The sequence below is a fragment of the Dipodomys spectabilis genome, unplaced genomic scaffold (genome assembly GCF_019054845.1).
Source record: "Dipodomys spectabilis isolate Male_0828 unplaced genomic scaffold, ASM1905484v1 ptg000265l, whole genome shotgun sequence".
Classification (NCBI taxonomy): domain Eukaryota; kingdom Metazoa; phylum Chordata; class Mammalia; order Rodentia; family Heteromyidae; genus Dipodomys; species Dipodomys spectabilis.
The window spans coordinates 780,293-837,272 of NW_024870942.1; the positions used below are offsets into that span (position 1 = coordinate 780,293).

General features: G+C 37.8%; 1 pseudogene and 3 gene segments (V, D, J or C); all 4 read left to right on the forward strand.

The window, feature by feature from the left end:
* The first annotated feature begins 25,179 nt into the window (after positions 1-25,179).
* LOC122125454 lies at positions 25,180-25,736 on the forward strand. The segment is given in 2 exon segments: positions 25,180-25,270; positions 25,381-25,736. Coding segments are annotated over 2 exon segments (432 nt in total).
* Positions 25,737-31,438: 5,702 nt separating this feature from the next.
* Positions 31,439-32,453, forward strand: LOC122125388. The segment is given in 2 exon segments: positions 31,439-31,515; positions 32,038-32,453. Coding segments are annotated over 2 exon segments (417 nt in total).
* A 12,900-nt stretch (positions 32,454-45,353) lies between these two features.
* On the forward strand, positions 45,354-46,567 carry LOC122125386. The segment is given in 2 exon segments: positions 45,354-45,405; positions 45,578-46,567. Coding segments are annotated over 2 exon segments (516 nt in total).
* Positions 46,568-55,729: 9,162 nt separating this feature from the next.
* On the forward strand, positions 55,730-56,278 carry LOC122125455 (annotated as a pseudogene).
* The last annotated feature ends 702 nt before the right edge of the window (positions 56,279-56,980 follow it).

Sequence of the window (56,980 nt, forward strand, 5' to 3'; positions counted from 1 at the left end):
CCTGCAATCCTACCTACTCAAGAGGCTGAGATCTGAGGATCACGGTTCAAAGCTAGCCCAGTCAGGAAAGTCTGTGAGACTCTTATCTCCAATAAATCACTCAAAAAGCGGAAGTGGCACTGTGGCTCAAGTGATAGAGCATGTGCCTTGAGCTGAAGATCACAGGGACTGCACCCAGACCCAGAATTCAAGCCCCACGACAGGCAAAAATAAATGTAGAATTCTTAACCAGTTAGGAAGAATAAATTATTTGAATCTGGACTTTTTTATATAATAATGTGAACAATATTACATACAAGCAGAAGACATATAAACTATTTCTCAAATTATATTGTTATAAAATTGTGAATTTTAAAAGCTATTTAGACAAGTTGTTCTCATTTGGATACTGCCTATGAAGGGAAATATTTAAAGTGGGAAAGTGTCCAGCCTGGCCAGTCTCTTGCTGCACCTTTAAAATGTCCAGTTTTATCTCTTTTGAAACCAAAAAGGGGCGAGGGCCAGAATGACAGCTGTCATGGTAACCGAGTCCAGACCATCATCAGTACTTACATCCTGCTATACAATGTAATTTTCCTCACATGTTACAACAGATGTTCAAAAACAAGAATTTTAATGTTCCTTGGCTCTGTTGGGAACCACTGACATCTCTAAGCAAGGCTGAAGGCACCCTTGGGTACATGTAAAGACACCATGCCAGGGATGCCTACATAGCAAGAGTCACTTAGAAGCAGAGTGCAGAGGCATACACAGAACAGTGGCTTTGGTCCCTACCCCTGACCCTTCTCCCAAACCAACATGAGAAGATAGCTAGTTGACTCAAGAATGTTAGCTTAAGAGGTTATGCTTGGCCAGTTCCCTAACCCTTCCTAACCCTTCTCCCACACTACGATAAGAAAAGTTTACTCAAGGATGTTAATTGAAGAGCTTCTTTAGCTCAGGTTTACTTTTCTGCCAAAATGATGTCTGCTTTGTGTTAAAAAAAAAGAGGCCTGTTTGTTCACTGGTTGTGTACAAAGTTTACTGCCTTTCTTACTGTGTCATGCTATCTGCCTGGGAGATGAACTAGGGGCCTTTGTCCTCTAAGACATAGTGCCCCATGGCTTCCCCACTTTGATCCCTGAGATTATCTTTGTGACTTTGTTTCTATCTCACACTGTACCACCTGCCTCTAGGTACCTGTTCATCTTGTAGCACTGGACATGGCATGGATCCACAAAATTTTTGGAAACTTCTTGAGTCACTTACCACTATTTAAAATCAGGTGTCACATTAAAACCAATTAATTTCTCACTTACCTATAAAAATGGACACTAGACACAAGGAGGAAGAGGTCAAATGCTATGTTTGAATATGTAAAGACTTTGGTGTATATTCATTTTTCTAGTTCATATTATTTATTCACAATATGAATATATATATGTAAAATGTTAAATTATTGGTCATGAAATACAAAGAATCTCATAAAACAAAACAAAACAAAACAAAAAACCACCCCACAAAGCAGCACCAAGCACTGATGGCTCATGCCTATATTTATAGCTGCTCAAGAGACTTCAGTTCAGAGTCAGCCTGAGAAAGAAAGTCTGTGAGACTCTTATCTCCAATCAAGCACCAAAAAAGCTGGGAGTGCAGCTATGTCTCAAGTGGAGAAACTAGCCTTGAGCAAAAAAGTTCAGGGTCAATGTCCAGGTCCTGAGTTCAAGCACCAGAACTTGCACCAAAAACAACAACAATAAAACTGGGTTAACATTGCATGAGACTAAGACCTTTTTCCCTCTGATTTCATATGCTTAATGTGTACACCAGTTTGGGAAACCTAAATGGAGTTTATTAATTCCAAGACACTACATAAGTGAGGGGAAACCAGGTAACAAGACAGACACAATTCTTGCCTTTGCAGGTATCATATTTGATTATGGTGTATCTGGTATGGAATGTCAGCAGACAGAACACTAAGCAACTCTTAGAGTTCATTGCATAAATAACCAGTGTGGCATTAAATAAGTTTTTCACTTTTCTAAATTTCCATTTACATCTCTGTAAAATGCTGAGGTTTGGCCAGGCACCAATGGCTCATGCCTGTAATCCTGCATTCATTAATGCAGTTGATAATAGTGAGTCCTGCATTATCCATGCCTGTAATCCTAGATATTCAGGAGCCTGAGATCTGAGAATCGCAGTTCAAAGCCAGCCAGGGCAGGAAAGTCTGCAATACTCTTTTCTACAATAAACTACCAGAAAACCACAAGTGGCACTGTGGCTCAACTGGTAGAGCACTAGCCTTGAGTTGAAGAGCTGAGGGACAGAGCCCAGGTCCGGAGTTCAAGCTCCATGACCAACAAAAAAAAATGCTGAAGTTTTAATTGGACAATTTCTAGTTTATCATTCATTACCAGCCTCACATGAGCACTAACTTTGTTACCTTTTGTAGTTCCTAATGTTCATTATCTAGTCATTTTTATTTTATTTAAGAAATTAGCAGTTGCAGAAATTTCTTCCAATTCTTTTCCGAAAATATCTTTGTCTGATGATATAAAACTTCAATATTCTTAGAGACACAGCTACCTAAGCCAGAATATTATTGAGATTAATTTTTATTAAGTACTTATTCTCTCATGTCACTAATTCATACTTTTATATAAGATGGTATTGCCTAAGATACTATTACCTTGAATGTTTGTGTATTTCTTCAAAACCAGATGTAGTGATTCCAAATTTCAAACAAAATCCAAATATCCAGAAAAGCATAGTGAAGACAAAGTCTGTCCTACATTAAATAACAGTAATAACATGAAAGTCCTTGGTACTAGTAGAAATAAAAATGGGCTACTTAGTTTGCTGGATAAGAAGATGTAAGTCAGACATCAAACAAATCACATGTAGATTACCACAATGTCACACTAGCCAGTAGAAAAACAAGGTAAACTGCGAAGATACTTGAAAAAAATTGACTTCTTTTATCAAGTAGTTCAAATTACATTCTTAAAAGGTAAAATGTTAAGCACAATACAAAATGTCAGAATATTTTAAAATACCTTGGAGTAGATCTGACATTGAAATTAGGGTCTGAAATTGAGACAGCATATTGAACATGAACACATTTGAATAAACATGCAGTAAGATGACATGTATATAAAACCTTTCACATGAAAATACCATTAAAAAGTGAAAAATAGTCAGACATCAGTGGCTCATGCCTGCAATCATAGCTACTCAGGAGACTGAGATCTGAGAATCACAGTTCAAAGCCAGCCTGGGCATGAAAGTCCATGAGACTCTTATCTCCAATAAACCACTCAGAAAACCAGAAGTGGTGCTGTGGTTCAAGTAGTAGAGTGTTAGCTTTGAGCTGAAGAGCTGAGGGACAATGCCTAGGCCCAGAGTTCAAGCCCTACAATCAAGAACAATATAAACAAAAACAAAGAGAATAAGGGAGCATGTCTCAAAGAGAGACATGATAATCTGTTATAAAATGTTTTCTTTCCTAGTTTCAATAGAAAAATTATACTTATCATACACTGAGTTAGCATATTCATCTATTAAATTAAGAAATTTAAAAAAATTGTTAACATAATGTGTTCACTGGGGAGTGGAGAAGTAGACACTGACACATTTATTCCATGGAAAATGTACATGTTTTCTATCTCAGTTTTCTACATCTGAACTTTCTTACTGATGACTTGTTTGCAACTTTTTGCCTGAGGAACTTTATGTTGGTGTAACTTGTGGTGGTAGAAGATCTGAAATAACCACAAATCAAAAACTATAAATCATAAATTTACAAAGAGCATACATTCACTGTGAAAGTCTGTGGCCATTCTGTATGGAAAAACAGTAAAACATAGATTTAGATATAGATATAGATAGATAGATAAATAGATATACACACATATATAAATAATTCAATCTATATATTTTTCTGTGTGTGAGAGAGATAGAAAGTTGTAAAGTTCGTTTTTCTACATAACGCCTTGTACATCTCATTGTTGCAATGCATCTACCTGTATCTCTATTTAAAGATTTGTTTTTTCCCTTCCCCTCCCAAAATTATTCCAACATCAAATACAGTGAAAGCAGGGGTTACACTGTGAGGGAGGGACATACAAAGCAACAAAGAAATCATCTTATAAATATGTTAGAAACAATCACATGGAAGAAAAAAACATTTGAATACTTATCTTGGGGTTCATTTCACCTAACATCAACTTAATCTGACCTTTTCTGCTTGTCTTAGACATATACTAGTTATTGGAAATAAGGGAAAGCATGGGGCTATGTTTCTTTGGGCCTGGCTTACATCACTTAATATAATTTTTTCCAAGTCGTTCCATTTCCTAACAAATGGGAGCAATGTCATTCTTTCTGATGGAGGCATAGAATTCCATTGTGTATATATACTACATTTTCTTGATCCAATCATCTACTGAGGGGCATCTGGGTTGGTTCCATATCTTAGCTGTGGTAAATAATGCTGCAATAAATATCGTTGTGCTGGTAGCTTTCATATGGTCTTGTTTGTGATCATTTGGGTAAATGCCCAAACATGGGATTGCTGGGTCATAGGGAAGCTCTATGTGGAGTCATTTCAGGAACATCCATACTACTTTCCAAAGTGAACATGTTTACACTCCCACCAACAATGAAGTAGAGTTCCCTTCTGTCCACATCCCTTCCAGCATCTGTTGTTATTAAAGTTCTTGATTACAGCCATTCTAACTGGGGTGAGGTAGTATCTCAGTATTGTTTTGAGTTGCATTTCTTTTATGGCTAGGGAGGTTGAGCATTTCTTCATGTGTCTATTGGCCATCCTTCTTTCCTCTTCAGAGAAGTTTCTCTTTAAGCCTTTAGCCCACTTATTTACTGGGCAGTTGTTTCTTTGAGGATTTGTTGTTGGGGGATTTAATTTTTTGAATTCAAGGTATATTTTAGATATGAGACCCTTGTATGTTGTATGGCTAGTGACAAGATGCAAACATAAAGGGGATCCAAATAGGGAAAGGTGAAGTAAAACTCTCGCTTTTTGCAGATGATATTATCTTGTTCAACAGCTGGTTCAATATACACAAATCAATTAATAAAATTCATCACATCAACAAGAGCAAGAATAAGAACCACATGGTTATCTCAATAGATGCAGAAAAAGCATTTGACAAGTTCCAACACCCCTTTATTATGAAGGCTCTAGAAAAATTAGGAATCCAGGGAACATTCCTCAATACAATAAAGACTGTATGTGACAACCCTACAGCCAGCATTATACTTAATGGTGAAAAACTAAAGCCATTGCCTCTTAACTCAGGAATGAGACAAGGATGTCCACTCTCTCTTCAATTTAGTATTAGAATGCCTACCTACAGCATTAAGACAAGATGCAAACATAAAAGGGATCCAAATAGGGAAAGCTGAAGTAAAACTCTCCCTCTTTGCAGATGACATGATCTTGTATTTAAAGAATCCCAAGGACACTACTCCCAAATTACTCAAGCTGATTCAAAACTTTGGCAAAGTAGCAGAGTATAAAATTAACCCTCCAAAGGCAATGGCTTTTCTGTATGCCAACATTGAGAAAAGCATGGCTGAAATCAGGAAAGGAACTCCATTCGTAATAGCCCCACAAAAAATAAAAGAACTAGGAATTAAATTAACCAAAGAAGTGAAAGACCCCTATGATGAAAATTTTAAAAACCTGAAAAAGGAAATCAAAACAGAATGTAGAAAGTGACAAAACCTCCCATGCTCCTGGATTGGAAGGATAAACATCGTGAAAATGGCAATACTTCCAAGGCTATCTACAAATTCAATGCAATACCTATTAATATTCCAACCTCATTCTTCAAGGAAATAGAAGAAACAATCCAAAAATTCGTATGCAACAATAAAAGACCCCAGATAGCAAAAACGATCCTTAACAGAAAGAACAGTGCTGGAGGAATATCAATATCAAATTTCAAACTCTACTACAAAGCCATAGTAATCAAAACACCTTGGTACTAGCACAAGAACAGACCTCAGGACCAATGGAAAATAACTGAAAACCCAGAAATGAACCTATAGACATATAGCCATCTAATCTTCGGTAAGGGAGGTAAAAAAATAGAATGGAAGAAAGACAGCCTCTTCAGTAAATGGTGCTGGCAAAACTGGTTAAATCACTTGTAGAAAACTCAAGCTAAGTACTTATATATCTCCCTGCACCAGAATCAACTTCAAATGGATCAAAGACCTCAGTGTCAAAGCAGACACTCTGAAAACATTACAGGATGAAATAGGAGAAACCCTAGGTCTACTTGACACAGGCCCAAATTTTCTTAATAGAGACCCAGAAACACAACAAATCAAAGAAAGGTTGGACAAATGGGATTGCATGAAATTGCAGAGCTTCTGCATGGCAAAGGACATAGCTAGCAGGATCAATAGAAAACCCATGACTGGGAGAAGATCTTCACTAGCCATTTACCCTTCTTATGCTGCATACTCACCAAGCATGAAGAATACTTCAGCAGGGACATGGAGTGAGCACTGTGGCCACTAGGCGTCAGTAGTTGCATTCTCCTCATTGCACAAATGCCCTGGATTTCAAAAGCATGAAACAACTAGAGGAGGTGCATTTGATTGGCTAAACTTAACTTTTCTCCACACATCTTAGAACAAGACCAAAGAAGTGAAGGAAGCTCCCCTGAGAAGAGAAGGTTTGGAATCATTATAACTCATCTCAAGACTGAGAGCTCACCATGGAGAATATGTTGCAGTGCATATTCCTGGTCTTGTGGCTTCAGCTTGACTGTAAGTGAGAAATTAAGAGATGAGAACCCCAGGGCAGTTTCATCCAACCTGAGGAGTAGAGGGAGGTATTCAGTCTCAGCTCCTCCAAAGTCTTCTGTTGTAAATGTATCTGAACTGTAGACATTTTGTCATTTTGATTTTCTCCTCCTGAACAGGGCTGCATGGGAAAGATGAGGTGGAGCAGAGTCCTGAGAGCCTGAGCCTCCAGGAGGGAGGCAGTGGCAGCCTCAACTGCAGCTACACCACCAGCAATTTCAGAGGACTTCTGTGGTACAGGCAGGATGCTGAGAGAGGCCTCACACTCCTCTTCAGCCTATATTCAGCTGGGGATGCAAAGCAGAAAGATAGACTGGGAGCCACATTATCAAAAAAGGGAAGCTTTTTGCACATCACCAGTGCTAACCTTGAAGACTCAGCCACTTACCTATGTGCTTGTATGCACAGTGCTCCCCAGGCACCTGCTGACTGCACTGAAACCCTGCAGCAGGGTTCTGAAACAGACAGAGATGTCTCTGCTGCTTTCCTCAAAATGGGTATTTATTTAGCACCCAGAGATGTTACAATTCATTCCATCCAAGTCCTAGATTGCTCTCTGTCCATGGTCATAGTCAGTCTGCTCTTCACAATGGATAAATGCTTTCTTCTCAGGAACTCAGAGGTGAAAGCTGGGATGTGGAGGGTCAAGGTTTCTAAGGCTCATTTGTAAGGGAATGCACAAGTACACACACTTTCCTTAGAAAATATTGATTCTCTCACAATATTGTGTCTACATGATAAGTAAATCTTTTCTATTTTAATAAGCTCCTACAGTGGCCAACATGGCTATCATATCAGAATCAAAATCAAGTAAATTATCTATAATCTGACCCTTTACTTCCTCAAGTCCAGGCCCACTTGAATCTGTCCTCTCTCAGCATCTTTCCAAGGGAAGCTACCTAGAACACCAGGGATTTGTGGCTAATCTTGTCTGCAATGTCAGTAGTCTTTTCTCCTTTCCTTTAAAAATACTTCTATTTTAATTTTAATCTATTTAATCTATTTATTTACAATATTAATTAGCAATATGCATTTGGCACCAGCCCAGTGCAGACAGCAAGCTGGGCTGCCCAATGATAATTCTCAGGTGAGGGGTCCAACACTTACCCCAATACTTTGGAAAGCAATTTCCCCACACATATAATAAAGTACACAAAACATAAGCTTATTGCTGAATAAAATTTTATGCTAGTTTTTAATCTATATAATACCTTTGTATCTACATGTTGAAACTTTCTATTATTGAGATTTTCATGGCTCCTTCCAACTCTACAGCTCTCTCCTCTACCCCATTCACTTGAACTCCATCGTCAGCTCAAACTCTATAGGCCTGGAATCAGAGTCATTCTGTACTTACAACCATGTCCACCTTCCATCACTTAGCAAAATCTCTACAATTCATTGATGTTGTTGTGGGCATCAGTTCTTTTTTCTTTTTTTTAAATGACAGTACTGAAGATGGAACTCAGAGCCTTGTACTTCCAAAAGTATCTATTCAAAAGTATCTATCCAAAAGTATCTATTCCTGGGCTATAATCCTCTTATGTTTCCTTGTGTTGCTGAAAATGACAGACCTGTACCACCACATCTAGTCATCATGCTTCCATTTACCTGGAGCTTCAGTTTTGCCACTATGACCAGACATTTTAAGTGGGATGGAGGCTTCTGAACTTTCATGCCCTTACTGGCTTCTAACTTCCATCACATAGTCTCTACCTGCTGCACAGCTGGAATTCAGGCATGACCCATTATACCTAGTTCTCTCTCTTGACTCTAGAATTATTGAGTAGAGATCCTTAAAATAAATACACATCAACTTATTTATACATTCCCCTTGTAACAGACATTTGCTGTTGGAGTATTTAGTATGGTGCCATAATGAGAGAAGCAGCAACAAACATACATTAGGTTGTAGTGTAGATATAAATTCATTACCTTTGGCAATTGAACCAAAATGGATGTATGAGGACTTACAGTACACATGTGTTTAGGATTAGTGGTTATAAAAAATATATTCCAAAGAGTTGAGCCAATTAAATTCTCAACAACAACACATAGATTTCTAGAAGCTGACTATCCTCATCAAAATTAGATCTATTTTCTTTACTTTTAAATGAGGACTGGATTTTTATTAATTTAACTAGAGAAAGATAGGGATGTTAAACAACGGAACAACATGTGGCACCTCCAAGCAAGAATTTTGGCATCTTGGCAGTTCTAGCCTAGCCCTTGTCTCAGCCAAGGTGTTCCTCAAGCCAAGGAGGGTGACTGCTGAGTCACACACAGCCCTCTCACACTGTCCAAAGGAACCTCCTAGTATAGCAATCATGCTCTGTAAAGATGAGCCCATTCGTCTAAGTAAAGGATGAGAATCATGTTGACAGACCTCTATTAGGAAGCTGAATTCTCTACATTTGAAAATTGGACATTGGAGGCTATTGATTTGGAACATGTACATTTGATGGATATTTCAAACCCCAAATCTCCTGCATTTGTTGGAACTGCATTTCCCCTTATGTCTGATGTAGTGTTGTAAGAGTGGACTTAGTTAATTAATGATTTCACATCAACAGAACCTGTCAACCTGAAGATTTTGATTCCATAATGTGTAGGTGTGGAAGTGCACAAAACAGTCTATGAGTCCTTCCAAAGGTGATGTCATGGCCATGTATCTTGATTGCATGATGGTGACACCAGGTGGTTGCAGTGGAGGAGCTATTTGGTCAACAGCTGGTGTTTTTATGGCTGCTGGGTGGCAGAGAAAACAATTGTCAGATTATTGTCCACTTAAGATCCCTAAGGTGGGATGAGGTATGCCTCTTGAACTGGATGGATGGCCAGTATTAGAGCCTCATCCATGCATGGGCAGGAACTATGAAAAGTATATTGTTGGAGTCTTTCAAGGTGGAAATAATGCACTGTGTGTCAGATGATCAGAAGCAGGAGGTGGTTCCTGGTTCAACTCAGAAAGATCAGAGGAGAGTGAAAGAAGGAAGCCTTTGATGGTGGTGCTGTATGTATAGCATTATAATTGTTCATGAATGATTTAGTTGGTGAAGTATGGTCTCCAGGATGGGGATAATGGCTGGTCCCATGTTAGGAATGACCAAAGGACCAGCACACATGGGTATAAAAGCACTGTGCTGCTATATATCAGGGATGATGTTTGGGGTCAAATGGGTAAAAACTAGAGAAGGGCGGGGCAAGCTAGAGGTGAATTGGTTGAGACTGGCGCTGTTACAAGCTGCTCCTGCTGAAAGTTATAGGTGATCTGGGGAAGTAAATAGGGGTAGAGTGTAGGGGAACTGTTGAGTACTGGTCCAATTAGAATGCATCCCTGTTGCAGGCTATAGAGATCTGGGGAAATTGATAATGGTCAGAGCTGGAGAATAGGGAAGATCTGAAAATGACTACTTCAGAAGGTAGTGTGTTGGGTTGGGAAGGTGGCTCAGTGGTAGAGCGCTTGCCTTGCATGCCTGAGGCCCTGGGTTCGATTCCTCAGCACCACATAAGCCAAAAGAAAAAAGCCGGAAGTGGCGCTGTGGCTCAAGTGGTAGCGCGCTAGCCTTGAGCTGAAGAGCTGAGGGACAGCGCCCAGGCCCAGAGTTCAGGCCCCATAACGGACCTAAAAAAAAAAAAAAAAAAAAAAGAAGGTAGTGTGTTATCCACATAGCTGGCTGCGTGGTCACATGATCAGATACAATTGTATAACAAATACAATGCTGGTGGTGCCAGTGTTCACATTATTCCTGGTTGGTTGGAATACAGGGTCGTAGGAAAGAAGTGATGGTAAATGTGCACACATAGAAGTAAGGGATCCTCTTGTATAGTATGAGGCAAATGTTTAGAGAGTGGTGCTTTGGGGAAGAGAGAAGTAGGAGAGATGACAGCTCTGGATATATGAGAACGTGTCATTTAGAACCCCCAAGTTAGATGCAGGGGGTACAGGGAAGAAGACGGTGTGCAAAAGAAGCCAAAGGGGAACTAGATATTGTAGGTGTAGTGCTTGATGAGAGTGTTGACAGGACCTCAGGCCCTCAGCAGCCAGTTTGTCCACATTAGTGGTGTTAAAAAGAGGTGGAATCCTGAAATAGACAGGGACAGGTCCCTGCATGAGGTGAAGGAAAAGAAGAGGCAGTATTGATGTCACTGCCATCACCTCTGTTCTACCCTCCAAGGCTTCTAAGATTTTCTTTCCATGGTGAAGTTTGAGACCTGGAAATGTCAGGGACATGCAATGGGGTACCTATAGGAGACATATGGACATCCTTGGAAAAAAATTCCACTGGGGACTAGTAAAGCATCCCTTGAGAAGAGTCTTTCCTGATGTTCCCAGACTACATGGTGATTTTTCACCATTGCTAAGTTGACCCCTCTTCTCAATGGTCTGTCCCTAACCCTCTTCCTGAACTTTCAACTCCCCCTAGAGATCTTCTCAACCTTTGGCTTCTGTGTCTTCTGGGTGAGGTGAACAGCGATGACATGACTTCTTCAGCTCTGAAACATAAGCAAAGGGCTTAGGTGTTGAAATCAGAATCGTAGGACTACATTGAGAAGAATGAGAAGAAGGGGTCCTTATGATTCTGGGGTTTCAACATCTCTGAGTAGCCAATTGGCAGTACAGGTATCATTTGTTGGAGTTGTTGTTGTTGTTGTTTTGTTGATGTTGTAGCCAGTCCTCTCTAGATGCCAAACAGACATTCTATAGAGGGGAGTCTGGAGTCTGTGGCCTCTGGCAGAGGGCACCTCCTGAAGAAGTCACCTACCTGAGATATGGATTGACCATCTGCAAATAGGCCAGTCTGTGCTGTAAACCCTCCTAGATAAGGTTTGGTAGCCAGGCCACAATTGTATTTACTGCGAACTTTCCCATTACAGGAAACTGTGTGAGAATAATCAGTAAAATCAAGAAGTGACTAGAGCTATTCCTTTTCCATTCTCTGGTAGCTATGGGCTCACTGCTCAGTGTGGCCCTTCCTGACATCACCTGGCACATTCCACAGAATAGGTGTGCATGCACACTCTGGGAGCAAGGCCGGTTCAATTCAAAATGCTGTGAAAGCCATCCAAGGACCAGTAGGCCAAAGGCCATCCACGGGGATTTGTAGCTCCTGCGTTCTTCCAGCTATCCTTTGCAAGTACCGGCACCAAAAGGTAACTCTCTGGTCCTGTGTTTAACCAATATGTAGACTTTTCTAGCAACACAGGATGGCCTTGAGCTGGGTGCACCGCTACCAGGACCAAGGCACCTGGTCCTCTAAGGTTTCTGGTTCTGAGAAGAGGACAGTGTGACATAAGCAGATTGGCTGCTGCAATATCCAACATCTTTTTGTAGCAGACAGGTTAATTAACATTTAAGTCCCACATCCTTCTTCTAGTGCCACAGGCGTTCGTGCCCCAGCCAGACTCTGTACTCAGACTAGGTGGGTCATGCTCTGCATCCATCCACCTCCTTGTAATGAAAGCATCCTCCATTTTTCTAGTCTATACATAACCCTCATTCTCCATTTCTTATCCATAGTGAGCTCAAGCACTGTCTGGAAGAGTCATGAAAAGTCAAAGGCCCATATTCCAGGCTCTTGGGGAGGGATGTAGTACCAATGGTCAGAGCAGCTTCATTTCCCATCTTTCTTGGATTGAACCTTGCAGAATAGATATTTGTTGGTCGGAAGAATTCAGCTATGCAAACTTTATAAAAGATCTGTTTGGGTTTGTGCTGAATGAATTCACTACCATCTTATTCCATATAAATATGGAGCCAAGTTTCTGGTCTTCATGGATTGGGTCTAAAAATTAAATGCATTGAGCTGGGAAGGTGGCTCAGTGGTAGAGCGCTTGCCTTGCATGCTTGAGGCCCTGGCTTCGATTCCTCAGCACCACATAAGCAGAAAAAAAAAGCCAGAAGTGATATTGTGGCTCAAGTGGTAGAGTGCTAGCCTTGAGAAGAGCTGAGGGACAGTGCCCAGGCCCAGAGTTCAGGCCCCATGACCGGGCCCCCCCCCAAAAAAAAATTAAAAGCATTATTGATTTGTTAACAAAGAGTGGAATAATATGTTGGACTAAAGTAAAATCCACTTGTTTTACACATCGTGAGTACACCTGTTGTATCAACTCTGAACATTACTGTCCCTTTAATGTAACTATAGAACTACTATGCTCAAGAGAAGAATCATTTTCTTGGGGTGACAAGAGCAATACATATGATTATCCTAAAAACTGTAAATATCAGAAATATATGAAAGGTTCAAACACACACGGCATTCTCTAGGTTGGATCTTGTTGCTTTGACTTCATTCATTCAGTTGATTTTCTCTCAGGAAGAATTATTTTGAAACCTCATGGAGAGGTTTCAAAACCCTGAGTGACAAAAAGCTATAGAAGTATTTACATATATATATATATATATATGCATATATATATGCATATATGTGTTTGTGTACATACATATGAATGTGTATATTTATATAAATTTTTTTAAATAGCATACATACATACATACATACATACATACATATGCATGTGTGTTTATGAGTATTTTTTGTTTCCTTTTTGAGACCAGTCTCAGTAGTCCTAGAATGCATAATCCTTCAGCCTCGGGCTCCCAAGGGCTGGGACATCAGGTGTGTATCTCTAAGTCCAACTTAATTGTTTCAATTTACAAAATAAATTTAAGATAACACTTTAAACATTTCATATATTAAAAGTAACTTTTACTCTTCTAATAAGAATCTTTTCTTACCATATCAGAAAATATTTGGACATATATTCCTAACTCTGAGATGGATAGGACACGAAAAGTTTTATTTAGCCCCAAATTCTCTTTTAAAAATTAAGAAGTATTTCAGAGCCTTTTTACTCTTCTGAGAGCCAGAAGTAAGTTAGAATTATTAAAATTAAACACAATTCTAATTTTCACCTTGGGTTTTTTTTAGCTTATATCAAGAGTGCCATGGGGGTTCATTAGGATAATTCTACAAATAATTTAGATAAATCTTCAGGTATATTGCATACATTGTCCTTTGAAGAAGTTCATCACTCTGGTACATTTCCTTTGCCTCTTTTGTTTTCATAACACTTTATCATTGTTTTGTGAGTTTCATTAGGCTATCTTTTTGTGTATATGTGTTATGTATTTCAATCTTCTTTACCTCTTAATATAATCTCCTTCTTCCTCTTCAATCCTGCTTATCACTACCAGTCTCCTTTTTACATATATATTTCATTATCATTAGCAGCAATACAATAACCATCACGATTATCATATTTATTTTAGGTTTACTTTCTACTTGATAAAAATATGATATTTTGTTTTATCACATTCACTGTGATGATTTCACAATTCTATACATTTTCCTTCAAATAGCAAACTTTTGTTCTTCTTTATGGCTGAAAAATACTGCATGAAGTATATACCACATTGTCTTGATCCATTCTTCAGTTGTTGGGCACTTAGCTAATTTGCATTATGAAAAATGCAAAGACAAGCAGAAATGTGGAAGTGTTTGTCTTGAAAATTTATTTACATTTAGAGATATGTGCCAAGGTATTAAATGAGGTCTCATTTTAGTTGTTTGAGGAACTTGCATATGAATTTCTGTAGTTGTCTCACTGGCTTACATTCCCATCAATGGTGTATGAGAGTTCTTTTGCCCTGCCTGCCCATGGGTATTTCCTTGATGATTGCCACAATTGGGGTGAGAATCGCAATATCATTTTGATGTGTGTTTCCTTACAGCTGTGATTAATATTTCTTGGTATATTACCATTACCATTTCTTCTGAGAACTATCAGTTAAATTCATTTGCTCATTTAATAATTACATAATTTGCCTTTTGGCGCTTTTTCTTGAGTTCATTGTATATTCTAAATATGAATGGCTTATGTGGTGAATAGTTCACAAAGATTTTCTTTCATTCTATAGGCTGTTTCTTCATTCTGTTCTTTATTTTGATGTACAAATTCTTTGTACTTTGATGCAGTAACATTTTTCACTTCTTGCTTTTATTTTCCTTACTAGATTCCTATCCAGAAAATAATTGCTTATGCTTATATCTTCCAATTTTTTCCCAAAGTTATGGTGAGATTGTGTCAAACCAATATACCACATGATTCCCACTTAAGAGAGGAGAATTTAATGGCAAGGGAAGAAAAGAAATAGAAATATATTTTGTTCTCTCAAAATTTTGAATTGAAGCAATGTACAAGGAGTACACATCTATTAAAAACCAAACTTATTTGTGCATTTTTTATTTGTTTACTCTTATTTCTAAGCATAGGTATTCTATATTAAGGTCATTTTGTGCATTGAAATCATTATAAATTGTCTTGACATTTGTACCTTCCATTGTACCTTCCATTTTCTCAGGAAGGTACAGGGATCTTCACATATGCTTAGATATTTATTTCAGTAAGTAACAGGTAATGAGGGAAGACTTCATAAGCTGATGTTTCTTAGAAGATTCTGTTATAGGAGTTTGACACTTAATACAGAGAACTAAGCAGTAATCTACCAAATCTTTCTTCAAAGACAAGAAACCTAGCAATCAATACCATACATACTATGGTATTAAAATACCTGACAAGCTGCCAACCCTATGTCAGCTGGCACTCAGAAAGACAACCTTGTTTTTCTATCCATAATTTCATCCTTGTTGTGTTACTATTTAGTGACAACTATAGTTACAGAAACTTGATAAAGGGATATATTCATGTGTAAAGGGAATTTAATTAATATCTATTTGAACTAAATAAACAGACCTGTGCTTAAGCAGTGTTCCAAGACTTGACTCATTGGCTAATAGGTGAGAGGAATATCCATGGCTGGAGAACGTAGTAAAATACAGTCATAAAGACGAATGATACTTTCAAGAGTCATTTTTATTAATTCAATGGTAAGAATTGAGCATAGGGCCTCACTCACGCTAGGCAAGCACTCTACTACTGAGCAAATCTTCAGCTCAAGAAAATTAAGGAGTAGAGATAAAGTATGGTGGTATGGGGGATTGTTCCCTATCTGAAATGCTTGCACCTGAGGTGTTTCTGATCTAAGAGGTTTTCAAATTTCAGAATATTTAGAAATATGGAAAGAAATTTCTTGGGGATGGGACTCAAGAAGAACATGGAACAAAAATAAGCATTTTTGTTTCCAAAAACATCTATGCACATAACATGAAGTTAATTTTATACTACAGTTCATGCATTTTGACTGTAACATGTCACATGACATGTTGTGGAACTCTGCTCTTTCAAGGTCATATCAATTGCTCTAAAACATTCTGATTTTGGATCATTTTAGATTTGGGATGTTTGAGTTAAGAGATACCCAACCTGTATTACCATTTTAAATGTGAAAGAAATGAAGATTCCAAAGACATGACTCTAAGCATTCCAAAACTTTATTTGGGAATTACCAGTTTGATATGTTTAACTCATAATATTAGCAAAGAACATGTATGAATAAAGTTTACTCATTGTTTTTCTCCAAACACAGTTAAGAGTACATGTGCACAAAGCTTTAAAAGTTTAGAAATCATAGAAAACTTTCCAAAGCCTCTGATAATGACTTTAAGTGGTTTAGTTAATCTAGATTTGTAGCACAGAACAATGGACTTACAACAGATTTGGCTAACCTTCCATCTGTGATTACAAACTCCTGGCCTCACTGATTCTCTGAAGCTCTTTCATTCTGCCTAAACCAATTGGAACCAATTGGTGTGCAGCCAACTATGTAAGAAATGGAAGCTGTAAGCTAAGTCTTGAACAACATTACCCTGTAAGTAAGGACCACAGTATTTTGGAAGCTAAAATTCAAACACCAAAGGATCAAAACTGAGCTACAGCTAATTCTATAGGTAATATAGGGGCTATAAATTTCCCTATTGATCCCCTTCCAAACTCCCCACCACATAAACAAGTAAGCTCTGAAATTCTATGAACTTTGTGGTTTCACTGCTGAATCCTCAAGAATTAGCACAGCCTAGGTCTTCATAGTGGCTCAACAGTGGCTGAATGAGTGAAGATGCATTCTCCAAAACTGTAAGAGTTGATTGATGTTTTTAAATCATTCCCTGGCTTCCACTCTCTTCCTCTGCAGATATTCAAAACCTTAAGCCCCACCCAGAAGTCCTGACTCATAATTTGCATTTTCAACACACTTTCTCCTGAAGCACTGCTAAAATAACATAAACTTCACTTTTGTGCACCTCAGATAATAAAACCTCTAAAACCACTCTGCAGAACCCAAGCTAAAATGACCCTTAAGTATCTGGCAGTGGGTGCTCTTAGCAATGGGAAGACAGGAAGAGCCAGTAATTAGGGGCTAGGATTTGCTCTTTCTCGGCTTATCTGAGAGTCCCCCCACCTCCATGTCTCACTGTCTTCAATTCTCTTCTCTGTCCCCTCCCTTTGCTCACTTCCTTGTTTCCAGAATGACATCACCTCAGGGAGTCAGCATAGAATCAACTTTTCTGTTCTAATGAACTTTTTAAATATTCAGAATTACTAGACAAACCCTATAGAAAACTAAAGCAAAACAGTCATTTGCCCTTATCCGCTCTCCCTCCACCTATCTTCCTTCTGGGTAGCCTCACTGCCCCTCCTCCTGCAGCTCTTGGAAAGGAAAAGACTCTTGAGTTTGTGTTCACTAAGCAACTGGCATGGGCAGGTGCATTAGGTTAGATTATGTGATCTCACCAACACCAACAGAGAACAAGGTGCAGTATCATGTGAGCTTCAATCAGACCTCATGAACATTCTCCAAAAGTATCCTTCTAAGTAATTATAGAGGATCATTGTGGTTATAACTATGTATCAAATATGAGGAAAATGCATTCGCAAAAAAAGAACAAAAGGAAAACTGTGAGGCTATACAACAAAATTGTTATGGGACAGGAACTTGTAACCTAATCTCAAGTAACCAAGACTGTGCTCCTTAAACCCCATCTGCCTTCCATCAGATTCCCATACTGCACTCTTCCTCTACACATTTCTACTTTGTAACTTTTTTGTTGCAAGAGGGGGACTTGAGCTCAGTAATGGATGCTTCCTCCATTGGCTGACACTCCACCAACTGAGTCAAGCCTCCAACCCTACCTTGTATTGTGGAACTTAATTGACCATTGTTTTCATGTGACAACACCTACTACATATCCTTCTTGGGTTTGAGTGAGATTTCACCATGACTGTGTGCATCAGTCTAATTATGCACTACCACAGACTGGGTAAATTTCAACAAAATCCTTTATTTTGTCTAATTCTGGTCTCAGAATTCTATTTTCCTTAAAGAATGGAAACTTGCTTAAGTGTACTATCAGGACCTACTCTGAAATTAACTATATTTCATTAAAATATTACAAGTAATATTGCTTATGTGCTATGGATGCTGGTAGCAAAGTCATACTAGGGGATGCAAATCTAAAGCTCGATCAAGATTTTTTATTTAATATCATTCTTATTATTAAATAGTTGTGCAAATGGGTTACAATTCCTTACAAGTCAGATGAATGTAACATTCTACGTATCAATGATTTTTTTGTTGTTGTTGGTCATGGAGCTTAAACTCTGGGCCTGGGTGCTGTCCCTCAGTTCTGCAGCTCAAGGCTAGAGCTCTACCACTTGAGCCACAGTGCCCACTTCCAGCCTTTTCTGTGTAAGTGGTGCTGAGGAATCGAACTCAGGGCCTCATGCATGCGAGGCAAGCATTCTACCACAAGCCATCTTCCCTGCCCCATATCAATGATTCTTAAACGATAATGTAAATATCTTCTGGATTTTTTAAAATTTATTTTTTATTGTGAAAATACTGTACAGAGGGAGTACATTTCTTTGGGGGGGGGGGCGGGTCCCGTTGTGGGACCTGAACTCTGGGCTTGGGTGCTGTCCCTCAGATCTTCAGCTCAAGGCTAGCGCTCTACCACTTGAGCCACAGCACCACTTCCGGCTTTTTTCTTTTTGCTTATGTGGTGCTGAGGAATCGAACCCAGGGCCTCAGGTATGCAAGGCAAGCACTCTACCACTGAGCCACCTTCCCAGCATTCATGCATTGTAGCCTGCTCCTTTGTTTCCCCTTCCCATCCCTTCCCAGCCTCCCCGCCCCCCCCCCCCGCACCCCCACCCAATCCTCCCTCCCCCCAACCAAACGCATTTATAAGATTATTTCTTTGTTGCTTTGTATGTCCCTCCCCCACAGTATAATCCCTGCTTTCACTGTATTTGATGTCAGTATAATTTGTGGAGGGGAAGGGGAAAAACAGTTCGTTTAAATAAGGATACAGGTGGACCCGTTGCAACAATGAGAAGTACAAGTTGCATGTCGAAATCTATCAAGATTTTTTAAATCACTATTTATTATTTAATGACTATATTTCTGACTAGTCAAATATATTGAAATTATTGAAGTTCTTCATTTCTTCATCTATAAAATGAATGACTGAACACATGTATCCTTGTCTTTACTCTCTGAATTTCTAGAGACCTTCCACATTCCAAACCCTAGTGGAAACTTCCTTCTGTATCTGGAATAAAGGTTTCCATGTAGGTAATCATCTTTCATTGGCTTTTAGCTTCTTTAGATTTATTTTATTACACAATTTTAATAATTACATGCTGCTCAGAACCAAAGCTCAGCTGAGGCCATTTAAGAAGGGAAAAAAACTGCAATATCATCCTTATCTCCCCACTTACCCACAACTCTCTCATTCCCAGGTGTGTATTTGCATATGCATGTGTATTCATGTATATGTAGATATATGCATGCAATGGAGATTACACAAAAATCAAAAAATGAAACTAAATTATTTTTAGGAAAATTGAAGAAACTGGAGATACTATATTAAGTATAACAAACCAGTCTCAGAAAGAAAAATTCTGTATTCTTTTCTAATTTGTGGAATCTAGATTTAGAAAAAAAAAGACTTATAAGAACATGTCTTAAATGGTAGAGGGCATGTCTAGCAAGGGAAGTCCCTGAGTTCAAACCCCAGTACTGTTCTCCAAAAACTATCCTGGAGACATTATTCAAGTTGCAGAAGACAAACAATACTCTGAGTTCGAATTTCAGTGCTAACTTAAATAAATAAATATATAAGAGTATATATAAAATTTCTTTGATCTATTTCCACATTCAGTATCACTCTAAAATGTATAATTATACAATGAATATGAAACATCACCTTGATACTATCTTATTATTTGTTATCATAAAGGATATTTTATGTTCTCTAATTATAGCTTGAAGTTTCTCACCATTGTATTTAATATAATTTCACCAAGTTGATTTCTACATATTTACCTGGTTATATATGTCCAGTTGAATTTCTTTTATATACCTTTACTAGTATTTCAAGAGCAAAAAAGCTTTGTACATTGCATTGATTATTATGTTAAGAATTTCCAACCTACAAATATAGAAAATTTGCAATGTATTTTTACTAGATTTGCTGTTAAACTTTATTTATATAACTAGCCTAAACTTAAATCTAAAGTAAAAATAGTAGCAAAATAAAAATGTTCAGTCTTGTCTAGCAAGAAGGATGATAAAGAGAATTCTTCAATATAAAGTTTTTCATTGGGATATTTATATTAATTAATGAAAAAGCAGAGCCACTATATCAACAGTAAAATAGTAGGATTTATTTAAACATCTATTGACTTAATTACCTTCTATTAAAACATCATTGAGGGACTAGTCTCACACTCCTTATACTATGAACAATTTGACTTAGAAGATTAATAAATTCTAGCATGAAGAACTAAATTTCTACACTCTATGATTTATGGTCTATAACCATCTTATTCATACATTATTATGCTCTTCAGGGAGACACTGTGGAGGACAAACTCAATTGTCTCTTTCCTTTGCCGCTGGCTTTCATGGTATCTCTTTAAAAAGCACTTGATGCTATCATATTAATTAATTTTCAGTGTTGCACAACTCACAGTCTTTACACACGGGGATTTCCTAATTCTATCTCTCTCAACAACTTTTTTTTTGTCAGTCATGGGCCTGAACTTTGGGCCTGTCCCTCAGCTCTTCAGCTCAAAGTTAGCACTCTATCACTTGAGCCACAGCGCCACTTCTGGCTTTTTCTGCTTATGTGGAGCTGAGGAATCAAACTCAGGGCCTCATGCATGTGCGGCAAGTACTCTACCACTGAGCCACCTTCCCAGCCCTCTCAACAACTTTTTAAGCTCTGAAATTAGAATGTCTGTTTTTGGCTGGTAATTGATTCTGTATTTTAAAATTCTTTTGTTTGCACTCAGAAGATATAGATGTGATAATAAGTATTAAAGTAAAGTACTTTTCTACAGATTTCAAAACTAATTCAAGTTGTGGTAAATGATGGATAACATAACAATTAACCCTACCAATTCTTTTAGGTTATTGTCTAAAAGTAAATATGAATTGTGTGTTCATAGTGCTGTGCAATAATACCTATCTAGAATTCTTTCATCTTGTAAACTGAAACACTCTGCTATACGTTATTCTTACACTCTGCACCTTTGGATCTACTATGCCTTCTCCTCATATATAAACACAAGGTTGCAGCCAATTATCCAGAATTTCCCTCTAGTGTAGTTCAATGTAGGTTCTGGCAATGTTATTTGAAGGATGGTGGATATGAAAAGGGATGTGTGAACCAAAACAGTATCTGGGCCTGAGAATCTCACATAATTTGTCCAAGTAATTATTAACAGATTGTCTCTGGATTCATGAGCCCCTTTGTCTGAATCTGTGGAGATTGATTACCAGGAAAAAATATTGGCTAGGACTCTGTAAAAAGCATCCTTCATGATCAAGAGACATTGAAATACATCAGTCTGTGGCCTGGATCCCAAAATTGGTCACCTTGTCTAGAGCTGAACTGTAGAGGAAGAAGACATCAATCCCAGACCATTTTATAAGAAGTTAGTAATTTTATTTATGGTGTTCTTCTGCATAGGACTCACACCTTTTCTATGAATTACTATGAAATTTGGAAGTTCTGATTTGAGTACTGATTATAAAGAGTAGATTTTCTCTCTGAAACACCTTTGAGGATCACGGTTCCAGGCCAGCCAGGAAAAGACCCTGAGACTCTTATCTCCAATTTAGCACCAAAATGCCAGACATGAAACATTGATTTAAAAGGTAGATCTCTAGACTTGAGCACAAAAGCCCAGAGACAATGCCTAACCTCTAAGTTTAAGGCCAAGGACTGCCACACACATAAAGAATGGCATTCTTACAATTATTCCACCAAAGACCATCTATTCATATTTCAGCTTCATTTGACAAATATTAATTAGGTACCCAGTAGATGTCAGTCACTGTTCTAGGTTTTGGGGAACACTGTAACAGAACAAAAACAAAAACAAAAGCAAAAAAAGCAACAGAATCACTCCATACTGATTTCACTTTACTACTTCCTATGAGTTCAACAGCAAACATTTGTAGGCATATCAGTAGATTATGGGCTAGCTGACAATAAGTGTATGAAAATATAATGTCCTTTTAAAATGTTAAAATATGCCAAGTAATTTATGTTTTCTTGGTTACACAGACTGCCAGGAATGCTCTACACAAAAGTGTTTTCATTTCAAGTACAATCCTAAGAGAAAAATAAAAGAAAAAGAAAAGTGAAAAGGATAAATGAAAAATATTTTCATATTTACAAAGTAGAGTTGAAGACTGATATATACCTTCTAAAGGAGGTAAATGTTGTGGTGTAGAAATTAAAGATATGGGGGGGGGGGAGATGGGAAGGGATGGTAAGAGGAAACGAAGAGATAAGAGGAAACAAAGCTTGATAAGATTAGCTTGCCCATGTAATTATAACCCCTCTGTACCGTATTTTCACAATTAAATAAAGGTATGTAGGCCATGTAGAAATTAGAAGCCTCTGCTTATCGATAATGGATCATTTTTTTAACTTTTTTTTGTGTTTATTGAAAGATTAAAATTGGGGCTATGTCTATTTTACAATATGCTAACTGCTAATTCTGCTTCTGTAAACCTGCTTAAGCTAACACTGACCCTTCCCCTCCCGGAAATAAGTAAAAAGTTACAAAGTCCAGATGCAGGCCCAGGGACAAGGTCTGCAAACATAGATAAAGAACAAAAGAGTATGTTCTTCTAAATTCCTGTTTAGAAGCTCTCAGCAAGGGGCTCAAAATAAAGACCATCTGGCGAGCCCAGCAAACTAGGGAGCCTGTAACTATGTGGACACTTGTTACAAAACTTCCCGCGCAGAGCTGAGCCAATCCTGGGGAGCCTGGGGTCTTATGCTAATCCTGTGGTTTTTGTCTTTAAAAGTGCCTGTAACCACTGCTCGGGGCTTCCAGTCTGTCTTGGACAGGGAGCCCGTTTGCTGCAAATGCCTAATAAAATCCTCTTGCTTGTTGCATCTGCTGGTTTGGAGTCTTGGTTCTTGGGGTGCCCTCCCATTGAAGAAAGCATCCCAGTGGGACTGGGGTCTTTCATTTATAAAGCCAAACTGTAACTCCACTTCTGCTACTAACTAAAAGTGTGACTCGCATCTTTTCTTCTATTCCCCAAGCTTCCTGTCAACAGTCCCTAAGCAGAAGGCCCCAGAAAAAACTTCTGGAGAGTCCATTGCCAAAATAGACAAAGAGCCCAAGTGTGCAAGCTCAAGTCTTTCCCCCTTCCCCTTCTGGTGTGGACTGGCATTCAGAGCCGTGCTCCAGCATCCCGACCTTGAACATGGTCCTGACCTGTCAGTGTATTGTTCTTTCGCTCAAATAAAATTAAATAAAAATTAAAAACCACAGTGGTTTTGGGGTCCTAATGTCTATTAATTCCTGGGCACCCTTACAGTCAAGAGAATTTTGAAATGTACTAGTCATTGCAAACAAGGGAAACCATGGGACCTATGTTTCTTTGGGCCTGGCTTACTTCACTTAATATAATTTTTCCAAGTCTTTCCACTTCCTAACAAATGGGGTGATGTCATTCTTTCTGACAGAAGCATAGAATTACATTGTGTATATACACCACATTTTCTTGATACATTCATCTACTGAGGGGCTTCTGGGTTGGTTCCATATCTTAGCTATGATGAATAATGATGCCACAAACATAGTTGTGCTGGTAGCTTTAGTATAGCCTTGTTTGTGGTCTTTTGGGTAAATGCCCAAAAGTGGCATTGCTGTGTCATAGGGGAGCTCTATGTAGGCTCTTTTGAGGAACGTCCATACTGTTATCCAAAGTGGTTGAACAAGTTGACACTCCCACCAACAATTCAGTAGGGTTCTCTTTTGTCCACATCCCCTCCAGCATCTGTTCTTGCTAGATTTCTTGATTATAGCCATTCTAACTGGGTTGAGGTGGAATCGCCACATTGTCTTGATCTGCACTTCTTTTATAGCTAGAGAAGTTGATCCATTCTTATTTCCTCTTCAGAGAAGTCTCTCTTTAAGTCATTAGCCCACTTATTTATTGGGCAGTTGTTTCTTTGAGAATTAGTTATTGGGGGATTTAGTTTTTTGAGTTCTAAGTATATTTTAGATATGAGACCCTTGTCCATTGTATGACTAGTGAAGGTGGGCTTTCTATTGATCTTGCTAGCTATGTCCTTTGCCATGCAGACGCTCTGCAGTTTCATGCAATCCTATTTGTCCAACCTTTCTTTGATTTGTTGTTTCTGGGTCTCTATTAAGAAAATCTCCCCTGTGCCAAGGAGCCCTAAAATTTCTCCTATTCCTTCCTGTAATGATTTTATTTCAAGGTCTTTGATCCATTTGGAGTTGATTCTGGTGCTAGTACATCTCTAGGACAAGCAAAGAAGGTCAAAGGCTTTGTACATGTGACCATATGAGATGATGTTAAGTGAAATGTACCCCAAGACAGGGACAGGAGTAGTTTTTTCTTTGTTGCTATTGTTTTAAATGTATTTATAATGTACTATGTGATTCTTTTGTTTTGTATGTTCTTCCCCCATGGAATAACCCCTGTTTTTACTGTATTTGGGGAAGGGAAGGGATATAGCGGAATGCTTAAATGGGGGTTCAGGTCGACCCATTGTGACAATGAGATGCACAGGACACTATGCTGAAAATGAACTTTACAATGTCGGGGGTGGGGCCTGGAGGAGTTGGAGAGATAGGAAGGGAAGGGATTGTTGGGGAAAAAGAAAGGAGGTAACAATACTCGATCGGAAATGTACTCATAACCCTACTCATCTAACTGTAACCCATCTGTACAGTATTTTTACAATAAAAATATATTTTAAAAAGAGAATTTTGAAAGGCATTCAGTTAAGCATTCAGCACAATTCAGTCCCTGTTCACCAGGGGGAGCAACTTCATAGCACCACTCATATCCTGACTGCATTGAAGGTTAAGTTTAATCAGTTCTCTTTCATTTGAACATAGTGTATGGGAAGATTATTTATGCAATACTCTAAGATGTGTGCTTCTCCAAGCTTAGTAACTGTGATACTCTTACTACTTGGTAAGTAACATGCCAATTTTTTATTCTTTCTATTGCAAGCAAAAATTTTAACCTTAAGCTTACTTAAGGTCTCTATTCACAAAGTGACACACATCTCTTTTCCCTCCCAGGAAGGACTCATGGAAATTCAGTGACCCAGACACAAGGGCAAGTGATGGTGCTGGAAGGGGCTTCCCTAAGGATAAACTGCACTTACACAACCACAGGATATCCTTCTCTCTTCTGGTATGTTCAGTATCCCGGAGAAGGTCCACAACTCCTCCTGAAAGCCATGACAGCCAATGACAAAGGCAGCCACAAAGGATTTACAGCCAGTTATGACAGAGAAGCCACCTCTTTCCATTTGGAGAAAACTGCTGTCCTGGAGTCAGACATGGCTGTGTACTACTGTGCTCTAAGTGACACAGTGACAGAAACCACAGGGGAAGCTGAACACAAACTGAGCATGACAGTTCCTAGCAGCTGAGCGGCTATGTCAGAGATGCCTATAGCTTCAGCACATTTATCTGCTGATGAAAATCATACAAATATCAGAGAAAAGAAACAAGAAATGGACATCCCTATGCCTCGCTGTGCAGCAGTGAAACTGAGAGCAGCATCTGGCTATTGAGTCTGATGGACAGAAAGATGGAAAAGCTTTTAGGAGTTTCATTCAAGCTTTTCTTGTAATAACTGCTTGGGAAACGGTGTCTTTCAGAGGTCTATAAAGAGGACAGATTATTGTAATCTCCTATGTAGGTCTGGAATTTCCACAGGGAGCTGAGAGTTGTTGTGCTCATTTGTGGTCACCATTTTTAGAAGAATGTATAAAAAGTAGTTTTAATACATCTCCTCTGTGTGGTTTCCATTTAGACAGGGTGTGTAACTGTCTGTGTGTAGCAGAGCCTTTCATTTATGAGGACCCAGAACAAAACACCTGCCATTCTCAACTACAATTACCAAGTTCTTAATTGCTTTGGTTCTAGCAATATCCTGAGGAAGGATATCTCTCTTTAGTGTTAATTCCTTCTGCTCAGAAGATAAAAGGTTATTGATAAACCTAGAAATAATACAGTCCACAGTGTTCTGAACATTCCAGCCTCTCATCCTGTTGATGTACCTTCCTTCTGCACTTTGAAGGTCAACATTTCCAAAACATCTGAAGGCTGAACCATATCACTCTACCTGAGCCACATTGCAGATCCAGGCCTGGCCTTAAGGTAAACAGTGAAAGTTTCTGCATTTATTTTTTCCTGGAAATTATCATCAGCTTTTATTTCATGTCTTTTTATTTTAAAATTAGTGTACAGAGGGGTTACAATTAAATGATTTAAAATAATTTAAGGTGGGATTTTTCCCTTTATAACCAGTGTCTCCAAAGAGTGTGTTTATAACATATCAACTACTTTATGTGATGAATCTGAACTTACCTCGAATTAAATTCCTTTTTCTACTATTTCATTCTTTGAAATGATAGGCTACTGATTTCTCTGAATTTTGCCTTTTTCACAGCCCAGCCAGACCTTGTGGAAGCAAGTAACATGAAAGCATCAATTAGTTCAGAACCACAAACACTCCATCTCCAGCTAAAGTCCCATCAGAAGTTAAGCCTAGTAAGACAGAAAACATTTAAACTGTAACTAGTCTCCTCGGTAAGACAGGAAACATTTCAACTGTAACTAGTCTCCTCTACCCAAACAATATGTAATTGTTATAGTAGTTGTAAAACACCAAGAAAACAGAAAAGTAAGTAAATCCTGGTATGAAAACTAAATGGTACTTTGTGTATGTGTTTATGTTTGTGTGGGGTGGAACAGCCATGGGGTAAAACTCAATGCCTGGCACTTTCCCTGAGTTTTTTGTTGTTTGTTTGTTTCCCACAGGGCTAGAACTCTACTACTTAAGCCACAGCTCCACTTCTGACATTTTTTTGCCAGTCTTAAGGTGTGAACTCAGGCCTTGACAATGTCAGTGGGCCTCTTTGTGCTCAAGGCTAGCACTCTACCACTTGAGCCACAGAGCCACTTCTGGCTTTTTTGAATAGCTTATTGGAAATAAAAGTCTCAGAGCGACTTTTCTGCCCAGGCTGGCTTCAAACTGCGATCGTCAGATCTCAAACTCCTTAGTAGCTAGGATTACAGGCCACATGCACCTAGCTTCCACTTCTGACATTTTGTTTGGTGGCTAATTGGAGATAAGTTTGTCACCAACCTTTCTACTTAAGGTAGCTTTGAACTCCAATTTTCAGATCTCAGTCTCCTGAGAAGCTAGGATACTAGTTGTATGCTAATGGTGCTGCCAGGCACCATTAACAGTATTTTAACTGTACATCTTGATAGTCTATAAATGGCCATACACAATCCCACTATAGATTTCTGCTACTGATAGAAATAGAAGTGGCTTGTAATTAAAGCACAGAGCTTGGGTGCTTTGATTGTGAAAAGTTTGTTGAAAGAGTAATGCAAATGATACAACCCAGAACTCTATTAAGTCAGTAAGATCGCCATGAAGGGGAAATTACTCAAAAGAATTTCACATGAGTGATTCAGCAACATATTTTAAACATTCAAGAGAAAGAATCCTCAAACCTGGTGATAGGTAAGTTGACATTATCCAGCTTAAAGAGGAAAGAAATAGAAGTAGAGACTGAGATATTTGAGACATTATCAAATATGGAGACATAGGGATAATAGTAATCCTAGAAGGGGAAGGGAGAGGGTAGAGTAAAGAATGAATAAATGAATCAATGACCAAAACTTCCCCAATTCAGTGGAAGACTGAATGTATATATCCTTGAAGCTCAAAATGTGCCGTAAGGATAATGACTAAGAAGTCTATATTACACACTGTAATCCATCAGTTGAAGACAAGAAGAAGCTGAAAATGATGAAAAATATGACAGAGAAGTGACATGCTATGGACTTTCAATTTTCATCAGACATCATGGATGTCATAACGCATTGGAATGACATATGCAAAAGGCTGAAAATAGCAAACAAAACAAACAAAAACAAAACATTTCAACCAGTGCCTCTATATCTTATAAAATGTCAAAAAGAAAAAGAAAACTGGAATATCTAAAGATATTCAAGGCATATAGAGTTCATCATGTATAAACCTTACCTCTAGGGAGCTCTAGAGCTGAGCTGTGAGACCAGGAAAGGTTTTAGAGGTTGGAAGGCTACCTCCTCAGTACTCAGAAGGTTGACAACTGGGCCTTGCAAAGGTCAAAACAGGCAAGGCAAGAAAAATGTGTAAGTTAAAACTAACTGGACCCGATGTTGTATAAGTCACAGTTGACTGGCCCCTATAATGCTTGAAGCAATGGGAATATGATGAATGTGTTATGGTCACTGCTTCTCACTGCTCCCTAGCTATAGGGAGTTATTACTATGTACACAAATTAGGTCTTATGTCAAAAACTGTAACCACAAGATAGATTAATACCTTGTTTTCTGCACATACCTTTAGTAACCTTCTCTGTGCTGAACTAAATAAATAAATTCACTTATGGGAGCTTGGGGTTCAAAAGCCAGTGAGAGATGGACCCTATGATACCTGGATTTTCTATCCTCTGCTCCCTTTCTCATTTCTTGGGCTGTGATATCCCATTGTGTTATCACTGGTTGCCATTAGCAACACTGATGTACAGGAAATGCTGTAGGAAGTGATCTGGACTGAAATGAAACAGCACTGGGCACCAGTTTGGAACTATAGCAAACAAAGAACAATGGGTCATGATCATATAGATGATTAGAAATCTGGTATCTTATTTTGTTTTATTCATTTTTTCCTATATAATTTAAAAGACAAATGTGTACAACACAGAGATGAACAGAATAGGAAAAGCTCTATATTATGGATTTCTACCTATATAAAGGTTTCCTTCATTCATATTTTTAAAATACAGTATATATAATACAATGGCCCAAATAACTACCATTGGTTTTGGTATTTAACTTAAGATAATTGTAATTGTCTTGGATTGGAAACTGGCATTTTTGTATTTTGATGCTCACAAGTTGTGTCTGAAAATGATCGGCACAAAGAAAGATGACTGTAGATTTCTTTGGTGATTAATGGCTATAACTCCACCGAAGGCACTGGGAAGAATTCTGTCTCCTTTCACATCATCAGGCATGTGAGTTCTGAAGGACAGTTTTGATGGCAAATAAGTTGCATCATATTGCCAGTGCTGATGTGGCTCTTTGGTCTACTTTCACATTAATGTATTCATACTATTTTTCCTGCTTCCTAGTAAAAATGTTGCTTTGGGGCTATATCCCATATTTAAAGTTCTATGTTTCATTTTCACTCTTGTCTAGTATGTTATGGTTGTGTTCACATGCTGCTGGAACTCCTCCTTTAGACTGTACATTTACCGAGACAAGCTATTTTACTTTTTCCTTTTTTGGTCAAGTGCAGTGAACTCTTGAAGGAATGAATTTTGCTATGAACAGCTTTTCTCTCTGTTTCCGGTGCATTTCTTGGGGAGAAAGGGAAGGGTCTGACTAAACAATCTTTTCTGGGTACTGATTTTGTGTTTCTTGAGTAGACAGGGCCTTCTGCCTTGTTAGTCAGTGTTCCTCTCATTCTGCAAGGCCATGGAGTAGGTCATGGAACAAACTAGGGACAACAGTTCCTATGTTTGTTTTACTGTAGTTGAACATTGTAGGCATACAGAACATGGATCCGCCATAGCTCTTAGAGATCAACTCTTAGAAATCACAATTATATTCTAATGAAGAAATAAGATAATTTGAACAGATTCACGTGATACAGCTGTATTTAAAGTCTAAGTATGGAATCCAGCTCTAGTCCTACTGCATCAACCTAAATCAGTCCTCTTTCCAAAAAATGTGTAATTGATGGAAAAGGAAAGAACAATTCTGAGCAGTTAAGTCCTAACCTTATTTGTTAAAATGTTTCCAAGTCAAAACTACATTGAGATTCAATCACACTCTAGTTAGAATGGATATGAAAATATGCGACAGATGCTTGTAAGGATTTAGAGGCAAAGGAACCCTTATATGCTGTTGGTAAAAATTTAAATTAATCCAGCTTTCTTTGTAAGTCAGTGTTGACATCCCTCTGAACATTAAAAAGAGATATATCATATGGTTGAACTATGTTTTTCTAGGTTTATGCCCAGCCAAATGAAAGTAAGCAGATAAAAATGTATCTGAACACTCATTCATTATTACACAACTCATAATGACCAAGTTGTGCAATCAGCCTTAGTGTTTTGCAGTGGACAAATAATATAAGGAAAATATAGCATTTGCATAACATTCAAGGATAAAGAAGAATGAAATGAAGCATTTTGAAGAAGAAAGTGTAGAACTAGAATTCAGTGTGTTTAATAAAATAATCCAAGTTCAGAAAGACATGTGCCACCAGTTTTCTCTCATTTATGCATTCTAGAGAGAAAAATAAACATGGAAGTCAAAGGGAGCTACTAGGAAGAAAAGGGGTTGGGAAGGAGTATGGTTAAGGATTAAAGCAATAATGATACCAAAATACATGTATTAAAATATCACAAACCATTATTTTATAAAGTTAATATAAACTTTGTAAAATAAAATTTAAAATAAATGCTGCTCCAACTGTGAGAAGAAATTATGTTAGCTAAGCCAAATTTTAAGACATTCTGTTTTAAAATGATATTTTAAATTCCAGGAATTAAAAAATGAAAGCAGGAGCGTGTGTTGGGGTGCCTTGGCAGAAGAGATCTGCAATGTGAAATGGTCCCTGATCTCATAAACCTCACCCAGATTTCTATAGTAGAAGAGTTATGAGTGATTTTCAGTGCAGGAAAGTGGTATTTGGAAGTCACTCCTCCAACTCAGAAAAGAGCTGACATCTGATAGGAAATACATGCACAGAAAAATGACAAACAGATTGATTTGGAGAAAAGTCTCAATTTTAATTTAATTATATGTCTGATTTTTAATTTAAAAGTCCACTGGAGAAAATTTTGCCCTTTGAATATAAGTGAGAAGCCACAAGATGGCAGTGTCTTCTCAGGGACGTGGAGGATAGCTCACAAAAGCTTCTGAGTGTGAGTAAAGGGGAGGAGAAGGCTGTGTAAAGATCCTCTCTTCTGATTGGTAGATGGGATTCTTGAGAAACCAATAACTGGAAATAACCTGAATGAGTCTCATTTTTCTTTTAGGCTTTGTTATCTGAGTCATCCATGAATCAGGGGGAAAAAATAATGAGATCCTTTAGTATCTTTTCAGTGACCTGGTGGCTTCACATGAGCTGTGAGTTAGTCTTTTTTTTTTTTTTTCTTATGTTCCTATGCTTTCCTTTCTTTCCTTTCCTTTCCTTTCTTTCTTTCTTTCTTTCTTTCTTCCTCCCCTGTTCTTTCTTTTCCAGTCCTGAGGTTTGAACTGAGCCTGAGTGCTATCCCTGACCTCCTTTTGCTCAATGCTAGCACTCTACCATTTGAGCCACAACTCGACTTCTTGCTCTTTTGTGATTAATTATAGATAAGCATCTAAAAACTTTCCTGCCTGGGCTGGCTTAGAACTATGATCCTCAGATCTCAGTTTCCTGAAGCTAGGATTACAGGCATGAGCCACAGGTACCTGGCATGAGTTAGTATCTCTATGGGAACATAAAGTTCAGTTTTGGGAGTTGTTGTCTGTCACGGGTCTATGAGGAAAAACATGAAGGCACTCATCACTCGATAAGAGTGGAGGCCCATAGAAAGATAAATTACAATCTGCAAATGGAGCTTCCACTATCCAACCACTATGTGTGACCTTCGTCTTTCTGCACAGGGGTGAGCTGTCAACAGAAAGAGGTGGAGCAGCATCCTGAGTCCCTCAGTGTTCCAGAAGGAGCTACCGCTTGTCTCAACTGCACTTACAGAGACAGTGCTTCTCAGTACTTCTGGTGGTACAGACAGTATTCCGGGAAGGGCCCTGAACTGCTGGTGTTTGCATACTCTAATGGTGATAAACAGGAGGGAAGATTCACAGCACATCTCAATAGAGGCAGCCTTTATCTTTCTCTGCACATCAGAGACTCCCAGTCCAGTGACTCAGCCACCTACCTCTGTGCAGTGAGTGCACAGTGCTCCCCTGACACCTGCAGACTGAACCCAAATCTATGGGGGCCCCAGTAAGGCCTGAGCTGCAGCACAGACCCCAGAGCAGAGAAATTCTGCTACATTCTAGATGCTGTAGGAGTTAAGAGCAATAGCAGGGAGGGTTTGAGTAATTGAATATTTCCCTTAAGGCTTTGGTGGGAGGGGATTGGATGGGGGGGTGGGGGGAGGATGGGAAGGACTGGGAAGGGGAAACAAAGGAGGAGGCTACAATGCTTGATAAGAATTGTACTCATTATCTTGCCCATGTAATTGTAACCCCTCTGTACAGTATTTTCACAATAAAAATAAATAAAAATTAAAAAATACTCATAACAAAAAAATAAAAATATATTTCCCTTAAGGTAAATTAAAAACACAATATTATTCTAGTCAAAATATTTTTCTATTTTCTCTTTTCATTCTCATTTATTTTTTATATGCCAGTCTTTGGGCTAGAAGTAGGCTATGCATACTGTTCCTAAGTGTTTTTGCTCAATGCTAACACTTCTCCACTTAAATTACAGCTCAACATATAGCTTTTAGTGATTGAGATAAGTGTTTCGCAGACTTTCTTGCCCAGGTTGGCTTCTACTCTCCATCCTCAGATCTGAAGCATGATTATAAACATGAGCCACTGGTGCCAAAAATTTAAATTTTTATGGTGCTATGAACAAAAATATGGATATATGTGTTGCCTACATCTTGTAAAGTTTAAAGAAACTATCTGTAAAACTATCACTATAAACAAGTTTATAAACTTAAACATTGTCCTTAATACTCTTCTTTTTTCCTTAGATAGATAGATGTGCAAAATGTCCACATTTGACTATTGAGGGCTGAATTGATTAAAATAATGTATCAAGGATACTCAAAACTACACCTTTGTTTATTTCCAGACCAACGTGTATGATAACATTTATGCAAACTGTTTTTTTTCTCTTTTTTATTGTGAAAATACTGTACAGAGGGGTTACAATTACATGGGCAAGGTAATGAGTACATTTCTTATCCACCATTGTTGCCTCCTCCTTTGTTTCCCCTTCCCATCCCTTCCCCTCTCCCCCCTACACCCTCACCTCCCCCCTTCCCACCCCTTGGCCAAAGTTGTAAGTGGAATACAAGAATATGCAACATAGACTTGATTTTCAGAGAAGGGCAGTGACTGTTACAAGAGCAGGGAGCTATGGACCATGTTCCAGGTTTCCCTAGTCCCTGCTGCATTTAACCCATGGAATTTATTCCAGAATCCCCTGCATGCATTGCCACTAGAAGCCAATGTGGAATGCCAAATTCTTCATTCAGTCTCTCCCAGAAAGATAGAAAGACAGCTTTAAAGGGGGCTTTAATTAACTACTCTGGCAGCAAAGGTAATGGTACTGGTGTGTGTGCCATGGTTTAATGATGGAGGGTTGAGTGAAAATTCTAGGTAGTTTCCATTCAAGTCTGTTCTTGATAGGAAAGAAACCAAAGGTGTAAGTCTTGGCAGCTCTTTAAGGAGGTGGTAGCCTGGCTGGGCCCAGGGCCAGTCAACTGTGAACAGCCACAGCCCACCTGGGATGACTGCCTCAAAGTATGTCCCCTGTGGCCATCCCAGAAGGGCTGAGGATCCTGAGGTGCTGCAGGGTCCCTGGCCCTCTGGAACCATGCTGTTCTACAAGATGACCCCAAGAGTTCAAGTCTTTGCATCTGCCTAAATGCTCTCCACATGAGCTGTCCTACACAGTGGCTACTCCCCAAATGGCTCTACTTAGAGTCCCTGTTGACCTCGGGGAATCCAGGTGGAGGACACTGTGGTCCAGGCTAGCAATGAAAACACAAACCTGGAGCTGGAGCTCTTGTGGGATGCAATGGAATGGTGTCTAGCACCCTGAAGGCCTCTTCATGCCTTTGCCCTGGGCAGTAGGTGACATCTGACATTCTGGGCCAGAGGCTCAGAGGCTCATCTCTTAGAGGTCAATGCAAGAGACCCTGCCTCCTGCTTAGGAGTTTGAAGAGAACTTCAGGAATGATGGTTAGATGGGGAGCACAGGATCATTTAGAAGGGTTTGTCTATGTTTTAAATTCCTTTGTGGCTCATTGGTGGAAACTAATTGGACAGAATTCATGCTAATAACTTATTCTTATTTATTCAAATGAAGAGGTGGGAACTGGGAGGGACCTGCTTCCTGTCCATTACTACAATCTCCTAGAGCCAGGACATACTGATGCAGAAGGCAGCATAATTGTCTTTCTAATCTTGCAGGTTTCAAGACTGGAAAATGATGCATTCATTGGATGTGTTTGAGAAGAGAAAAATAAAGTTACATTGGGGAGGAAAGAAATGATACACCAAAATATTTGGTCATTCATTCAACTGTACATCCATTGCTGTCTCCTAGTAAATGTCTCCAAAATATCGGTCACCTTACAGACTGAGCATGTCTTCTCACTTCAGTGTCTCTCATGACAAAGTAATTTCTCTCACCAGTCATATCCACTTACTGTTTTAGCATCATTAGTCATGTATTTTTGAGCAAAGTTTATGAGATAGTGACTTCAATATTTGTGATATAGACCAGATATTCGAAAGAGTAAGTTTCTGAACTTAGGAGCACCAATCAGAGCTTGAGAAACAAAACACACAGGATTCTAATAAGGCATGGGAAGAACAGGGACAGAAGCACATATGTTGGAAGAGGAGGTGACACTGATGCAAGAGATAACTGGGTTCTCTCATTCAGAGGTGGGATACCTGTTGGTGATTGAACAGTGACTAGGAGTTACACAGGCACAAGTCGGGGGGAGAGGAGAAGGAGGATTTCTGAGCAGAAAAGTCATCTTTCAGAAGAACCATCTATTCCTGAATACATCAGGAAAAGTGTTATACCGTGTTATACTCACAGTCAACTGTAAGGTGCATCAAATTATCTTAACTTTTGATGTGACTGAACAGTAGATGCAAGCCGGTGGTGAATTCAGGTACCATATTGCCTAGTAGTCGAAGATGAAAGGAGAAAGAGCCATTGTTTAGGCCTCATACACCCCTTTGAAGTCTGCTAAAATGTTTGGTGTTTTCTGCTTTTAGCCACATGTTGACCATAGACATCTCTTTTCCTGATGCTCAAGGCACTGCAGACACATGGGAGGCCAGTCTGTATAGGCTGATGCCTGGTGTGCCTTGCTCACACTGAGACACCCTTCCCACTGGCCTTCATTTGGCCTGGAAGGTCATTGTTATGATGTACTTGGTCTGAACCTGAAGATCTTGGCTATCAGAAGATTTGAATTCTAGGCAGCCCTTCTGCTGTGAAGCCGATATATTTTTCTTATATTGTGATTGTTTCCGTGGTTCTCCTGCAGCATTTAAAGCAAGGAAAGAACTCAGATATAAGGGGAGGGGCTTACGGGCTGCAATTCACTGGCCTCAGATGGTTAATATCCTGCTCTGTTTCTCCATAGTCTGGCTCCCACACAGAGGAAGGAGACCTCTTACTGAAGCCCTAGGGTTCAGCTCATCTAGAGAACCTCCCTTTACTTTCTGAAGTTCTGGGCTGTTCATTCCTTATCTGGGCTTGCATATGTTGAAATGGGTTTTGGAGGCTGGGAGCAGTTCTACTTTCTGAAGTTCTAAAGAGAAAGGAAGACAATCGCCAAATACAAGTCTATGGCGCTTATAATCTCCAGAGGCCCTGAGACAAACACTTGGTGTAAATTCACAGTAACTAGGTCTGGGGTCCTGTAGAAGCCATTTTCCTCTTCCAGTATAACAGACTGTTACCACTTCACTCTTGACTCACACTGATTAGTGGGTTCCATCCTCCACTGAGGTATTCAAACCCCTCAGCTATCATTCAGAAGAGTATGTTTTATCACTTTGAATTTAAATAATTGTTTTAATGAAGACACAATTTATAAACATTAAATTCACTTTTAAATATATTGGCAGAAATATCCAGTCATCACTATTTTTTAATTCCAGAACATCAGGACAGTTAAACTAGTCTATAGGATAGATACTGTAATGATGAACACTTTTCAAAGAGATTTATCTAGATCTGAAGAGCAAACAATAAAAAGAATGAACCTTAATGTCACACATGGAGTGTGAATGACAATGACATCTCCATGAGAGTTTATCAGTAATCACAAGTATATCCCTGGTAAAACAAGTAAATAATAGGAAAAGCCATGAACATGGGGTAAGAGAGCTTGAGGAAAAACTGTGTACTTTCCATTCTATTGCTTGTGAAATAATATTGCTCTAAATCACAAAATCTATAGAAAAGTAACTGTTTGAACATATCTGTTATCTTAAAATATTAATCTATAAGGAGCAATAATTCAAAACTTTGAAGCAGTTGGTCTTAGTGTAAATATAAGATCTCTTAGGGATGTATATGTAGAGGAGTGATGCAAATTTATTAATTTAACACTACAAAGATATATTTTCCTGAGACAAATTCCAATAGAGCTTGAGTCTTATGTCAGCTTTTTTCTTGGACAGGTTCTCACCATATAACCCAGGCTGTTCTAAAATTCCTGAGTTTGGAGAGAGCAAGTGTATACTAACATGCTTGGCTTCACTGGTGGTTTAATAGGTTTTCTACTATCTTTGCTAGTGTTCTGGTGGCAAATGATCTGGTTAGAGCTTCTCACTTTCCTAATTTCCACCAAAGTTAGTGTGCATGCTCTAAAGGAGCCACAAGCATCTTTTCTTGGTACATGCATTGGATCTTAACTGAGAAACCCATACCAGGCCACTATGTGGAAATTTCTGAACTTTAAGTTAACACATATCATGTGGAGCACGTACATGAATATGATCTCTCCTCTGTGACCACTAGACATGGCGCAAACATGAAAGATTTTTAGATCAGAGGCATGCTTGGAAATCATGAACATTTCTCATACTAATTTTTGCTATAGAAACATGGGCTAAAAGCTAGAGCCTTCATTTTAGAATGTTAAATTGTGTAGTTCCTTTATACCTGTGATCTCTCTGAAAAAAAGGAGACATATGCAGGACCTAAACAAGTGTGGAAGTCTGGTGCAGTGACTCAGACCTCTAACACCTGCTACGTAAGAAGGTGGAGGAATTGAAGCAAATGTGGGCAAAATTAGTGAGACCTCATCTCAAGAAATAGTGAGGTATTGTGATTTTATCTGTCATTGATTCTGCTGGAAGCATATATATGCTTGAGGTTGGACAGAACAAGAACATTATACTCTTTCAGAAAATATATCTTATAATAAAAACAGTTAAAAGTGTGTTCCAAGTTGAAGAGTGTTTTTCTAACAAGTTCTTGGTTCTGAGATCAAACACCTGTACCAACCCCCAAAAGAAATTCATGAGTATATGACCTAAAGTTGATAATAATGTGAATGTCTTTAATTACTTGCGCAAAAAAGAACAAGTGAACTCCAATGCATTTATTTGGATCATAGAACTTTTACCTATGTAAAAGAATCATAAAGATAGCTATGTGCTGGTGGCTGACACTTAGGTACTCAGGAGGCAGACATCTGAGGATCACAATTGAAGCTAAGCTAGGCATAAATATCTATTTTCAATTCATAATATTTTTACTTTTTTACAAAAATGTGTCTTGTAATTTTTGGAACTAATAGAAAATAAATCAAAATAGAAAATAGATCAAAATAAATTAACTATAGTGCATTGTATTCCAAAAGGATAAAAATTTAAAGCAATAAAAAAAAAGGAAGATAAAGAAGTTATTAACATTCATGCAGCTTAGTGAGGCATGCATTCAGGCATTCTTACCATGTGCTACAGGGGCAAAGTCCATGCTCACATTTCCAGTGAAAAAGAAACAGAAAAACTTCACTGAATGCCCATGTATGATGAATAACTGTTGGGGAAAAGTTCAATTTGTTTGTTCTACTTGTCTATTTCCCATTCGTGGTTTTGAGTCTTGAATGAACTGGTCACTCTGGAGAGGTCTCCCTGCTTGCATGAGATTATGTGTATCATACTGTCAAGTGGAGGTGAGTCAGAGCTTCTCTCTTTATAGTGTTTCTGTTAAGTGTACAGTTGTCCTATCTTTATTAAATACAAAGTACTGAAGTCCCAACTATTATTGTTGAAATGGCTGTGTCTCCCTGCAATTCTACTAGCTTTTACTCCCTATTTTGGGGGCTGGTGTTAGGAGCATATGTATTTATAAGGGTTTTGTCTAAATAATTGACAATTTTATTATTAAAAATAGTTGCTCTTATTTTTGGCCCCTTCTTTCATTTAAAGTCTGTTTCATCAAATAATAATACAATTCCATTTCTCTGGCTCTACATATAGTATACATTTTCGTTGCTTATCAAATTTCTGTCTGCTTGACTTGGAAATGGAATATTCTGATTATTGTAAATTGGTTTATATAAAAATAAGAATATCCTTTCTCAGAAAGTTTTCCTTACATTTCCAAACCACAGAATAAAAGAAAGGGTTTAAATGTTTCTTGCTTGCTTGCTATTGTTTCTAACATATTTGTAAGATATTTCTTTGTTGCTTTGTGTGTCCCTCCCCCATGGTATAACCCCTGTTTTCACTGTATTTAATGTAGGTATAATTGGTAGAGGGGAAGGTGGACCCATTGCAACAATGAGCTGTACAAGACGTTATGTCGAAAAATGAACTTTACAATTTTGGCATGGGAAGGGGGGGTCGGGCTGGAGGAGGGATAGAATGGTTAGGGGAAACAAAGGAGGAAGCAACAATGCTTGATAAGAAATGTACTCATTACCTTACCCATGTAATTGTAACCCCTCTGTAGAGAATTTTCACAATTAAAAAAAGAAAAAAGAAAAGTAGACCCACAATTCATTTTCATTTAATAGATTTGGATGCTTACTTTAAATCATTTTCCATCATTGAAGTGTTTTTTATCTTAACTGAAAATTATTGACTATGTAATTGCAAACCTCTTTATCTAATATCTACTTCTTTTACATTAATCCAATATCTACATTAGGGACTCATCAAAGAAAGTATTGTAGACCCATTTCCTGGATAAACATAGATGCAAAACCTCTGACTAAAATTCTGGCCAACCAAATTCAACAACTAACAAAAAAAATCATACACTATTACCAAACAGGAATCATTACAGGGTTGCAAAGCTGGTTCAATATATGCAAGTAAATTATTGTAATTCAATAACAGAAATAAGGACTATATCCACATGATCATCTCAATAGATACAGAGAAGCACTTGACAAGATTCAATAACCCTTTATGATAAAAGCTCTGGAGAAGCTAGGATTCCATGGGGCGTTCCTAAATATAATAAAGGGCATATATGACAAGCATAGAGCCAGTATTATACTTAATGATGAAAAGCTAAAACCATTTCCTCTAAAATCAGGAATGAGACAAAGATATCCACTCTCTCTACTCCTGTTCAACAGAGTGCTGGAATTTCTAGCCAGAGCAATAAGGCAAGAGATAAACATAAATGAGATTCAAATAGGGTAAAGGGGATTCAAATAGTGAGCAAAGGAGTAAAACTCTCCCTCTTTGCAGATGACATGATCCTGTATTTAAAGAACCCTATAGAGTCCTCTCCCAAGTTACTTGAGTTAATATCAAACCTTGGCAAAGTAGCAGGGTATAAAATTAACCCACAAAAATCAACAGCTTTTCTGTATGACAACAATGAGAAGAGCAAGACTCAAAGCATGAAAGCAATAGGCATTAACTTAACCAAAGATATGAAGGACCTCTGTTATGACATCTTTAAAATCTGAAAAAAGAAATAAAAGCAGACTTAAGGAAATGGAAAAACTTCCCATGCTCTGGGGTTGGAAGGATTAATATCGTGAAAATGGCAATACTGCCCAAAGCTATACCCATCAAAATCCCAACAACATTCTTCAATGATATAGAGAAAACAATTCAAAAATTCATATGGCATAATATAAGATCCCAAATAGCAAAAACAATCCTCTGCAGGAAGAACAGCACTGGAAGAATATCAATATCAAGTTCAAACTTCATTACAAAGTTGTTGTTACTAGCACAAGAATAGGCCTGAAGATGAATGGAATAGAATCAAAGACCCAGAAATGAACCCACAGACAGACCTATAGCAACCTATCATTTGATAAGAATGTCAAAAACACAGGATTGAAGAAAGACCATCATTTCAACAAATGGTGCTGGTAGAATTGGCTATATACATTTAGAAAACTGAGCTAGACTTACATGTCACCCTGCAAAGAATGTGAGACCAGATGCCTCTATACTACAAGAAAGGATATTGAAAGCACTGGGGCTCCTAGGTGTATGTCAAAACTTTCTAAATAAAGACCCAAAATTACAACTGATCAAAGAGGGACTGGATAAATGGGATTCAGCAAATCAAAGAGATTCTGCAAAAGACACAGCTAGCAAGGTAAATATAGAAAGCCTACAGAATGAGAAACAATCTTTACCAGCTATGTATCAGGAAAGGGCTTCATATGTAAAATGCACTTAGAGCTCAAAATATTAATCTCTCAAAAAGAAATCCTCGGGGGAGATGGGAAGGGGTTGGAAGGGGAAAGAAAGGAGGAGGCAACAATGCTTGATAAGAAACATATTCATTATATCTTGACCATGTAATTGTAACCCCTCTGTACGGTATTTTCACAATAAAAAAATTTGAAAAAAAGAAACCCTCCAAGAAACAACTACCCCACAGTAAGTGGACTACAGACTTAAAGACAGACTTCTCAGAAGTAAGTATGGCCAATACACACATGAAGAAATGTCCAACATCTCTGAAGAAAAAAGAAATGGAAATCAAAACAACATTGAGATTCTACCTCACCCCAGGTGGAATAACCATTATGAAGAAAACTAACAATAACAGATGTTAGTGGGGATGTGGCTAAAATGGAATGTTACTATACTATTGGTGGGAATATAAACTTGTTCAACCACCCTGGAAAGCAATATGGAGGTTCCTCAAAATACTAATCATAGAGCTCCTCCAGGACCCAGCAATCCAGGTCCTGGTAATTTATCCAATAGATCACAAACACTAAAACTACCAGTACATCTATGTTCATTGCAGCATTGTTACCATAGCCAAGACACAGAATCAACCCAAATGCCCTTCAATAGATGAATTGAACAAGAAAAGGTGATACATATATACATACATACATACACACACACACACATACACAATGGTATTCTATGCTTCCATCAGAAAGAATGACATTTCCCTATTCATAAAGTAATGCAAAAATGTGGAAAAAATTATCTTAAGTGAAATAAGCCAGACTCAGAGAAACATAAGTTGCATGGTTTCCCTTATGTGTAATAATTAGAATGTTCTTATAAGTCCACAAGTAAACATGATGGTAAAAGACAAAAAAAAGTTACACTTAGATATGATAAATTATACAGGACTCTAAACATTCACACAGTGAGACCAAAGGGAGAGGATCATATAGCTATGTCCATATAGTCATATAAAATGATGTTTAGTGAAATGCACTCCAAGAAATAGATACAATTATTGCTTTACTTTTTTCTCCCTTTGTCACTAGTTTTATTTCTATACATTTTACCTTGTATGTAAGTTTATCTGTTTTGAGGAGGGTAAGAGGAAACATAGAAATGTTGGGACAATGGGTAAACTAATGCAGCAGTGGTACTCACTAGATGCTGTGTTGAAAATGAACTATACAAATTGTGGGGTTGGGGATCAGGAGGAGAAAATGAGGGAAGAGTGACACTGTTAAAAAAAAAAAGAAATGTATTCATTACCTGACTTACATAACTGTAACCCCTCTATACATCACCTATACAATAAAAATAAATTAATTAAAAATAATTCAAAAAAGATAAAAATACTTCATGCTGATCTAATGTTGATAGGGAAGGGGAAGAGCACATGCAGTATCTTAGCCTCAGGACCAACAGCCACTCTCAAAGGAACCCAACTGAAATGTGGTGCATATGCTAAATTTTTGTAATCTTGCTCTCCCCTAGCAATAACAGCCTACCAAATAGTTCCTATAGACCCACTTATAGAACAATGGAAGTCTCTCTTAATCTGAGGAGATCATTGGCCACAGAAGAAGACCAAACACTTTCTTGTAAAGGACAAACTTTGCTGAGGCTGAAGGAAATTATCCCGTGTAATCTTTCTTTATGACCATGAAAAGGCAACACTACCTCAGTGATCAAACTTAATTTCTCTCATCCATATCCAATAATTAGCAGGAGACTATCCTTTAACATCTAGTAAATTATTGTCTTCCACTATGGTTCAATTAATGTAGATGTCAAGGGTATATCTAAGAGCTGTCTACTTAATCAGTAGCTCAGAGTTGACATTGTTACTTTGGAATGAGAAATTTCTATGAAGATACATATTAATCCTTCAAGGCTAGAGCCACATTAACTTATCTAAATGCATTTATTATACTTTCTCCAATAAATGACCCATCTCTGGCTCAACTTTTTTCAGAAATCTGTTGTCCACCCTTTCCACTGGGAAATATAAGCACGGAAGACCCAATTCAAGCATCTCCTCCAGAAGACCCTTCTCTGACTGAAACCTAAAGCAGAGTTTATTCTTCTCTTCTTTTTCTAATAGTCTGGACACACAGATCTCTCTGGTTGCCTTATTTTGCTGTCATACAGCACTATGACTCAGGTGACTGAAGGCAGGGACTGTTTCTTTTGTGAACAAGACCCATATACTGCCCATCCGGGAGGCATTTGTTAAGTACACAATACTTCCCTGTCATCCTTATGCTCATTTTCACTATATCAGGACCCTGAAGCCAATCATAATCTGATAATAGTAAATGAAGAATTCAGCCATAAATAATTAGTAAGCTGTAAAGTGTACACCATGCTGAGTAGCATGATAAAATCAGTGACCTCACCTCTGTTGTCCCATCCAGGACAACCGTAATCACTGTCCAGTGTGTCCATGTGAAGTAAGGAAACTGGGTCTCAGTAATATGCCTTGTCCTTACTGCCATGTTGGTGCCTTGCTGGGTGGAGCAGGCTTTCTACACAGCTCTGAAAAACTCTAGAGGTAATAGAGGACGTTTTTGGATCACAAATGTGTCCTGAGTTGTTAAGCTCCAGGAAAGTCTTACTTCCCTCAAATAATTGCCTCTTGATTTCCTCTGATATTTTTCCTTAGATTTGCTTAGATTTAAAACCTTTATTAGATTTAAGTGGTCATATGGTTTTCTTTGCTTATGGAGAACAATTTTGTTAGGATAAATTCCTTACACCTTAAATGATTTTGACATATATAAGCTTTTTGCTAGCTGGCTGCTGGTCTTTGAGACAAGGGTCCACCAGCAGTCCACTGGTTCTCCAGAGCCAAATTCCGGAGTCAAATGCCAACAGAGCTTCATTCCTACAGATAACTTTTTTCGTAGACAGAATTTCATGTTCTAAAAATCATGAACTTTCTACTGCCATTTTCTTAGTGTGGGGATAACAAGTGTTGTCGAACTTGCTTGGCTTCCTCTGCTGGTAAAGTTTAATAGAGTTTCTATTGTCTTTGCTAGTGCTCTGGTTGCAAATGATTTATTTTGATCTTCTCACTTTGGTAATATCCTCAAAAGTTAGGGTGCATGTTTTAAAGGAGCCACAAGGCTTTTCTTAGTACATAACTGAGGAGGTTTCTGAACTTTTAAATTACTTGTGTCATGTCAAATACATTCACAAATGTTTTCTTTTTTCTGTGGTCCCTAGACATGGCACACACATGAAAGATTTTTAGATCAGGAGGCATGTTTTGAAATCATATATGAACAACATTTCTCATCGTGATTTTTACTAAATCCTGTGACTGTTAAAGTAGGAACACAAACATGAAGAAAAGTCATTGCTTCCTTTTCAAGCTTGGTTCTGTCCAAAGAAAAGAAAGCATATGGTGGACTTAAATGTGCGTGAGAATCTGGTGCAATGACATGGGAGGTAGAGATTGGGAGTATCATGAATTGAGGTAGCATAGGTAGAATTAGTGAGACCTCATCTCAAAACACAAGCAAAGTGGAAGTGTTGTGGTTTACTCCTGTCATGTATTATGCTATAGGCATTGGTGAGATCACAATATGAGATTGTCCATAGCAAATATATCATACTCTATCTGAAAAATAAACTACAAGGAGCTGGAAGTGTGGTTCAAGTGATAGAGTGCTTACTTAGCAATCTTTAGGTCATGAGTTCAAATCATTGTACAACCTCCCAAAAAGGACACATGAATATATGACATCATGTATTCATTCTTGTTGATAATAATTTGTATGTCCTGAATTACCCATGCAACAAGAATGATTTGAAGCCTAATGCATTAATTTGGATCATAAGCCTACATTTTAAAGTACCATAAATATAACTAGGCAATGGTGGTTCATACCTTTAATATAAGCTATTCAGGAAACCAAGTTCTTAAGATCACAATTTGAAGCCAAACCAGACATAATTTTATGTCCATTTTCAATTTTTAATAGTGTTTCCAACTTTTAAAAGTTGCCTGATAATTTTTGTCTTCACAAAACATAAATATTTCTCTATGAATTATAATATTGAACCCTGGAAGAACATAAAAAATAAAGTTCACTGAAATGGTGCCTATACTGTGTATACTTTTTGTCATAAGAGGGCACTGTTGGCTATAAAGGAAATAGCTTTTCTGTAGATTAAAATTAACCTTCCTACTCTGCAGCTAAAGGAGGAGTTCTGACTAAACATTTGTTTATTCAGAATCATAAACTCAGGTGTCAGAAATATGTACATTTTCAATAGATTATTTCTTCCTAATAGCACTTTCTATGTTCTAAGAAAACATCAGAATCACACTCTCCCTCTCCCCCTCCACTCCATGAAGACACTCAGCTAGGTGTGGGGGATGGGCTTCCTGCACAGAGGCTGTAAAGGAACTCAGCTGATTGGTTGCAGTAGAAGGAACAGTGCCAGAGTCAAGCCCTGACACACCTGGCCCAGTTGAATTATATATACCTATCTCACATAACCAGACAGGCAACATGAAAGGGCTATTGAGCACTCTGTTGGGACTTTTGTCAGTCCAGATATGCTGTGAGTTGGGCTGTCCCACATCTAGGGTACACAGAGGGTTTCTCAGCTGTAGCATGTGGAGGAGAAGCAGGAAGATGTGTCCTTCTCATTCATAATCTATGGCAGCACTTTCAGAACTCTGCAGTTGTGGTAATGACGATCACATAAATGATCATTTCTCTCTTTTATTCAGGTGTAAGAGGAAATCAGGTTGAGCAGAGTCCTCCGGCCTTGCTTCTCCAGGAGGGAGAGAACTCCACGCTGCAGTGCAACTTTTCTAGCACAGTAACCATTGTGCAGTGGTTTCAGCAACATCCAAGAGGAGGCCTCATCAGCCTGTTTTACCTTGCTTCAGGAACAAAGCACAATGGGAGACTCGTAGCCACGATAGACACCAGGGAACGCGGCAGCTTGCTGTACATCTCCTCTGCCCAGAATACAGACTCTGCCACTTACTTCTGTGCTGTGAGAGACACAGTACTCCCTAGGCACCTGCAGCCTCTACACAAACCCTCAGCCTGGTGTAGCCCCTTTAAACAGTTTCATGTCTCTTTCCTACATTGGCAGTTTCACCCACAGTTGCTCCATGGGTTTGGTCTTTTCTTCCCTTCTCAGTCTATACCTCATCTTTCACTACAAATAACTTACATGGAATGAGCCAAGTGGCTGATACAAGATGGTATCAAAATAAATTAACTGCAGTGTGTTGGATCCCCACAGGACAAAATGTAAGAGCAATAAAAAGAAAAAAAAAGTTGGGATAAAGATGTTATTGACAGCAGTGCAGCTTAGTTTAGCATTTCCAGAACATTCGGGCATTTTCACTCTAAGTCAGCTTAGGTCTTCACAGGCCTAAGCTCCGCAGATGAGGCACCACCCACCTTCAACCACAGGTAACACCTCCAGCCCCCAACTGTATATAAAGGGTCCTCCAAGGAGCCAGATGACGCCATCTTCTCCCTTCCCTCAAGACAACTTAGCCTTGTTTGCTCTATTGGCAATAAATCTTTTCCTCTATGTGACTTTTGTCCCAGTGGTCTTTTGGATACTTTCTGCTTGGGTTATTTTTCCTTTCATTCACCACATGCCCCAGGGGCAAAGGCCATTCTCCATTTCTTGCAGCCTAAAATATCAGTGAAGCAGAAACAGGACAATGTCTGAGGAGAGGGTCCACATGTATGTTGCCTTCATCTAATTCCCATTCATGCTTTTGTGTCTTGAATGGTCTGCTTACACTATAGCGGGTTTCTTGCTCAATTGAAATGGATGTGTCTTCTCCTGTTGGGTGGAGATGTGTCAGAGTTACTTGCTTTATAGTGTTGCTGTTAATCTACTAAGTTGTCCTAGCTTTTACTGAAGGCAAAGTATTAAACTCCCAAATATTATTGTTGAAATCTATTTCCCCCTGTATTTCTGAAAGCTATAAGTATTATATGTTTCTAATGTATTGACTTTTTATTATTAAAAGTAGTCCTTAACTTTGGATTGCTTATTTGGTTAAAATTTATTTTATCAAATAATGTTATGGCAATTCCATCTTTCAAGCTGTATGTGCACGATACATTTTCCATCCTTTATCTTATTTCTGTTTGCTTGATTTGGATATTAAATGTTTCCATAACTTGTAAATTTGAATTAAGTAAAAAAATTTAAATGTGCTTTCTTAAAAAGTACTGCTTTAGAGTCTGAAAATGCTGTCTAAATGAATGTAAGTTGAAAGTTTTTTTTTTTTGGTCTGGTCGTGGGGCCTGAACTCTGGGCCTGGGTGCTGTCCCTCAGCTCATCAGGTCAAGGCTAGTGCTCTACCACTTGAGCCACAGCACCAGTCTGGCTTTTTTCGTTTTGCTTATGTGGTGCTGAGGAATCGAACCCAGGGCCTCAGGCATGCAAGCCAAGCGCTCTACCATTGAGCCACCTTCCCAGCCTATGTTGAAAGTATTTAAAAGTTGAACCTGCTGTTCATTTTTATTTGCTAGATATGGATGGTCACTTGATTTCTTTAAGTCATTTTTTCTTTTTTCATTAAAATGTTTCTTACCTAACTGAAAATTGTTGAATGTATATATGTAAGATTATTTCTTTACTAGCTACTTTTTCTATACTGATACAACATCTACATTAGCCTATGTGTCACATTTTCACCAACACCATCTGTTTCACTGTTCTTTCTAGCAGATCCTGATAGGGTGAGTTCTCCATATTAATCCTTTTAAAGTTTCTTTTCATTATATGAACATCTTTTCATGATGTGAGTCACTATATCTACGTAAGCAAAAGTAGGTCTGCTCCTCATGTGAGCAGCATTACGTAATGTACAATTTGTGTGAATTAAAGCTAATAGTTTTATTTTCCAGTTTATTGAAGTTTCTTTATTTTTTAGCATTACTTTCAACTTTTCTGTACAGTAATTTGTAAATCTTTAAGGAAATAAGATAAACCATTAGCAAGGATAAAATCTATGGAGAACGTAAGTTGTGAAATGATTGTTTTTACAGAACATATATAGAGCTTTACAACTCAATAAAAGAGAAAAAATTTAAGGTGAGAAATATTATTGAGCAGACTGTTCACCAAAAAATTATAGGAATGACCAAATCACAGATGAAAAGATTCTCTACATCAGAACCTAAAAGGCAAAGCAATCTTGTCTATACACACCATCTTCTATACCACTTGAGGAATGACTTCAGCAAAAGCAATGTTATTTGCCTCATTCTTCAGACATCCTTGACACAAAACAAGATAATGTGAACAAGGAGGCAATGTGGGAGCTGGTGGGATTGTGAGTCAACAGGGAGATCAAGGGCAATGCCTGAGAGGTTCTGAGTGCCTGGAACTGGAAATCTGCAAATACTTGACATAGTTACTGAATCACAATTACATTACAAATCTTCTGCATGACTTCTACAAGCTAAACCACGCAGGAAAGTAGGTGCAGACAGAACTCAAGGTGACCAACAGGTGATGTGGTAGCTGTGTACAGTCCTAGTTATGGGGAAACAGTGTATAGCTACCACATCACTTATTTGTCACTTTGAGTTCTGTCTTCACCTACTTTAATTCCAAGTTCAAATAAAGCCATTAGTACAATCATACTTCTTCCTAATATGATACAGTACTCTTCATTCAAACACAAACTCCCTAACCCTCTTCCACAAATAGGATGATGAGCTCATTTCCCAAATATGAGATATATTTCTTACATTTCTAGATGATTCACACTCTCTACTGAAATCCTATAGTTTAACTACTGAGTTATGAAGTATAACATTACATCATGTCCCATCTTCCTGGTATTAATTTTGTTAAATTGTTAATAGTTCAAAAAGTTTAAAGAATATTCACTGTACACATATGAAAAAAGAAGTGGGAAATATGAGATGAGGCTGGAGAAAGGATACATTCATAATGCCAAAAGTTGTGATCCCAATCTGGACATTTACACTTACATGATATGGTAAATTCTAAGCCCCTTATACAATCTTGTTCTTAATTTAAATTTAAATATTATTGTAAATGTGATGTACAGATGGGCTACAGTTACATAAATAAGGTAGTGAGTACAGTTCTTTTTGAACACTGTGACCCAGCCCTCATTTTCTCCCACTTTCCCCCTTTCCCTACCTCCTTTCCCATAAGTTGTAAGGTTATTTCTAACATAGTGTCTAATAAGTATAGCTTTGAATTGGTTCACCCTTTGTCACACTGTTTCTGTGATGCCCTTCCCTTCCCCAAATCAGATAAACTTATATACAAGACAAAGGGTACTGAAATAAAAAAACAATGACAATGAAAAAAAGAAAGAAAAAAAAGAAAGGAAGGAAGGAAGGAAGGAAGAAAGAAAGAAAGAAAGAAAGAAAGAAAGAAAGAAAGAAAGAAAGAAAGAAAGAAAGAAAGAAAGGAAGGAAGGAAGGAAGAAAGATAGAAAGGAAGGAAGTACTGAAAACAGTAAATAAAAAAGTTCTGTTTCCATTTCTTGGAGTTCATTTTGATAAGCATCATTTTATATGGTCATATGCACATAGCCATTGTGGTCCTTTCCTAAGAATATCCTCCTTTGTCCTCACTGTGCCATACTTCAAGTTATGTTTAATTAATCATGTCCAAGTGTAATTGTCTTTTACTACACATTGGATTAACGGGGGAAACCAAACATTCTATGTTTCTTTGGATCTGTCTTACTTCGCTTAATATACTTTTTTCCAAGTCCATCATTTCCTTACAAATGGGCCACATCATTCTTTCTTATGGAAACATAGAATTCCATTGTGTATATATATATATATCTCATTTTCTTGATCCGTTCATCCAGTGAGGGGCATCTGGGTTAATTCCATATCTTGATTATGGTAAATAATGTTGCAATGAACATGCTTGTGCTGGTGGCATTAGTGCAGGCTGGTTTGTGATCATTTGTGTAAATGCCAAGGAGTGGGATTGCTAGGCCCTAGGGAAGCTGTATGTTGAGCCTTTTCAGGAACATCCATACTGCTTCATCCATACTGCTTCATCCATACTTCAAACAAGTTTAAAATCTCATTTAATTAAGTTCTCATAAATCATGGCCACATCCATGTCATCAACTGTTATTATTAGTTTTCTTGATAATGGCCATTCTAACTGGGATGACATGGAATTGTTTTGATTTGCATTTCTTTTATGGTAAGAGGTGTTGAATATTTCTTCATGTGTCTATTGGCCATTCTTATTTCTTCTTTAGGAAGTATCTCTTTAAGTCTTAAGCCCACTTATTGATGGGAATTGTTGTTTCTTTAAGGATATTTTTGAGGGAGTTAATTTTTTGAGCTCTAAGTAAATTTTATAGATGAGACCTTTGTCTGATGTATGGCTAGTAAATATCTTCTCCCAACCTGTGGGCTTTCTATTTATCCTGCTATCTATCTCCTTTGCCATGCAGAAACTCTTCAGTTTAATGCAATCACATTTATCCAGCCTTTGTTTTATTTGTTGTGTTTCTGGTTCTTTACTTGCAAAATAAAGACGTTTTGACCTGTTCCAAGGAGCCTTAGTGTTTTTCTTATCCCTTCCGTTAATAATTTCAGGGTATTTGGCCTTACATTGAAGTCTTTAATTGATTTGTGATTGATTATGGTGTAGGGTCATACATCCTGAAAGGATGTCAGTTTGGAGTAGTTAGGACATTTTGAATAAACTCTGAGAGTTAATTATATGTAACTTATATGATAGAAATCTAGAGTCTAGAATCTAGAAATCTAGAGTGTCATTGTGATTTGTCCAGAGAATAATCTTATTCATAGAAAGTCTATTATGTTTCATTTACTTGATTTTTCTCACTATAAACTGTAAAATATCAGGAATAATATTTAAATACCTTACAAAGCTTTCATACCAATAAGTCATGGCTGACATTTTGTTCTATATTAATATATTATTCAAATAGGTTCACACATTCTGATACTTTTATTTATTTCCTCTTAATATATTTTAACATAGCATTTTACAATTGTCCAATCTTATAAACTTAAATTTTAATGATTGTAAGAATGATTTTCCAAGTCACAATTTAATCTCTTATATTCATCATCTTGTGTTTGCATGGAAGACCTTTTTTTTCCTGAAGTTAGATGTGGCCCTTTACCTACATGATTAGCTTCTTAAATAGGCTGTTTTACATTTCTTCTGGTATAGGACAATGCACTTCATTGTGCATGTGACGTCTCATCATTCTTGAGATGTTGAGTCTTTTTATTCTTATACTTTTAGTATTTCATAATATTTATAAAGGTATATTTTTTGAAGTATTGATTTTTGAACTCAGGGACTTTCACCTGCTAAGTAAGCCCTCTAACTGCTTGAGCCACACTCCCAACCCTAATGAAAGTAGATTTTATATTGACAACACTGTAATCTGAGGTTTCTCATATCACTGATGGACACAGATTTATTAAACATTCTTTCAAGGCAGACAGGGAGGTCATAGCTTCCTTCCAAAGGTCAACACATCAGATGCTGGTAGGGATGGTCCCTTACTCATGTTAATACCACAGCTATGGCAGTGACACTCACTGGATGATCTCCCAGAGCAGTCTTCTCCATGCTGAAATATCCAGTTACTTCTGCCTCCTGTGTGACAGCTTCAGCATAATAGGGAGAGAGAGAGCACGCAGTGACTGAGCACAGCTGGTTTCTCTCCTTATGCAAGATAGTAATGCTGCTTGATGTCATTTTAATAGCATATAAGCAAACTGTATTGTTTCCAGGACAAAAGTTTTGTAGGAAAGCAGATATTTCTTTTCTGAACTTTTTATAGAGAATATTTTACAGAAAAAAATCAAAAGCCATCTTTAAAGAAACTACATGTTTCCTCACATCCTTGTGAACTGATGATTTTTCCCTTTTCTTTCTATCTGTATTTTCTGCATTCCCTAAATAAACTGTTTGCATTCAGTCACTTTTCCAGTGTTGGTATCTAGAAAAATCCGGGGTAAGAGATGATGTAATATTGGTCCTACGAAACACATACACAGATTGTGATTCTAGAACTTAATGGTCCATAACAGCAGGATCTCAATATTAGAAGGAAGTGAAGGGTACTGAAAGCGTACAGTATCACACATGCTAATCACCATGGTGATTGCTAAAGATTCAGGGCCAAGTTGTTGAAGTAGTTTATGTGAAATCTTTGGCATTCTAGAAGCATTTGGAGTTCCCAGTTTGTATGTTAGGAGACTGTTACTATTGCAAATGAGAGATCTTGGATAAGAAAACTAGAAAGCATAGATTTATGAATTTTTAAAAGTACATTTACTGAGAATAGGTGAGCCACAGATTTATGCTAGGAGACTTTTAGTTTTCATCTCAATGACAAAGAAAATTTCCTGTGTCATCTATTGCACATTCAATGATATTTATCAAACTTATGAACTTATTTTGTATTGAACATAGATGTCACTCCTAGTGAGGTCTCAAAGTGCCTTAAGACTCATATAAGAAAGATAGACAAATGTTAAGAATTAGCCTAAATTTTCATGTTTTGTATGTTTCTTTCTATGTTCAAGCCATTCTGGGAAAAAATGGCAAAATATCTAAGGAGAGTGTATAAGACATTACAGTGTTTATACTCTCAGTTCAGCCACTGTCTTCTAATGGCCAAATATATTTCTGTTACATTCCCTGAGTTTTACCTGTATTTCACATAGTAACAATAACTTAATTCACTTGTTTTTCTTAAGACTCCAAGGCCCTGAAGCAAGTTGAGTTCTTAAAGTTAGGACATGTGAGTCTATTACTAGCTGGAAATTAGCTTGTGTGATTTTTCTCATTGATTTCTAAGTTCTTCCACATTCCACTCATAGCCCTGCTGCAACTCCCCACCAACACTCATGTCCCAGTTCTGGGTCCTCTATTCTGTTTCATTGGTCAACGTGTCTGTTTTTGTGCCAAGACTATGATCATTTTGCTATTATGGTTCTTCTGAATGAAGTCAGATATTATGATATTTTCATCAAAGAATTTGACTTTTAAGGCTAGACCATTTCTTCAGCCACACTATTCACCATGTAAATTAAAATAAAGATATTTCTTATTTACTGTATTTATCTACTTCTGCTTTTTCTCCCCATTACTTGTGGGGCTTGAACTCGGGGCCTGAGTTCTGTCCTTGAGCTTTTTCATGTAAGTCTATCACTACCATTTGAGCACAGCACCACCTCTGATTTTTGGTGGTTAATTGGAGACAAGAGTCTCACAGAATTTCCCCCCTGAGCTGGCTTCAAACCACAATCCTCACATGTGAGCCTTCTAAGTAGCTAGGATTATAAGCATTAGCCCCCAATGCCCAACTTTATCTACTTATTTTTATTAATATATGCTAGTTGTACAAAGGTAATGATGTTCGTTATACATTTCTCATATGTAGAATTCAGTGAATTCTTTTCTAAGTTTTTTTCGGAGCTTTTATCATAAATAAAGTTGAATTTGGTTAAGGGCTTTTTATGTGTCAGTTGAAATGATCTTGTGAATTTTTTGTGATAGTACTTATGTAATGTGATATATTTATTGATTTATGTATGCTGAGCTTTCCTTATATTGCTTTATATTCTTTATATTCCTTCTATTTCCTTACATTCCAAATTGTTCGTGGTGTATGGTCTTTTTAATGTATTGTTGAATTGTTCGTATTTTAGTGAGTATTTTTCCAGAAATGTTCATCAGGAGATTGATTTATAATTCTCTCTTTTTTGATTGGGTCTCTGCCTAGATTGGGAAAAGTACAATACTGGCTTTATAAAATGAGGTCAGTAGTATTTTTTTCTTTCCTATTTTATTGCAAAGCTTGATGACTATTGGGATTAGTTCTTCTTAGAAGGTCTGATAGAGTTTGGCTCTTAATTCATACAGTTCTGGGCTTTTCTTTGTTGGAATATTCTTTATTACATTTTTAATTTCATTCTTTATGTCAGATCTGCTTAAGTGACATATCCTCGATTGAATTTTGGTTGATAAATTATATTTGAAAATTTGTTAATTCTTTCTGGAGTTTCCAGTTTATCTAAACATAGATTTTTAAAGTTTTCCAACATGACCTTCTTTATTCTTTGGTGTTTTTGATATTTATTCATTTTATTGTTGTTATTATTTTATTGCTTGTCATGGGGCTTGAACTCATGGCCTGTGCACTGTCTCTGAGCTCTTTTGCTCAAAGCCAGTGGTTTACCAGATTGAACCACAGTAACACTTCTGGTTTTCTGGTGGTTAATTGAAGATAAGAGTTTCAAGTACTTTCCTGCTTGGAATGGCTTTGAACCAAGGTCCTCAGATCTCAGCTTCCTGAGTAGTTAGGATTACAGATGTGAGCCACTATCACCTGGTTTGTGTATATTTTAAATTATAATTTTATTAACTTCTTCCCTAATCTTTATTATTTATTCCTGTCCAATAATTCAAGATTTTGTTTGCTTTTGTTTTTCTAGAAGTTTGATGTGTATGTTAGTCTTTGTATTTGGAAGTTTTATGTGGCTTTTATTTTTTTGGTATAGAATCTGGGCACTTTTAATTACAACTGACATCATGTCCTTTGCTGTTTCCCCAAGATTCTGGTAGTTTGTGTTTTTTATTTTGATTAGATTCCAGAACATTTTAGATTTTTTTCTTTTATTTCTTTATTGATCCATTTGTCATTCACAATGTGTTTACTCAATCTTCAAGTGTTTAAATATTTGTAGTATCTTTTACCAAACTGAGTTTTTTAATTGCTTGTAATCTAATAGAATGCAGGGGATTTTTAATTTTTTCTGCATTTGCTAAGATTTCTTTATGAAATAAAATATTATGTATTTTAGAGAATGTTCGGTGGACTGCTGTATGAAATACTTTACTGATGTTCCTTAAGTCCATTTTATCTGTTTTTGTTTAGTTCTGAGTTTTCTTTATTGATTTTTTTGCTTGACTTACCTATCTATTGGTGAAAGCAGGGTATTGAAATTTTCACTAATGTATTTTTGTTGGGACAAGGTCACTGTCTATGTAATCCAGGTTGCTTAAAAGTTGCTATGTAGGGGCTGGGAAGTTGGCTCAGTGGTAGAGTGCTTGCCTTGCATGCCTGAGGCCCTGGGTTTGATTCCTCAGCACCACATAAGCAAAAAGAAAAAAGCCGGAAGTGGCACTGTGGCTTAAGTGGTAGGGCACTAGCCTTGAGCTGAAGAGCTGAGGGACAGTGCTCAGGCCCAGAGTTCAGGCCCCACAACCTGACCAAAAAAAAAAAAAGTTGCTATGTAGCTCATGCTAGCCTAGAACTGATGCACATCATGCCTTAGCCTCCCAAGTGCTATGATTAAACTACCATTTATTCATTTAATTTGCATTGATATGTATTTATTAATTACCTGGCAGATTTCTGATATTATTTGAAGTGTGGGAATAGTAAAATTTAAGTCTCTGCTATCCAAACTGACCTAATGCCTATCTATCCTAAAACTTGTTTTTCTAATTTTTCAGTGACTCACTGGGTGACCAAAAAATAAAGTCAAGTAGTAAAGATAAATTCTTCTTACAAATGTTTGGAGTAGTGTTCCCAAATAAGGCAATGTAATGGCTCAAAATAAAAAAAGAAAACAGAATTAATCACCAGAAAGCTACAAGTAGCTGTGGGGAGGTGGGGAGGAGGGGAGAGGAGGGAGAGGGAGAGGGAGATCCAGAAATGGAGTTATAGAACTGGCCTTTGAGATGTTAACAGTCCTCTGAGTTTTGGATCTTGTCCACAAGGGGGCGCGTCTTCCAAACACACACCAACTTCCTGCTGTCATCCTCAGCTTACATTCATCTTTCCCTATGCCTTCACCTTTCCTTAGAACAAGAGGTCAAGATTCACAGACTGCAGAAGCTCTGAAAATGAGCTGCTCCCCAGGACCAGTGATTACACTGCTCTTATTGTTTGGTGAGTGATATGGCACACAAAAAAATGATTCTTCTGTTCATGATGCTGAGGGAATCTTTAATCATGGTTTCTCTAAGAAACAGGAGGGTCATAATGGAGCATATCAAGGTAATTCTCACTGAATTCTCATATTTTGTTTTCAGGAGGAAGCAATGGAGACTCGGTGACCCAAACACAAGTCCAAGTGGCCGTGTCAGAAGGGGCTTCCCTGACTGTGAACTGTTCCTATGAAACCAAACAGTACCCCACCCTATTCTGGTATGTCCAATACCCTGGAGAAGGTCTGCAGCTCCTTATTAAAGTCGCCAAGGCCAATGAGATGGGAAGCCATAAAGGATTTGAAGCCATGTATGATAAAGAAAACACCTCCTTCCACTTGAAGAAAGCCACAGTCCTAGTGTCAGACTCGCTGTGTACTACTGTGCTCTGAGAGACACAGTGGCAGAAACCACAGGGGGAGCTGAACACAAACAGTGACATCAGCCTGGCTTCTGAGCCCCTGCTGTGATAGCTCTGCTTCAGGGAGAGGAACCAGACTACAACTGTTGCCATCACCACATCCAGCACTAGAATCACAATAGGAGAACATGGAATAGACATGCCTCACAGAGCTTTCACAGTGAGAAGGAAAAACAGTCTGTACCATAGTTCCCAGACTGAGTGGGAAATTTGTAATTTTAGAATTACAAAACTTAGAGATGAGTGAAATGTTCTATATATTCAAGTTTTGTTTTTGTTTTTGTTTTGGTTTTTTAATTCTTATGCTCTGTGGTAACATGGATTGAATTCAGGGCTTTATACTTGCTAAGCAAGTCTTCTAACATTTTAATCTCATGCTCCAGTCTTCTTGCTTTTAGATTGTTTTTCAGATAAAGTCTTGAACTTTTTCCAAGGCCATGATCCTACTCCCTATACCTTCCAACTTTCTGGGATTATGGCATGCACCCCCACACCTGGCTTGTGTATGTTCATCCTCTGATATCACTCTATCCCCCTGAACTTGGCTAAGGTCACAAGCTTTTGTGTTCAGAGGCACAGCTGAAAATGTAAATATTAATGTCTTCCTCATAAGTTGATGATCTAAAGAAGGTTATTCCAGAATAAAGCTGAGTTTATCTCAATAAATAACATGTTCTTAACAAAAGAAATTGAATTTCTATTCTGGTAGCTTGGAGGTTG